Source organism: Mustela putorius, unplaced genomic scaffold, assembly GCF_011764305.1.
Source record: "Mustela putorius furo isolate JIRA1106 unplaced genomic scaffold, ASM1176430v1.1 tig00537227_pilon_pilon_pilon, whole genome shotgun sequence".
In the NCBI taxonomy this organism is placed as follows: Eukaryota; Metazoa; Chordata; class Mammalia; order Carnivora; family Mustelidae; genus Mustela; species Mustela putorius.
In genome coordinates this window covers 7,201,873-7,273,961 of record NW_025422368.1, presented here as the reverse complement: position 1 = coordinate 7,273,961, position 72,089 = coordinate 7,201,873, and the positions used below count along the sequence as shown (strand labels likewise).

General features: G+C 40.2%; 2 protein-coding genes across 4 annotated transcripts; one reads left to right on the top strand and one right to left on the bottom strand.

Moving 5' to 3' along the window:
• Positions 1–47,112: 47,112 nt before the first annotated feature.
• Positions 47,113–48,140, top strand: LOC101677409 (testis-specific H1 histone). The gene has a single exon (XM_013050716.2). The coding sequence runs from the start codon at positions 47,191–47,193 to the stop codon at positions 48,004–48,006; it is 816 nt and encodes a 271-aa protein (XP_012906170.1). The 5' UTR covers positions 47,113–47,190; the 3' UTR covers positions 48,007–48,140.
• An 8,018-nt stretch (positions 48,141–56,158) lies between these two features.
• Positions 56,159–66,770, bottom strand: ZNF641 (zinc finger protein 641). 3 transcript variants are annotated; one of them, XM_004781957.3, is made up of 6 exons: positions 66,615–66,770; positions 63,430–63,638; positions 62,800–62,891; positions 61,520–61,649; positions 60,789–60,902; positions 56,159–59,928 (listed from the first exon to the last, which is right to left on the bottom strand). In XM_004781957.3, the coding sequence occupies exons 2-6, from the start codon at positions 63,611–63,613 to the stop codon at positions 59,174–59,176; spliced, it is 1,275 nt and encodes a 424-aa protein (XP_004782014.1). In that variant the 5' UTR covers positions 63,614–63,638; positions 66,615–66,770; the 3' UTR covers positions 56,159–59,173. The 3 variants fall into 3 exon arrangements, with proteins under 3 accessions (XP_004782014.1, XP_044928939.1, XP_044928940.1); XM_045073004.1 differs by lacking the exon at positions 66,615–66,770 and adding an exon at positions 65,888–66,264; XM_045073005.1 differs by lacking the exon at positions 63,430–63,638 and having other exon boundaries at positions 66,615–66,720.
• Positions 66,771–72,089: the final 5,319 nt, after the last annotated feature.

Genomic DNA, 72,089 nt, shown 5'->3' with positions numbered 1-72,089 from the left:
ACTCTGAAAAACAATCTGAGGGGTTTGAAGTGTCGGGGGAGTGGGAGGTTGGGGTACCAGGTGGTGGGTATTATAGAGGGCATGGATTGCATGGAGCACTGGGTGTGGTGATAAAATAATGGATACTGTTTTTCTAAAAATAAATAAATTAATTAAAAAAAATCCCGAGTGTATGGTTTATATACTATCAGGACAAACACAAAAACACAGAAATACTGGTGGAAGAACAAGATGGGAGAGTGGTTGTAAATTCTCAGTGTGGGTGAGGAAGGTTGTTTTGATTCTTCCTGGATGTATCTTGATATCTTTGTTAAAGGACTCAACTTTCCTAAGATAAAGGGGAATTAGGAATTGGTTTACCTATAGGGGTGGTATTGATTGGGAAAGGGGTTTACCTTGAAGTTGAACTCTATTTGAATATTAGAAAATAAAAATTAAAAAAAGGACTAAACTAAACTAAACTAAAATTAAAAAAAAAAGAAATTTAAAAAATAGAAATGCAAAAGGAAAACACAGGTGTATGTATCAAAAGGTTCAGGTTAGAGGGTTATTATGGAATTTGATGTACTGGACATCTCACTATGACGGTAAATAGGTTAAAAAATTATCTATATAATAATAAAAAATTAACTATATAAAAAAATGAGCCAGAATAGTGGGATCCTAATATAGGACAATAATAAAAATTGTCCTATGAAGTAGTGGTGGTTGTTCTCTTGTCTTCTTTCTTTTTTTTTTTTTTTTTTCCTTTCAGGTTGGTTTTCTGGGGGAGGGGACTGCCACCGTGGGTTTTCAGTCCCTGAAGTTCTCTCAGCTAAGTCCTCCCGCCCCTCTCAAGGGGGTGGGCTCTGAGGAAACTGTTTTTTTTCAGGCTTTTGTTCTTTGGAGGTTTTTATATTTGTTCACTTTTGTTTTTCTCTCTTGCCTTGACTGCTTTTGATGGTTATTGTAGGTTTAGAGGAAAGCAAACTGCACCCTGACCTCCCTCTTAGAGAGAAGCCTCAGTCTGGCTCCAGAGCCCATATAATAAGCCTCCTTAATGCCCATCACCCAATTATCACCTCCCCCAACTCAGCTCCCCTCCAGCATCCCTCAGTTTGTTTCCTATAGTTAAGTCTCTCATGGGTTTTCTCCCTGTCTGATGACTTCCCATTCAGTTTTCCCTCCCTTCCCCTATGATCCTCTGCACTGTTTCTTATATTCCACACATGAGTGAAACCAAATAATTGTCTTTCTCTGACTTATTTTGTTCAGCATAATAATCTCCAGTCCCACCCACTATTCATCCTTTCTTATGGCTGAGTAATATTATAATATATATATATATATATATATATATATATATATATATATATATATATATATACCGCATCTTCTTTATCCGTTCATCTGTCAATACACATCTTGGCTCTTTCCAGTTTGGCTATTGTGGACATTGCTGTTATGAACACTGGGGTGCAGGTGCCCCTTGGAAGCAATATATTTGTATCTTTGGGGTAATTACCTAGTAGTGTAATTGCTGGGTCATGGAATAGCTCTGTTTTAAACTTCTTGAGGAACATCCATACCATTTCCAGAATGGCTGTACCAGCTTGCATTCCCACCAACAGTGTAAGAGGGTTCCCCTTTCTCTGCATGCTTGCCAACATTTGTTGTTTCCTGTCTTGTTAATTGTAACCAATATTACTGGTGAGAGGTGGTATCTCATTGAGGTTTGCTTTGTATTTCCCTGATGCCAAGTGATGTGGAGCATTTTTTTCATGTATCTGTTGGCCATTTGGATGTCTTCTTTGGAGAAATGTCTGTTCATGTCTTCTGCCCATTTCTTGACTGGATTACTTGTTTTTTTTTGGGGGGGGGGTGTTGAGTTTGATAAGTTCTTTATAGATCTTGAATACTAACCTTTTATCCATAATGTCATTTGCAAATATCTTCTCCCATTCTGTAGGTTGTCTTCTAGTTTTGTTGACTGTTTCCTTGGCTATGCAGAAGTTTTGATCTTGATGAAGTCCCAATAGTTCAGTTTTGTTTTTGTTTCCATTGTCTTTGCAGATGTATCTAGCAAGAAGTTGCTGCAGCTGAGGTTGAAAATGTTGCTGCTGTGTTCTCCTCTAGGATTTTGATGGATTCCTGTCACACACGGAGGTCTTTAATTCATTTTGAGTTTATCTTTGTGTTTGGTGTAAGAAAATGGTTCAGTTTCATTCTTCTACAGCTGGTTGTCCAATTTCCCAGCACCTTTTGTTGAAGAGACTCTCCTTTTTCCATTGGATGTTCTTTCCTGCTTTGTTGAAGACTGATTAACCATAGAGTCAAAGGTCCATTTCTGGGGTCTCTATTCTGTTCCATTGATGTATGTGTGTGTTTTTCTGTGCCAATATCATACTGTCTTCATGATTACAGCTTTGTAATATAGCTTGACGCCTGGCATTATGATGCCACCAGCCTTGGTTTTCTTTTTCAACATTCCTTTGGCTATTCAGGGTCTTTTGTGGTTCCATACAAATTTTTGGATTATTTGTTCCAGCTCTTTGAGAAATGTCAATGGTATTTGGATAAGGATTACACTGAATGTGTAGATGGCTCTGGGTAGCATAAACATTTTAACAATATTTATTCTTCTAATTCATTAGCATGGAATATTTTTCCATTTGTTTAGTCTTCTCCATTTCTTTGAAACAACTTTTTATGACAGAGCCAGACACCTAGCCCATATTCATTCTCACCCTTATTTTTTGGCAAATTCATGGTCTTGCTTAGTGTAGCAATGTGCTCAGATGAAAAAACATTTTTTTAAGGATTCCTTGCATATATAGAGATGGTCATATGACCAAGTCCTTACCAGTGAGATACAAGCAGAAGTTTCTGGGTGGGACTACCTTTAAGAGGTAGGAGCTGACTCTGATAGTTTTTGCCCCTTGCTTACTCTCCCCTTCTCCGGTATCCCCTTTTCTTGGTGTTGAATGAAGATATGGTCACTGGGATTCAGAAGCTCTTTTGCAACTGTGAGAAGACCCTGAGGATGTGAGCACACTATTACTTCTGCTCACATTTTATTGGTCAAAGACATGATTAAGTCCAGATTCATGTGACAATGGATAGGAATTATTATCATATTTCAAGGAGAGAGAAGCTAGTCTATAAAACCAGTCTATACAATTGCTCATTCCATAAACCTAGGAGTCATCTTTGATCCCTCCATTTTCCTCACTCTTCACATTGAATCCACCAGGAAGTCCTGTTGAATCTGTTGTTAAAGTACATATAGAATTCATACATTTTTCTCTCTGCCACCCTAATCCAAGATACTACCACTACTTTCCCTCACTGTTTCGAAATTGGAAGGGAGGGGTGAATCATGAGAGACTATGGACTCTGAAAAACAATCTGAGGGGTTTGAAGTGGCCGGGGGTGGGAGGTTGGGGTACCAGGTGGTGGGTATTATAGAGGGCACGGACTGCATGGAGCACTGGGTGTGGTGCAAAAATAATGAATACTGTTTTTCTGAAAATAAATAAATTAATTTAAAAAAGTGATCTTAAAATACAAATCAGTCTGTTTTGTTCATTCACTTAAAAAATGACTTTATGGGGTACCCTGATGGCTTAGTTGGTTAAGTGTCCCACTCTTGATTTTAGCTCAAGTCATGATCTGAGGGTCATGTGATAGAGCCTGCTGAAGATTCTCTCTCTCTCTCTCTCTGCTCCTCCCCCCAATTCATGTGGTCTCTTTCTTTAAAAAAATTATATTGCATTTAGAATAAAATTTGAATTCCTAATAATAGCATTAAAGGCTATGCATCATCCTCCCTCTGCTTATCTCTAATCTCATCTAATTCTGGTTTCTTCTTCATTTATTATATTTGGGATGTATAAGTCTTATTTCAGAAACTTGAATTTTCTAAGCTTTCCTATTTTACTGCTTTTAGATATGTTACATCTTTTTTATGTTGTTATATCATTCTAGAATGTTCTTTCCTTAATTTCTGCCATGCCTAGCTCATTCTCACCTCTTAAATCTTTGTTAATCTATCATTTTCTCAAATCAGCCTTCCCTGATCTCTTTAATGCTGGTCCCCTTGCTATTCTCTACATAGCTCTTTGTTGGTTTCTGTCATAACTCTTTTTTGTCTGTTTACTTACCTCCTAGGGGCCATTTCTGTTGTTCACTGTTGTATCCCCATACCTGGCCTTGACCCTGGTACTTTGTAGGTTTTAAACAAAATGCTGAATGAGTGAGTGAATGGATAAATAAGATAATGAAGGTCTGATACAGGACAGTGGCCATGGGTAAAAGGGGTAAGAATATTTGAAAAATTTAAGACACAGGTTAAATGTCCAGTCCTCTCTGAGGCCTCTCCTTATCTCTCTAGTCAGAAGTCGAGTATAATGTCCATTGCTGAACATCCTCTAATTTCTGTTTGTGCCTTACTTGTGTCACTTAACATGCCCTAACTCTTACAGTGACTGTTTTTAATGACTTCTCTTTCCTGCCAGATTTTTACCTATTTTAATACAAAGACTATATTTTATTTATTGACAGATAAATAAATACACAATGTGTAGCATTGGCACATAATAGACTGAATATATGTGTTGAATAAAAGAATGAGGGAATGATCTGAAAATTTACCCATTCTACGGTAAGGAGAAGAGGTTTCTACAGATTGGGTACCTGAGTAGCTTCCCTGTGATTCAGCCTCTTGGGGAGAAGCCCATCCTGCTTGGAAGTTTTCCAAACTCATTACAAAGGTTCTTTGTCCAGGGCATGAACTTGCCAAATCTCACTTTCTGAAGTAAACCAAAGGAAGATACAAATAATGGACTGATCTTCTAGATTTAATAAGCTCAAGTAAAAAGCCTACTCTTCCCCCAGTGAATTGTAATACACAGCATTTGAGCATTTCTCAGCACATCCCAGTTAGGCCAATAGAAATGACTTTGAACTTCCAAACTTTGCTACCTGGGGAAGCCTGGTAATAGTGTTAAGCATACTCTAAGGAGGTACTTGGATCCCAGCCAGTCTCTGCCCAAGCTGAGCCCCTCATCCTCCTTCCTTCTCTGGTGTCTGTGGGAATAGACCTTAGGGAAGAAGGTAGAGTTGAACTGAAGTCTCAGTTAGGGCCTCATTAGCATTTGCTACTTAGGGATTTCACAAAGTTCAATGTGGAAATCCCCAGAGGCAGCTTTACTTTAGAACAATTAAGGTCAGCCTCAGATTTGCTTTTATTCTAAAAAGTCTCAAGAGGTTAGTTAGAAAGATACCTACAGGAATCCCCAAGTGACAGCCCAAAGAGAATCAGAAGCAGCAGGGATTTGTTAAAAGAGTAAGCAAAGGGCACATGTCCAGGAGGTGTCCCTACAGAACTTATTCCAAACATATTGAGTAACCTGGCAACTCCAGGGCCAGCTGTCTCTGCTGTGTAAGTTAAGGAATGTCCCTGGAAGACCCTCTCTATTCCTACCCTCAATCTTCACCTTGCAGTCATTTCTGGATTAGTCAGGAGAGTCTAATCTCTGACTTTTGGACATCTTTGTTTACAAGCACTTCTCTAATCTACACAAATCACCAATAGCCAGATTAAAACCCCTTCTGGAAACAAAACTTTCATCTCATCATACCTGTGTCACAGATTGTTTCCAATAACAAAACAAAAAGAACCCAAACAAAACAGTTATTCAAAAGACAAATATGAGGGGTTTGAAGTGGCAGGGGGGTGGGAGGTTGGGGTACCAGGTTGTGGGTATTATAGAGGGCATGGATTGCATGGAGCACTGGGTGTGGTGAAAAAATAATGAATACTGTTTTTCTGAAAATAAATAAATTAATTTAATTTTAAAAAGAAAAGAGTTGGTATAGTATAAATCAAATTATTTGATCAAAGTGTAATAAAGCAAAATTAATTTTAATATATGAAATTATAAAATAAATTTTAAAACACTAAAAAAAGACAAATAAACTGTGAAATATGGAAACACTTATATAATGGCATTTCGTGCAGTCATTAAAATATTTATGATGAGTTCCTTAATCCAAGAATAGCTACTTACCTATAATTTTAAGTGAAAAATCAGGATCAAGAATTCTATATATCATATAAAAAGCTATGTAAAACCACATTTAGGCAAAGGATAAATGGAAAATACCAAAATGATAATCATGAAAGTATTATGGATACTATTTCCTAATTGTTATTTTTAATTTTTTCTATTGTTTTAACAGCATGTATTACTATCATAATCAGGAAAAAAAAAACACATTAAAATGGTAATGGAGCCATTTAGTATAGAGTTATGGTGCCAGATGGCAAGGAAGTCCATTATGGAGACCATACAGACTATTTGCTAGGAACAGTGACCAGGGTGGAGAATGGATTTATAAAGGAAAAAGGAAGCCATTCAGCACACTGGTTATTTATTTAGTGTCATGGGTGTTTGTATGGTTGACCTGAGACCTTGGTTCCGCCCTAGTAGTTCAAGAGGCCATCCTCAGTTCCTTGCCACATGAACCTTCTCATTTTGCTTCACTGAAGCACATAAGACAAAGGGAGAAAATGCCAGCCAGATGGAAGGAGAAGTCTCTTATAACCTAATCATGCAAGTGACATCGCATCATTTCTCCTGTATTATTTTCAGTAGGAGCAAGTCGGTAGGTCCCATCCATACTCAAAGGGAAGGAATTAAACACAAATGTGAATACTGCCCCCTTTATTCCAATAGATTCCTAATTTTGTTCCCTCTCTTCCTAATGATCAAATGCCTCAGGGGTAGTTAGGTCTCTTCCCAGCTCTAGGGGGTTAATCTTAATTAGCCCGTACCAATCATGGTGATCTTATTTTCCTTGCCAAGAATTTTAAGTATAAGAGTATGATAAAATTCCAGTAAAAATACGTGAGGCTAATCTCCTGGTAGGCTTCTAGGAAGACTGCCATCACTCTTTAAAAGGACATAAACACAGGGACACTTCCTGCTCCTCTGAATGTGTGAGGTCCAGAAATTTGTCAGCCATCTCGGAAGTAAGGAGCATCCAGATTAAGAAGGTAAACCAACACCAAGTGAGGACAACAGAGCAGAAAGATTCAGAAAACATGTGGACTTCTGAAGAAGTTACTGAGTTGCTGAATTACTCAGCTCTGTATCATCCAACTCTGTAGTCCTCATGTGATTTAATAAGGTAGTCATTGCTTTGTCACTTTTGGTTGGATTTATATTACATGCCACTGAAAGTATTGCAACAGATAACAGCATGCCTTTTTTCTTAAATAGCGTCTCTCACACACACAGTAACTCTTATTAAAGTCTGGGACCTTCAGCAAGTTATTTAATCTCTCTTTACTTCAGTTCAGTACCTACATCATATATCTCTTGTGAAGATTAAATACACTAATGTACATAAAGTAAACAATGCCTGACACATTACAATGGTGTAATAAATATGCAGTATTATTATTATTTATGTCAGACATTAAACTAGGCAACTTACACAGTGATTATTTTCTTTCCAGGGAGGCAGACATTATCATTTTTATTTTACTGGTGAAAATATGAGATCAAGTGGATGAAATAATTTATTCAAAGTCACAGAGTGACGATATTAAGTAGAGACTGATATATCTCCATTTTATAGGAATGGAAATTTAGGTTTGGTCATATAACTAGTAAATATTTGACACAAAAACAGACCCATAGACCAATGGAACAGAATGGAGATTCCAAAAATTGACCCTCAACTCTAAGTCAACTAATCATTTTTTCCCCCATTTAAAAAATTTATTTATTTATTTTCAGCATAACAGTATTCATTATTTTTGCACCACACCCAGTGCTCTATGCAATCCGTGCCCTCTATAATACCTACCACCAGGTACCCCAACCTCCCACCCCCCTGCCACTTCAAACCCCTCAGATTGTTTTTCAGAGTCCATAGTCTCTCATGGTTCACCTCCCCTTCCTATTTCCCCCAACTCCCTTCTTCTTTCTAACTCCCCATGTCCTCCATGCTATTTGTTATGCTCCACAAATAAGTGAAACCATATGATAATTGACTCTCTCTGCTTGACTTATTTCACTCAGCATAATCTCTTCCAGTCCCATCCATGTTGCTACAAAAGTTGGCTATTCATCCTTTCTGATGGAGGCATAATACTCCGTAGTGTATATGGACCACATCTTCCTTATCCATTCATCCGTTGAAGGGCATCTTGGTTCTTTCCACAGTTTGGCGACCATGGCCATTGCTGCTATAAACATTGGGGTACAGATGGCCCTTCTTTTCACTACATCTGTATCTTTGGGGCAAATACCCAGGAGTGCAATGGCAGGGTCATAGGGAAGTTCTATGGAGAGCCAGGATTTGAAGCCAGACATTTGAGCTACAGAGGCAATGTTTTTAACCACTATTCTATGTACTATTTCCACAGATGGGTTATAATTTATTGAACCATTCCCCTGTTGTTGGATAATTGGGATTCTAAACTTTAATTGTTACAAGTAAATGAAATGAACATCTTGTACAAATATCTTCCACATAGCTGAACAATGATTTCTATATGATTAATTGCTAAAAGTGGAAGAAGGCTTTTTTAAAAATATCCAGCTGTGCCTTACATAATCAGAGGAGCAAAAATCAGAAATTAATAGAAACTTTTTAACATGCTCTAGAGCAAGGCATCTGAGTTGGGGTAGAGAGATATCTTTGTGTATTTTCTAAACTGGACTTGGACATGCAAATTAGGAACAGATATGTGCTCCCAGCACCTACCCTTATCCTTAAAAACTTAGGACTTTTTTTTTTAATACTACTTTGAGATTAAAGCAAGATTGTGAAACAAAAAAATCAGAGGGGAACACATAACAGCGCATCGCAGACCTGGGGCTGCAAAGCTCTAGTCCTTTCTCCATCTACTCTCATTTTAAGCAGCTTCTTTCCACTTTTCTTCCTCCAGATGTTCTTCTTCCTTATTGGAAGGCAGTGATGCAAAATGACTGAAAGGAGCTGTTCCAATGACAGGAACCACATGGCATTATCTAGAATTAACATTCATGGATGACATCATGATTTTGGATGTTGGTGTTATCTGTGTCATCCCTATTCATTTATTCAATCCACAAACATACACAGAATGTCTATCATTTGCCAGTCAATGTTCTAAGAACCAGGGATACATCAGTGAACAGGAGCCAAAATTCCCTGTCCTGTAGAACTGTATTCTCTGACAAGGTGTTGAATACAGGATATGCCAATATACAGGTTCATTATGTCATCCATGAATACTAATACATTCAGAAATTCTCTTCTTTTTTTTCTTTTGTTTTTTTTTCATTTATTTATTCTCAGCATAGCAGTATCATTATTTTTTACACCACACCCAGTGCTCCATGCAATCCATGCCCTCTATAATACCCACCACCTGGTACCCTGACCTCCCACCCCCCCGCCACTTCAAACCCCTCAGATTGTTTTTCAGAGTCCATAGTCTCTCATGATTCACCTCCCCTTCCAATTTACCCCAACTCCCTTCTAACTCCCCATGTCCTCCATGCTTTTTGTTATGCTCCACAAATAAGTGAAACCATATGATAATTGACTCTCTCTGCTTGACTTATTTCACTCAGCATAATCTCTTCCAGTCCCATCCATGTTGCTACAAAAGTTGGGTATTCGTCCTTTCTGATGGAGGCATAATAATCCATAGTGTATATGGACCACATCTTCCTTATCCATTTGTCCATTGAAGGGCATCTTGGTTCTTTCCACAGTTTGGCGACCATGGCCATTGCTGCTATAAACATTGGGGTACAGATGGCCCTTCTTTTCACTACATCTGTATCTTTGGAGTAAATACCCAGGAGTGCAATTGCAGGGTCATAGGGAAGTTCTATTTTTAATTTCTTGAGGAATCTCCACTCTGTTCTCCAAAGAGGCTGCACCAACTTGCACTCCCACCAAGAGTGTAAGAGGGTTCCCCTTTCTCCACATCCTCTCCAACACATGTTGTTTCCTGTCTTGCTAATTTTGGCCATTCTAACTGGTGTAAGGTGATATCTCAATGTAGTTTTAATTTGAATCTTAGCAACAGCAATTAGACAACAAAGGGAAATAAAAGGTATCCAAATTGGTAATGAAGAAGTCAAACTCTCTCTCTTTGCAGATGACATGATTCTTTATATGGAAAACCCAAAAGACTCCACCCCTAAACTACTAGAACTCATACATCAATTCAGCAATGTGGCAGGATACAAAGTCAATGTACAGAAATCAGTGGCTTTCTTATACACTAACAATGAAAATACAGAAAGGGAAACTAGAGAATCAATGCCATTTACTATAGCACCAAGAACCATAAGATACCTGGGAATAAACCTAACCAAAGAGGTAAAGAATCTGTACTCAAGGGACTACAGAACACTCATGAAAGAAATTGAAGAAGACACAAAAAGATGGAAGACCATTCCATGCTCTTGGATCGGAAGAATAAACATTGTTAAAATGTCTATACTGCCTAGAGCAATCTATACTTTTAATGCCATTCCAGTCAAAATTCCACCAGTATTCTTCAAAGAGCTGGAGCAAATAATCCTAAACTTTGTATGGAATCAGAAGAGACCCCGAATCGCTAAGGAAATGTTGAAAAACAAAAATAAAATGGGGGGCATCACGTTACCTGATTTCAAGCTTTACTACAATGCTGTGATCACCAAGACAGCATGGTACTGGCATAAAAACAGACACATAGACCAGTGGAACAGAGTAGAGAGCCCAGATATGGACCCTCAACTCTATGGTCAAATAATCTTCGACAAAACAGGAAAAAATATACAGTGGAAAAAAGACAGTCTCTTCAATAAATGGTGCTGGGAAAACTGAACAGCTATGTGTAGAAGAATGAAACTCGACCATTCTCTTACTCCGTACACAAAGATAAACTCAATATGGATAAAAGACCTCAATGTGAGACAGGAATCTATCAGAATCCTAGAGGAGAACATAGGCAGTAATCTCTTCAATATCAGCCACAGCAACTTCTTTCAAGTATGTCTCCAAAGGCAAAGGAAACAAAAGTGAAGATGAACTTTTGGGACTTCATCAAAATCAAAAGTTTCTGCACAGCAAAGGAAACAGTCAAGAAAACAAAGAGGCAACCCACGGAATGGGAGCAGATATTTGCAAATGACAGTACAGACAAAAGGTTGATATCCAGGATCTATAATGAACTCCTCAAACTCAAAACACACAAAACAATCATATCAAAAAATGGGCAGAAGATATGGTTAGACACTTCTCCAATACAGACATACAAATGGCTATCAGACACATGAAAAAATGTTTATCATCACTAGCCATCATAAATTCTCTTCTATGTCATTCCTGAAATTCTCTGTAGCCTTACCTGAGCCCCCAAAAATGTCCAAAATATTTTCCTCTTCAGTAAATGATTCCTTCCTTACATCCACTACTCCAAGTTTAAGTTCTTCACCTGAGTCATGTCCTGCCCAAGGAAAATGCATAGCTCAATCCACTTCCAATAGACTGTTGGCCCTACCATTGTCCAGAAACTATTTAGGCACAGCAAATTCATAAGCAAGTCCCCAATTTTCCCTTCTTAAGGTTACTTTCTTTATAAATAGGTAATATGGACGTATGATTATGTCTCCAGCTTCCAGGTTTCCTTTGCCACTGCCGCAGTGGAAACCAGTGTTTCCACTTATTTATTATTTCAAGGGGAAAAAAATCACTGTATATGCAACTTGTGTTGAGTGGAATTATCTCTGTTGCTCCAGAGTCGGTGTCTAGGGCCTGTGGTGAGGCAGAGGGGTACTGAAATCCTCATATTCCGATGAGACACCACCACCAGCCACACTTGGAAGTCAGATACTCTCTCCAGGTTTAATAAGATTCAGATTAACCAGTCCTGCCATGCTCAACTACATACTTCACATTTCCCAGTTCATGAATTCAAAAGACTGGGGAGAAGAGAGTAAGAAATTCTTAGAGTTGTGACAGCTTAGAAAAGCTTTATGGCTTTTTCCTCCTTTCTCACAGAAGACAGGGAGGTTTCTTCTACTACCACACCAAGAAAAGAAAGGAGGGACTTTATAAGAAAATCTCCAGTAGGTTTTGGGGAGTGTATTTTGAAACAGGAGGCAAGATATAAATCCCCAGCTGGATGCTCAAAGAATGGTGAAATTGGTGATGCTACTACCATCACAGCCTCTTTGGGGTGTCTGTCATGTTTATTTGTTCCTAAAGAGATGTGCCTACAATTTGCCTTGAAATATCTGGACATGAGGCTTGCTGGAGTAGCCTGAGCCAGTGGGGCAGTAAGGGGCAATGGAAGTGCAATGGTTGATTTTACATGTCAGTTTGCCTGGGTCACAGGATGCCCAGAATTATGGTTAAGCATTAGTTCTAGGTGTATCTGTGAGAGTGTTTGTAGAAGGGATTAGCCTTGGAATAGGTTGACTGAGTAAAGCAGACTACTCTTCCCAGTGTGGGTGGGCTTTAATTAATCTATTGAGGGGCTAACAAAGATTAAAAAGTCATAAGAAAGAATTCACTCTCTGTCTGCTTGAGTTGTGGGAACAGTTCTCTCCTGTCCTTGGACTGTGGCCTTTTCATTGGTGTTCTAGTTCTCAGGCTTTTGGACTCAGACTGCAACTACACACCAGTTTTCTTGGGTCTCCAGTTTGCAGAGGGCAGATTGTGGGACTTCTCAGCCTCCATAATACTATGAGCCAATTCCTCATAAATCTCTTGAGTTGTATACTAAACTATTAATCCTTATCCCAGCCTTCCCCAAAGGTAACTGTGGCCTTTTATCAGAGTTACTGTGCACTGAGGAAAAGGAAATTATTAGGCCTTTCAGAGACCACTGGACACTGTGAATGGACTCTGAATTGACACACATTCCAGAAGGCTCAAAATGTCACTGTGGTCTGCTAGTCTGAATAGGGACTTACTGAGGTTAGGTGATCAATGGAATTTTAGCTCAGATTCACCTCACAGAGGGCATAGTGGGTCAACAAACCTATCCTGTGGTTATTTTTCCATTTCTAGAATGTATACTAAGCAGCAGGCAGAATCCTCACATTGGTTCCCTGAACTGTGGAGTGAGGGCTACTATGCTAGGAAATACAAGATAGAACTGTCTCTATCTAGGAAAATAGTAAATCAAAAGCAGTACCACACTCCTGGAAGGAATGCAAAAATTAGTACCACCATCAAGAACCTGAAAGAAAGGGTGGCTGGGTGATGGACTTTGGGAAGTGTATGTGCTACAGTGAGAAAACAAACAAACAAACAAACAAACAAACCTGAAAGATGAAGGGGTAGTGATTCCCACCACATCCCCATTCAACTCTGGCCTGTGTGACAGATCCAGAGAATAAAATGGATTATCATAAACTTAACCAGGTGGTGATTCCAACTGCAGCTGCTGTACCAGATGTGGTTTCACTGCTTGACCAAACTGACACAACCCTTGGTACCTGGTATGCACCTACTGATCTATCAAATGTTTTTCCCTTGATACCTTCTAGTAAATATCATCAGAAGCAGTTTGATTTCAACTGACAAGGCCAGTAATACACCTTCACTGTCTTAACTTAGAGATATATCAACTCTGCAGACCAATGTCATAATTTAGTTCACATGGCTCTTTTTTTTAAATGTTATGTTAGTCACTATATGGTATGTTATTAGTTTTTGATGTAGTGTTCCAAGATTCATTGTTTACATATAACAACCAGTGTTCCATGCAATACATGCCCTCCTTAATACCCATCATTGGGCCAATCCATCCCAACTCCTCTAAAACCCTCAGTTTGTTTCTCAGGGTCCACAGTCTCTCATGGTTCATCTCCCCCTCCATTATTTCCCCCTTTATTTTTCCCTTCCTTCTCCTAATGTCCTCCATGCTATTCTTTAGGTTCCACAAGTAAGTGAAACCATATGATAATTGACTTTCTCTGCTTGACTTATATCACTCAGCATAATCTCCTCCAGTCCCATCCATGTTGATGCAAAAGTTGGGTATTCATCCTTTCTGATGGCTGAGTAATATTCTGTTGTATATATGGACCACATCTTTATCCATTCATCTGCTGAAGGGCATCTCAGCTCTTTCCAGTTTAGCTATTGTGGACATTGTTGCTATGAACATTAGGTTACATATGGACCTTCCTTTCACTACATCTGTATCTTTGGAGTAAATACCCAGTAGTGCAATTGCTGGGTCATAGGGTAGCTATATTTTTAATTTTTGAGGAACCTCCACACTGTTTTCCAAAGTGGTTACACCAACTTGCATTCCCACCAACACTGTGGGAGGACCCCCCTTTCTCCACACCCTCTCGAACATTTGTTGTTTCTTGCCCTGTTAATTTCAGCCATTGTAACTGGTGTCAGGGGGTAGCTCAATGTGGTTTTGATTTGAATCTCCCCGATGGCTAGTGATGATGAACATTTTTTCATGTGTCTGTTAGCCATTTGTATGTCTTCTTTGGAGAAGTGTCTGTTCATGTCTTCTGCCCATTTTTTGACTTGATTATCTGTTTTTTGGGTGTTGAGTTTGAGAAGTTCTTTATAGATCTTGGATACTAGCCCTTTGTCTGTAGTGTCATTTGCAAATATCTACTCACATTCTGTGGGTTGCTTCTTTGTTTTGTTGACTGTTTCCTTTGCTGTGCAGAAGCTTTCTATCTTGATGGAATCCCAAAAGTTCATTTTTGCTTTTGTTTCCTTTGCCTTTGGAGATGTGTCTTGAAAGAAGTTGCTGTAGCCAATGTCAAAGAGGTAGTAACCTCTTCGGTTAGTAACCTATGTTCTCCTCTAGGGTTCTGATAGATCCCTGTCTCATATTGAGGTCTTTCATCTATTTTGTATTTATCTGTGTGTATAGTGTAAGAGAATGCCTGATTTCAAGCTTTATTACAAAGATTTGATCACCAAGACAGCATGGTACTGGCACAAAAACACACACAGACCAATGGAATAGAGTAGAGATACCAGATATGGACCCTCAACTCTATGGTCAAATAATCTTCAACAAAACAGGAAGAAATATCCAATGGAAAAAAAGACAGTTTTTTCAATAAATGGTGCTGGGAAAATTGGACAGCTATATTCACATGGCTCTTGATCACCTTTTCCCCCAACAATATATCACACTCATCAATTACATTGATGTTGTTATTGGACATTTGAAATTTTCTTTTTTCTTTGAATTGAAACAACTGTTTTATAATGATAGTAAAGATTTTCTTAGCAATGTCTTCATCATGATAGTCAAATGAACTGTGTATTCATCACCAGTGGGAAAAAAGCTCATGTTTTCATATTTATACATGAAATCTTATAAACCATGGAAATTATATAAGCTTTAAAGACACAAGCTTTAAAGACATACCCTCTTGCTTTCTTGCCTCAGCTCACCATAGTCCCTAGAGAGTATGCCAGCCACCCTTATTAATCTTCCTCTTCAACACAGAGCTAAGTCCATAAGTGAACTCAGGACCCCTCTTTGGAAAGGATAGATTTTTTTTTTTCTCTTTGCAGGCATACCCGGGAGTATGTGGTCTGAAACTTAAGAGTTGGGGATCAGAGGAAAGTGAGAGCCTAAGGAACACTTGCTACCCCTACATGAGCCTAAGGAACACTTGCTAACTCAGAATTTACCAGAAAGTCCTACATTAGGAGTTTTTAGACACTGACTCAACTAATTAATGACTCTCATTTTGTCAATTCTCCTTACTTCTGGGTCCAAGATAAGGTCAGTGATATATAGGCCCAGTTAAATTTCAGAAGATCAATATTAGATAAGGCTGGGGGCATCTGGATGGCTCAGTTGGTTAAGCATTTGCCTTCAGCTCAGGGTCTTGGGATCAAGCCCCACATCAGGCTCCCTGATCTGCAGGAAGCCTGCTTTTTCCTCTCCCCCACCTCTCCCCCCAACCTGTATGTTCTCTCTCTCTCTCTCAGATAAATAAATCTTTAAAAAAAAAAAAAAAGATAAGGCTGAAGCCTAACACTATCCAAAATATTTATCACTGATTACCTCACATAAAATGTGCCTACTATCTTGGTATTATCCTATTTTAAAATTCCTCACTTTCCTGGTGGTGGGTATTAAGGAGGGCATGTATTGCATGGAGCATTGGGTGTGGTGCATAAACAATGAATCTTGGAACACTGAAAAAATAATAAAAATTTAAAAAAAATTCCTCAATTTCTCTTCCCTGAGCTCAATGTTATCTTCAAATAGTAGAAAGACAAATAGCTATATAAATATAAAAATGAACAAATATAAGTAAACTTGAGATTTAATACTTGAGGAATGTGGTTGTGTATTTCCTGACTCCTATGCTATTTCACATGGGAACCAAATCTCTCTATATCCCAAGCAGTTAATATATAAGTGATGAAAATGGGTATAGTTTTTTAAAATTAGTAACAAGAGCAGGCAACAAGCAGAAGATGTGGAGGAAGTCAAATGGAAGGTAAGAAGTTTGTTTAAGTAAAGACAGGAAAGAATAAGCATCAACTATGCTCCAGACATTCTTTTAGATGGAGGAATTGCAGCAATGAAAAGAAAGATGAGTCCTCACTCTTATGGATTATAGATTCTAGAGGAAGGGGAAGTCAATTAACACATCAACAGGTAAAGAGGACATTATTTAGATAATAATAAGTGCTATATTACCTTAGATTGGGTGGTCAGGGAATGACCTGAGACAAGAAGACAAGAATTGGTGAGTTCACGGAACAGAAAGACCAGTGACCAGAGCAGAGTGCAAAGGACAGAGAAGTGGCAGATCATGTAGGGTGTACACCTCAGGGAAGGATTTTGAATTTCATTTTACATGTGCTGGGAACAGAATTCTCTAGAGTAGGATTCATAACTTTATTATAGAGTAAGGTAAATGAAGAAGAGCTGCAATATGTGGCAGAATTATTTCCTTTTTGGCTGAACATTTCTTTTTGCTTTCAAGATAGCTTATTATACCATGTATCAATTATGAAATCACCCTCTGGGAAAAACATAAACAAGAATAAAAATACATCAAAAAACAAGGATTTCTGGCTAAGGAAGAATTTCACTGATAGTCAAACATTAATATTCAATTAATAAGAGCTTTTACAAGTAGAATCTACTTTATTACTAAAATATATTCAAGAAGAATACATTCTTAAGTAAAATCATAACAATTCTTCATATTCTAGAATGTTATTTTTTTATTTTTTATAATCTTTCATCTCTTCCTCTATCTGCTCCTCAGTATCTAGCTGTGGTAGCAAAGAGATGGTGTAAAGAAAATGGAACATTATTTAAAATGCTATTAGGCAACACATAATTTTTTAAAAGCTTTAAATAATAGTAAACAGTTAAAGAGGTAAATTTGTCAAAATGATGATATCGTGACAATTTGGCAAACTGGCCATTTGCTTTTGTTGCACTGGCATCCTACATATTGTTAGTGAATTAACAGAGGGTAATGAGAGAGGTCAAAATTCATGGGAGCCAGAATATTGTCCTTTGAATACAAACATCTAATTTAGCAAAAGGATTTTTTTTGAAAGACACAAACCTACAGAGTAACCAAGAGATAAAACAGCAGCACAATATATTTTATTTTTTTATAAAGATTCTATTTATTTATTTATTTATTTATTTAGAGAGAGTGAGCAGAGGGAGAGGCAGAGGGACAAGGAAAGAGAGACTCTTAAGCAGTCCCCATGCTGAGCAAGGGCCAATCTGATGTTCCTGAGATCATGAACTGAGCTGAAATCAAGAATCAGATGCATAACCCACTGAGCCACCAAGGGCCCCAGTACAACATATTTAGAAACAGAAGGAAGATAGATGCATGGTATCTGATTTTGCAGAGCTAAGAAAGACAAATTTCAGGCCTTCGGCTAGGTGGGAGTATGGGACTAAGAACAAATGTGATCTGTGAAATCCTCTGGAATTGAGAATCAAAGATGTAGGGTGGAGGCCAAGATGGGAAGAACTGGTTGTTATTTCAAAAACTTTTTAATCCTTCATCCTTTCCCCCACTGTAATAGCTATGGGACCATCTCTTACCCACCCTAGGAGAAAATCAGAAATTTATTCTTTGAAGAGAGTAAACAGAGTGATTTCATCTCAGCTACCAGAGGTCTACTTGAAGGCATTAATATTATGCCAAAAATAGGGGGATTAAAGAAACATATACTTCCTAAATACTAAGATTCTCAGCTCTCTTCTCCCATTTAACTACCAGAATGCTGGTAGCTAGATCTTTAGCCTCCAAGTAGACTAGAAGGGTCTTCACTGATGAATCAGAGCCACCCAAGAGGAAAGAACTAAACACACTGATAGCAGGGCTTCCTAGCCAAAGACTCAACTAGTTTAACCAATAAAGAAAGCTCATTGTTGGTAAGTCCCCACCAAAGCACTTTGGAATTTCAATCTATACTTTCATCTTTTATTCTACATATGAAAAGACAACCAAGTATTATCAGGCAAATGAGAAGCTTCCAATATGAAAGATAAAGGCCAAATTAAGGCACATGTTGTGGTGAGTGCTGGGTGTTTTACGGAACTAATAAATCATTGAGCACTATATAAAAAACTGATGATGTACTACATGTAGGATAATTGAACATAATAATAGTAAAAAAAAGTAAAAAAGGGGGGAGGCAACTTGGAAGAAACAGAATATGCATAGGAAAGAAAATCAAAAGTCAATGTTCAAAGATATTCAGAGAGATGAAATGCAACCATGAAGCAAGTACAGGATGCTATGAAGAGGAATATGTAGAAAACAAACAAGTGAAGGGCTCTTAGAATTAAATATTGTACAGAAACAGAATATAAGAGTTGGAAAATACCTAAGAGTATCTCTCAGGAAGTAAGGCAAAGAGTCAGAGACTGTTATATGGGAAGAAACCATCATTATGATCATTTAAGAAATTTTTCTCAGAACCAAGCAAGTTCTTAGAAGTTTATGAACTTCCAGATTGAAGGATCCACAAAATGCTCAGTGTGATAAATAAAATGGAATTACACCACAGTACATCCTGTAAAATTATAGTACCCTGGAACAAAGAGAAGACTATAAGCTTCCAGATAGATAGAAATATAGAAAAATAGAAAGATAGGTAGAAATAAGTAAAATAAGAAGAATCAGAAATAGAAATACTTCTCCAAAGCAACTCCAAAATCTAAAAACAATGGGTAAATACCAGAGAAAAAGAATGTTTCCAGTCTCGAATACTAAATCCAGTGAAACTACCAATCAAGTGTGAGGGTAGAAAAAAGACATTTCTGACATGCAAGTTCTTACTTTTACCTCCCATGCACTTTTTTAAAAAAATATTTTATTTATTTATTTGACAGAGAGACAGTGAAAGAGGGAACACAAGCAGGGACAGTACTAGAGGGAGAAGCAGCCCCCCCACCCACATAGCAGGGAGCCCAACGTGGGGCTCCAGGGGCTCGATCACAGAACCCTGGGACCATGACTCCAGACAAAAGCAAATGCTTAATGACTGAGTCCCTCGGGTGCCCCTTCTCCCATGTACTTTTTCTCAGAAGATATTACAGGAATATTTTACTCTAAAAAGGGAGTAGATTAAAAAGGGAGGAAGATATGGGGTACAGAACACAAGAGATCCCACAAGAGAGAGAAGTGAGAGGATCCCAACAATGAAGAGACATCTTAAAAAGAGGCTTAGGTACCAGATTGGAGCAGTGGATTAAAAAATCATACATATCTGTTGACTGTTTCCTTTGCTGTGCAGAAGCTTTTGACCTTGATGAAGTCCCAAAAGTTCATTTTTGCTTTTGTTTCCTTTGCCTTTGAAGACATGTCTTGAAAGAATTTGCTGTGGCTGATGTAGAAGAAGTTACTGCCTATGTTCTTTAGGATTTTGATAGATTCCTGCCTCATGTTGAGGTTTTTTATCCATTTTGAGATTTCGAATTTATCTTTGTGTATGGTTTAAGAGAATGGTCGAGTTTCATTCTTCTACATATAGCAGTCCAATATTCCCAGAACCATTTATTGAAGAGACTGTCTTTTTTCCACTGGCTATTTTTTTTGGCTTTGTTGAATATTATTTGACCATAGAGTTGGGGGTCCATATCTGGACTGTACTCTGTTCCACTGATCTACATGTCTGTTTTTGTGCCAGTACCATGCTGTCTTGGTGATCGCAGCTTTGTAATAAAGCTTGAAATCAGGCAACGTGATGCCTCCAGTTTTGTTTTTCTTTTTCAACATTTCCTTAGCAATTTGGGATCTCTTCTGGTTCCATACAAATTTTAGGATTGTTCCAGCACTTTGAAAAAATGCCAGTGGAATATGGTTTCACTTACTTGTGGAGCATAAGGAATAATATGGAGGACACTAGGAGAAGGAAAGGAAAAGTGAATTGGGGGAAATTGGAGGGGGAGACAAACCATGAGAGACTGTGGACTCTGAGAAACAAACTGAGGGTTTTGGAAGGGAGTGGGGTGGAGGGATGGGTGAGCCTACTGGTGGGTATTAAGGAGGGCACATATTTCATGGAACACTGGGTGTGGTGCTAAACAGTGAATCTTGGAACACGGACAAAGTAAAATAAAATAAAAAGTCATACATATTAAAGGCTGTTATTCCCATTCCCTCTCTCACTATGCCATTTTTAAAATCTTGACAAAGCTACTAGTAAGAGTATTCCATCAGAAAAAAAGGAAGGAATGAGATCCAAGAAATACATAATTCAAATCAGGAGAAAGCCAAGGGGAATTCCTAGTGTGGCAGTAAAGGGAAGTCTCAGAATCACAGCTGCACAGCAGGATCAAAGAATAATCAGAGTATAATGAATCTCTAGCAAGAGTCTCTCTCTCTCTCTCTCACACACACACACTCACTCTCTCTCTCTCTCCCTCTCTCTCTCTCTTACTGGAGCTGATAGATTAGCTGATGAAATTGCCCTTGTGGGAATCTATAAAGAAGTTACTGGAAGATGTGAGAAGAAACAGCAATTGGTAAAAGAAAAATTATGTAAAAACTATGAAAAGATAAAGCAATTATTAATTTTAGGGAAGAAGTAAGAATGCAGTCACAGTACATTACAATAATCTAATAGAATATCTAGAAAAACAATAATGTAAATACTGAATACTGATTTAACCAAAAATGTATGATAACTCTACTGGGAAGATAGGGAAAGAGGATGGAAGCACAGCAGAGCTGAATCTTCTCTACCTTTCCTATCGACCATAATAGGAAGTCAAAGGACAATGTCAAAAATAAGTCAATGAAAAAAATACTTGGAAATTTGTGGATAGGTAAACAGAGATATATGAAAGCCAGAAGACACAGCTAGAAATAGAGTCCAAAGTTTCTGCCTCTGGGGAGGAAGACTTGAGGAAGTAAGGAGGAGTGGGGTAGAAAGCCATTATATTTATAATAAGTCTTTCAATACTATTTGACTTTTTATTCTTACTACATGCATTACATCAGTCCAAGTCCAAAGTAGTATTTAAAATCTCTGGTTTCCAAGAACAGCCATAATGCCTGATTTGGCCTGGTTTATATTTAAATTGGATATTCATTCTGAATATCCAGCTTGATCTCCCTTTGTAAATGCCCTGTTTATACCACCATCTATATTTCCCAAATGCACAATGAAATCTCATGAACATAGAATAGGGATAGGGAAACTATAACATCAGGCAAAATTGGCCTGCTACCTCTTTTTCTGTGAGCTGTGAATAAAAATGGCTTTTTACTGTTTTAAATGGTTGAAAAAATCAGAAGGAGAATAGTATTTTGTGACACAAAAAATTACATGAAATTCATATTTCACTGTCCATGCTCATTTGTTTATGTTTTGTCTATGGCTGCTTTTGTGCTACAATGGCACAGATAAGTACTTGTGACAGTGACTGTGGCCAGCAAAGTAAAGAATATTTGCCATCTGGTCCTTAAATGCTGACTTAGACATATGACTTGGAAACTTAGTAAGACCAGATGGGTATATGTCAGACCATTTCTCCTCCGTTAGCACCTTACTGAAGTCATATTCTGGAAATACAGGCACATATAAGCAAATGTGTACTCCAAACTATCAGAAAATCATCTTCCCTAGCTTCACCATTGAAGCCTTTTGTCAGATTTCACCACAGCAATTCCCTGGCAACTCCAACTTCCTAGCACTACGATTTCTGAATTTACTTGTGGCCTGTCATCTTCTCAATAAAAAACAACAAAAAAACCCCTTAGGACCTGACTGGGAGAAAACTGGGGATACCACTTCCAGTCTCTAGCATACTGTCATCAGGAAGAAAAGGAAGCTAGGAAGGTAAATGTTCTAGAAAAAAAAAAAAGAAAGTAATTAGAAATGAGCAATATTCTGATTTTCTTCATTATAAGAAGGCTTATCTCCCCAAAGGTGGTACTAGACTAACAACATTAGAAAAATGAAAACTAATATGTATTTGTTTTTTCCATTATTGACTTGAAATCTAGATCTATTCTCCATAAAATTCATTCTAGAAAAGTGGTTTGTCTTCAAGACCTTCTGTTGCTTGGCCATAGAGTAGTCCAAAACTGAATTTGCATCTCAGAGTGAGATTAAGAAGTTTAGGATCAAGGGAGAAGGACAGAGGTCATAAGCTGTTTTCAGTCTGCATTGGGTTTAAACAACTGAGAAGTTTCTACTCACTTACCTGCGCCTTCCCTCTTCCTCTACTCTGGGATACAGATATTGTGACCCGTCCTCTTAGGGAAGTTCTTCAGGTTACTGGTTAGTTTTCTGTACTGGGGAAGTTAGTGATGTCAACTCCACCAAAAGAACTCCCTGGTCCTATTTCTGGTTTGAGACGTGAATGCTGTAGCACTTCAGGGTCAAGAATTCTTGGAAAACTGGCTTGAGTTGTGCATAAACCTGGGGAATAAGAGAATGGGAAAGAGAAAATAGAGCTCTGTTTTCAGGTGTTATTTGGGACATTAAATAAATTTCCAAAGGATTCTGATATAAAGATAAAGCTAGGATCTACTGAAATATAGAGTACTGAGAGCAGAAGGACCTTCTGATCTCTCTAGTCAACTTTGCTGCCCTGTTTTATATCTTTATTTTCACTCATTCCCATCATGCTTCTGAAGTGCTATTACAGTTTATAACTTCAAGCAAAGAGACAAATTAGTATTAGTGGTATATGGCTTTAGGAAAGAATTGCAAACTTCTTCTCTGAAAAGATTAGAAACCCAAGAGGAATATAAATCTTTACAACACAAAGGGAAGATATTGGCCCAAGGATATATAACTTCCTTCCTCATTGCTGCTCGTTGTTTTCCTTTCTGGCAAAAAAATCCTCAATAACATTTTCTTCTATTCCACATACTGAATTTGTGTGTGTCCTTAGGGGAAACAAAGAGGCAATGAGCCCTATTCCTTCTCTCCAACTTTGCCCTCCCAACTTCCCTCCCTCCCTGATCAACTAAGTGCCCCATCTCACCTAATATGTGAGCTTCCAGGATTCTTTATATAAAAGTTTTCTCTTATGTCATAGTTACACATTACTCATCACTTTTTGGATTCTGTTACTGAATGTGGAACTAGATATCATTAGGCAGAAAATTTAAGGATTTGCTCCTGTCACTCTAGGATCTGTTCCTTGGTGTGGTTCTGACCTCAACCCCTTAAGGCATAGCTGCCATAACTGAGTCAGAGCTAATTCAAAGAAACTATGGCAAAAAAATATCTGGGCCAAAAGAGTTCCCACTTAGGTTGAGCCCCTGATCCAGGGAGAATGTTTCTGCATTTCAACACAGGGTACTCTTCTGTCTCCAATATCTGGCCATTATCTAGCCCAGAGGGCAACTGCAGGCCAGGGGGAAGTCAGCTTTTAAGAAGAGATACAGACTTTCAGAAGTGCATCCTGGTACATACAAAAGCTCTATGAAAATTAAACACCATCTTAATCTACATGCTAGTATTCCAAATTTTGGTTATATACCCCCTGCTAAACATTCCCTCAGTGAGAAATCTTCCCCAGAACTTCCTGTAAACACTTCTATTCATGTTTCTTATTTTTCTTGCTCTTCAGCTATAACTCAGGGACATTTGGGGGCTGAAGCTCAAAACCCTTGAAACCAGCGTACCCTTTACCCAAGTATTAAGTCTTTTACTTTGGTTAAAATCTCATTTGTGTTCAACCACAGCCCCATAAAGTATCAGTACCATCAATTAATAAATAAGAAAATTCAGAGAAATAACTCGCTTATGTCAGATTTAATGATATAGCTGGGACTTGAATCTAGGCTTTTCTAAAGCCAAGGCCTCTGCTCTTTCCAAGTCCCACGATGCTGTTCATCATTCAATTGGGAATTTAATTTCTTTCTTTTTTTTTTTTTTAAAGATTTTCTTTATTTATTTAAGAGAGAGAGAGAGTAAGAGACAGCACGAGTGGGGAGAAGGTCAGAGGGAGAAGCAGACTCCCCATGGAGCTGGAAGCCTGATGCGGGGCTCAATTCTGGGACTCCAGGATCATGACCTGAGCCGAAGGCAGTCGTTTAACCAACCAAGCCATCCAGGCACCTGGGAATTCAATTTCTAAAGGTATCTAAGGAGAAAATAATAAAATCCTCTAGTGCTATCATTTCACAGCTTAGGTTAGAACTAATAATAATCATGAGGAAGAGGAAACATAAAATGAAAGAGATAATATAACTTAGGCTGGAGCATAGAATACAATTGAATAGGTCTACTTTACCAATTTCATGGGTTCCAGACTTCCTATGACTGGAGATTCAAATAGTTATTCCTCACTTCCTAAAGCTCACAGGAAGGGTCAACTTGTTTTGTATAGCCAAAACACACAGGAGATTCCCTGGAGTAGAAGACACCTATTTGTCTAGGCAGAAAGGCTAAAATTCTGACAACACCTTTTCCTAACACTGCCTCCATTGCCTTTATCCATGCTCAGAAGTCTGAGAAGCTGATCTCCACACTTCATTGGTTTGCCTGTATGTAAATCCCTGGAGAATGAGCCCTGGGTACTAGTTTCAGTGCTATTGCTATATGGTGGTGGGACCTTGATCAGGGCCCTTTATCTCAGGTTTTCCTTCTGTGAAATGAGGGAATGTTCAGTATATACTTACGGGGTGTCAAAGAATGGGCAAGGATAAACGCATAGATCCTCTAACCCAAACCAAATATTTATTTCTCCCAAGTTCCTGCCCCATAACAGGCAATCACTTTTACCCTCAGGGTTCTTTACCATGTTAGATTCAACAAAGGCCATATACCTACTGGCTTCTTTGTGCCAAGTGCTATGCTAAGAATCTTTCTCAAGCTTCCCCATTAGCACTGCCAGGGAGAAAAACCCAAAAACCAACACAACCTCACTCCCTCACTCCCTCACTCCAATGCTTCGGTGACCAAAAGTCCTAGTCAGATTCTGGAACCCACATCAGTTTCAAAGAGATTGAAGGAAAGTAGGGTCTGTTCTTCAGGAAGGTGAAATTTAGGAAGTTGCCAAATTCTACCCCAGATTGTCTGTAGCCATCCTCTCACCCGTTTCTCATTCTTCTAAGGAACACAACAGCCTCTTCTTCTGAGGCAAATAACTGTTACAGAAAAAGCAAAACAAAACAAACGAACAAAATAACTGAAACAGAATCTGGGGGCCAAATGGCCTCTTAGTTCCATCTCAGAATCGGGACACAGGATGCCCTGAGACTACATTCCCCACAAGACAATGCACTGCTTCCTGTCTTGGAATTTTCTTCCTAGGGGGCACTCACACTCTGACCGTTAGTACAAGATGCCTGTGACTGCAGTATAGGCCAGGCTAGATCCACCCAGCCTTCAGAATATGGGAAAGTACTCAAAAGATAGGCATGTTGGGCTTTTACCAAACTCCTGGCACCCAATCTTTCTTCAGCATCTCTTGCAGTAGCCTTGGGACCCACATGCTTCCCCAGTCTGACTCCTGAAGGACAGGAGTCTGCTGCCTGTGTCTCCTCAGCTTTACAGAAGAAGGAACCAGAGCCCCAGGAAAGGGACTCTGGCGAAACTCCTCATAAAATTATCTGTGCAGCTTGCATAATTTAATTATAAGTGTAGTAGGCAGGGAGAAAATTGTAAACGGGAATGAAGCAAGCTGTTTCTTAGCCAATGGGAAAACACAATTGATGTTGCAGATCTGAAAAACCTGCCCTGTTGCCAGGGCAACAGCCCAGTGACTAAAATTTCTGCTTTCTTTTATTTTATTATTTTATTATTTCATATTTAAATCAAATCTCAAATACACTGGTAAAGGAAGGCCCACCAAATAAGATCTGGACTTTGCTCTCCAGGAGATGAAGTAAGGACAGTTGGTCAGTCGATAAATATTTATTAAACTCCTACTGTGTAGGCAACATACTAGACATGGAGGCAAACGAATTAAATGCCCCTCTTGCTATCAGTCGTGTTTTTCTAAGACAGAGGTGATGACTGTTGTGATGAGTGCTATGGGAAAAAACCAAAAAACAAAACACAAAGACTCCTAACCCAGACGGCTGAAATGGAGATCGAGAGTCAAGGAAAGCCACCCAGAGAAAGTGTTCCAAAAGTACTGAAGTGTCCTAGATTTGCAAAACTTCAATCCTCATTATCTACAGGCAAATTTAAAGTCCAGATATATTAAAGAATGAGTCATTAAAAAAATAACGGTTTAAAAAAATATATAGGATTCTATTTTTATTACCTAAGGCAGGGAAACAAGTCACAAAGCTAAGAAGCCATAAAGGAGACTGATAAAACTGACAACATAAAATTAGCACCTTATCAATAACAGAAGATACCATAAACAAGGTTAAGAGATAAGAGAAAGACAAGGGGAAAATATCTGTATCATGCATGAGAGCAATCAATATTTAGATGTCTGTGCCCACCAGCCAAAAGCGCCAGGATACATACTTGTAAGCAAGCAGATTTGGGTTTTTACATGTTGCAACAAGAGAGACGGTGCACCAGAGGGAAACTATTGGACATCTCATAAGAGGGGGTTAAGGAGGAATTGTCTTGTGATTTGGGCTTGTGTTATGTTTGGGGACAGTCAGAAAGTGGGGCAATTTCATGATTGGATAGCTTAATTATTATCTAGGAGGTGGTAGCATTTGAATGGAGCTATAGCTGTATTTGATAAAGCAGTAGCAGGGCCTCATGTTAGCTGGGGGAAGGAGATGTTTGGTTATTTGGGGGATAATTTTCACAGTGTACTTGCCCTTATCTGTGCTCAGACATGATTACAAAGTGGTTGTATTTTTGTCTTGCTGCAACAGAGTCACAGAATAGCCTTGTTTGATGGTGTTCTGTGAAATTGTTTCTATTAAGTAGGGAAATTCTTGGCCTAAGTTCTAGTTACAGGCTAGCTCTTATCTGACACTTGTCATTTTCTTTCTTGGTAGAATATATAAAGAGCTTCTACAAGTCTATAATAAAGTAATATAAAACATCATGGCAGGACAGAAACAACAATTCACAAAAGAAATACAAATGAATAATTAAACACATGAAAAGATGTTCAACTGTACCAACAGGAAAATGCAAATTAAAACAGTAAAACACCATAGGTATTCATTTAAACTGGCTCAGCCTATTCAGAGAGCAATTTGCCCGTATCTACTAAAACATTATATGCATATACCCTTACCAAGAATTTTCCATTTCCAAAGATGTCTCCTAATGAATTGTATGTGCATATATACAAAGAGGAATGTGAAGAGAGACTTATTGTAGTATGTTTGTAATAGTAAAAACTGTCAAAGGGAATAATTAAACTCTGGAATATTATACAATAGTTATGTCAACAGGAAACTCCAGATAAGCTGGCTTGACTAAACAATTATCAAAATATAGTACCTATACAGAAAAGAGTTCCTCTGGGAAAAACAAGATTTTCCCAAAGTTCCTAGACTCTATGACCCATTTTAAAATTACATGAGGGCTTGCAAGGAGGAATCTGGTTACTCCTATGTATAAGTGCTGCCAACACTCTAAACTGATTTAGTGACCTTATGACATGCTAACACTGCTTTAAAAAGCTTTTATTTTTAATTACCAAACAATGTAAGCATCAGGCCCTTTTATTTTGTTCCTGTGTTTTATTCCAATTCTGGGCTTTGCTAAAGAGGGTCAAGGTTTGGGTGAGCTTTGAAGAGTGAGGTCAGGGAGGAATGTATAATATATTCATAGGCTATATAATCTATTATATAAAATATTTAAACTGTTTCTATAGACTTAACTTTCACTGAAGGTTAGTTTTCATAGTTCTGGAATATTTCCTTTTATTAACTCAAATGTAAAATGCCCAAAACCAAATATATCATTTCCTCTAACAAGGAGTCATTACTTAATAATTAACACAGAACTTTCAGAAGAAAATGATCAAACTCTAGGCCTATTCTATTTCACTGCAGAAAAACCAAAGCCTATCAAGCTTCTTTAAATTTTGACAAAAGTGTATCCTACAGTTGCAGATCTTATCTGGTCAGGTCTTATCAAAGTAATTCCATTATAAAGAAGAGAATGAAAGATGTAACTAAGAAGCAAGTTCAAGGAGACCCAAGTGCTGAAGATGAGTTACAGCAGGACTCAGGTATTTCAAGGTTATGGTGTGGTAAGGGTCAGGCTCCCAGTGAAACTGCCACATAGACTTTGAAGTGGTTTTGTACAGAGAGATAAGAATGAAGGCGTCAGTGGGTTCACTGAAGTAGTTCGCTGTATAACACTATGACGACGGATAAACTTGATGATAGAAAGCTTATGAATATACTCAAGAGTTTAGAACCAATTAAAAGATAAAAGTAAAGCACAGATACTGTAATGTGATTGTATCCAAACATATTGTAACTAGATTGGTATTACAGCTCTAGAGAGTGAGAAAATGGTACAGCTTCATTGGCAATTTCACGTGGGCTTCACTTTAACCTTTAGGAGAATAAAAGTAGTGATGATAATAATATATACAATAGCCAAACTTTTTGCATGCTTAATATGTTGAAAGGCTGTAAGTGTTTTATATTCATTCATTTAACCAATATTTATTGAGCACCTAGTATGTGCTTGTCAGCACAGTGCTAGTTGAGAATAAGATAGTTAACAAGTCAAACAAGATTCTTGCTCTCGTTGGGCTTTTTTTTTTTTCTTTAGTTTCAGGTGTAGAATTTAGTGATTCATCACTTACATACAACATCCAGTGCTCATCACAAGTGCCGTCCTTAGTACCCATCATTCATTTAACCCATCTCCCAACCTACCTCCCCTCCAGTAATCCTGTTTGTTCTCTACAGTTAAGAGTTTGTTTTATGGTTTGCCTTTCTCCCCACCCCATGTTGATCTGTTTTGCTTCTTAAATTCCACACATGAGTGAAATCATATGGTATATTTTTCTCTGACTTATTTTACTTAGCAGAATACACTCTAGCTCCATCCATACTGTTGCAAATGTCAAGATTTCTGTCTTTTTGATGGCTGAATAATATTCTATTATATATACCGACAATATCTTCTTTATCTGTTCATCAGTTGATGGCCACTTGGGGTCTTTCTATAATGTGGCTATTGTTGATAATGCCGCTTTAAACATCAGGGTGCATGTATCCTGCTGAATCAGTATTTTTGTACCCTTTGGGTGAATATCTAGAAGTGTAATTACTGGATCATTCAGTACTTCTATTTTACACACACACACACACACACACACACCTTTTTAAAATTAGGCTCCCTACTGGGCCTGGAGCCCAACATGGGGCTTGAACTCACAACCCTGAGATCAAGACCCGAGCTCAGATCAATAGTCAGATATTTAACCAACTGAGCCACCCAGGTGCCCATCTTCTGACCATTTTTTACCTGGATTGTTTGTTTTTTGGGTGCTGAGTTTGATAAATTCTTGATATCTTTTGGATACCAACCCTTTATGAGATCAGTCATTTGCAAATATCTTCTCCCATTCTGAAGGTTGCCTTTTACTTTTGTTTTTCCTTCACTGTGCAGAAAGGTTTTTATCTTGATGAAGTCCCAATAGTTTATATTGTTTTTGTTTCCCTTGCCTCGGAAAACATTACCTAGAAAGAAGTTGCTATGGTGGATGTCGAAGACATGTTCTTTTCTAGGATTTTTATGATCCCAGGTCTCACATTTAGAATTTTCATTCATTTTGAATTTATTTTTGTGTCTGGTGTAAGAAAGTAGTCCAGTTTTCCCAACATCATTTGTTGAAGAGACTGTCTTTTTTCCATTGGATATTACTTCCTGCTTTGTTGAAATTAGTTGATCATATAGTTGTGGGTTTATTTCTGGGTTTTCTATTCTGTTCCACTGATCTCTGTGTCTATTTTTGTGCCAGTAACATACTGTCTTGATCATTACAGCTCTGTAATATAACTTGAAGTCCAGAGCTGTGATGCCTTCCAGCTTTGCTTTTTCTTTTTTCAAGGTTGCTTTGGCTAGTCAGGGCTTTTGTGGTTCCATACCCATTTTAGGATTGTTTGTTCTAGCTCTGTGAAAAGTGATGGTGGTATTTTCATAGGGATTGCATTAAATGTGTAGATTACTTTGGGTAATATAAACATGTTAACATTTGTTCTTACAATTCATGAACATGGAGTGTTTTACCATTTCTTGCGTCATCTTCAATTTCTTTCATAACTGTTCTATGGGTTTCAGAGTATAGATATTTTACATCTTTGGCTAGGTTTAGTCCTAGGTATCTTATGTTTTGTGGTGTAATTGTAAATGGGATTAATTCCTTAATTTCTCTTTCTACTGCTTTGTTATTGGTATAAAGAAATGTAACATATTTCTGTATGTTGGTTTTGTATACTGTGACTCTACTGAATTGATGTATTAGTTCCAGCAGTTTTTTGGTGGTCTTTTGGATTTTCTACATAGAGTATCATGTAATCTGCAAATAATAAAAGTTTGACTTCTTTGCTGATTTAGATATCTTTTATTTATTTTTGTTATCTGATATCTGATTCCTGTGGCTAGGACTTCCAGTACTATGTTAAGTAAGAGTCATGAGCGGGGACATCCCTGTCTTATTCCTGACCATAGAGGAAAAGCTCTCAGCTTTTCCCCAGTAAGGAAGATATCAACTATGGGGTTTTTCATATATGGTCTTTGTGATGTTGAGGTTTGTTCCCTTTATCCCTACTTTGTTGAGGGTTTTTAATCATGAATGGATGTTATATTTTGTTTGTTTGTTATATTTCTGCATCTATTGAGAGGATCATATGGTTCTTATCCTTTCTTTTATTCATATGGTATATCATGTTGATTGATTTGCAAAAATTTAACCACCCTTAGAGTCAGTGGGCTTATTTTCTTATAGATTTAATGAGTTATATAATCATTTCAACAATGTCTCACCGGTAGTATTAAACATATTTTATAGATAAGAAAGTCTGAGGAACAGAGAAATTAAATAATTTTCTAAAAATCACAAGGGTAGAAAGTATCAGAGTCAGGAAAATGAACCCAGATAGTATGTCTTCAAGGTCACTTCAAAACCTTTAGGTATGATCATGGCTAATTGATAAGGACAATAATATAGTTCTATATGTATATCAAGGAGTTCTTATACCGTTCAAAATGCAGTAACTTTTGAGGGGAGAAGAAATGTCCCAATCACTACTCAAAAGGGAAACTTATTCTTAGATCCAAGACCAATTAGAGAGATCCTCCAACATTTGTGATATCCTGAATCTTATAATTCAACATCAAGAGCAAAGAAAAATTACCTTTTATAATTCTTAAATGTGAGAAATCAAGTGTGAGGTTTCTACAAGTGGAATGTAGTAAGAAAGAAAGAAAGAAAAAAAAACACCTCACCTCTAATACCCAGGAACTGATTTGACGTTTACAGTTAAGCTCTGTTGTCTTCTTATCGGACATAAAGGATCTCACAAGAACATCCACCTCAGACAAGATCATTGTACAGCTCACAACATGCCAAACATTTCCTTGTCAACTAAATGAACAAATGCCACTTCTTTACCAATTACATATTGATCTTTGCTCTAGTTTGCCCTTCCTATAGATAAAATTTATTGAGATACCCAATCATAGTGTTGTCTAGATTTCTGGCACCACCAAATATAGAACTTTTACTTCCTCAGACCCTCCCCCAAATTAGCCAACCAACATCCAAATCCCAAAATAAATTCTAACATCCTCTTATTGAGACACCCCACAGTTCCCTATGATGTGTGTTCTCTTTTACTATAGTGAGTAAAAGATCCAACTGGTTTAAGTGCAGGTGTTCCTGCAGGCTGTGACTGAAGAGCACTGACATTAGCATTAATAATAACTGCTGGTAAATTTCACTAATCATTTATTGAGCTTATGCTACATGCAAAGTAATATGTTAGTTTCTAGGGAGTATTTGTGCAAGGTAACTTATAATCTATTGAGGGTGAAACAAGTATACAAATGAGGCACAAATTGCTTGGATTTTAAGAAGAAGCAAAGGTTATATCGAGGGAATCAGGATAACTTCATGAAGAGGTGTATTTTGGGATTCATTTCAAAGTAGAGGAGGGTTTCTGGTTTCTACATGTGGAAATAAGAGGATATTAAGAGATAAGAGTACTATATCTTTCTTTCTTAAGCTGTAACAACATTGTCTATAAAGCATTAAATGCTCTAAAAATATTGGCCTTATTTATTCCTCATAATATTCAGATTTTATAGATGAAATTGAGAGAAGCTACATCACTTGTTCACTCAACAAATTAATTACAGAGCTGTGATTCAAACCCAATTATGTTTGACTCTAAAGTACATAAGTACTGGACTCAGTCAATGTTGTTAGAAATAAGAAAGCAAGCAAACAGAAAAATGTTTGAAGGAAGAAAAGAAAAAAATAATTGGTCCATGTGGATAAAAATATTGTTATTGCCTAATATGTAGAAAGTACTGTGGTTACTCATATCCTCATTTGAGTACATACTCATTTGAGGATATGAGTAACCACAGTACTTTCTAAGGCAAATTATTCTACTGAATTTACATTGACCAACTAAAGGTCCATCACAGGTGACCCAGTGATCATGTCTACTCTGATTGGAGGGGCCCTTCATGGGAAGAAAGGGCCCCTAAAGGATGGTAGTCAGGAGAGTAATTTACTTCTGAAGGTAGTAAATATCACAGTGACCACAATAGTGACTACAAAACGGTAGCCATGAGACACATAAGATTTATGAAAGAGAAAGGTGGTGTAATTTCAGGACAAATAAGTAGTTCAGAACCCTTTCAGGGTATAACAGGTTTTAATGCAGGAGGTAAAATTAGTAAATGATGTTCAATATTTAAGGAAATGTATTTTGTCAAATTTATAAACTAAATGAGCACTAAATCTAAAAAGAAGTAAACATAAACTTTTTTTTTAATGGGCATATTTTTTTAAATTTATTTTTTATTTTCAGCATAACAGTATTCATTATTTTTGCACCACACCCAGTGCTCCATGCAATCCGTGCCCTCTATAATACCCACCACCTGGTATCCCGAACTCCCACCCCTGCCCCTTCAAAACCCTCAGATTGTTTTTCAGAGTCCATAGTCTCTCATGATTCACCTCCCCTTCCAAATTCCCCGAACTCCCTTCTCCTCTCTATCTCCCCATGTCCTCCATGCTATTTGTTATGCTCCACAAATAAGTGAAACCATATGATAATTGACTCTCTCTGCTTGACTTATTTCACTCAGCATAATCTCTTTATAACAAAATCTAGAATGAATTTAAAGTTTATAACTTTACTATTAAAAATTAAGACAAATACCCAGTAGTGCAATTGCTGGGTCATAGGGTAGTTCTATTTTTAACATTTTGAGGAAACCTCCATGCTGTTTTCCAGAGTGGTTGCATGGCACGTGCACCCGAATATTTATAGCAGCAATGTCTACAATAGCCAAACTATGGAAAGAACCTAGATGTCCATCAACAGATGAATGGATAAAGAAGATGTGGTATATATACACAATGGAATACTATGCAGCCATCAAAAGAAATGAAATCTTGCCATTTGCGATGACATGGATGGAATTAGAGGGTATCATGCTTAGCAAAATAAGTCCATCAGAGAAACACAACTATCATATGATCTCCGTGATGTGAGGAAGTGGTGATGCAACATGGGGGCTTAAGTGGGTAGGAGAAGAATCAATGAAACAAGATGGGATTGGGAGGGAGACAAACCATGAGTGACTCTTAATCTTACAAAACAAACTGAGGGTTGCTGGCGGGAGGGGGGTTGGGAGAAGGGGGGGTGGTATTATGGACATTGGGGAGGGTATGTGCTTTGGTGAGTGCTGTGAAGTGTGTAAACCTGGCGATTCACATACCTGTACCCCTGGGGATAAAAATACATGTTTATAAAAAAATAAAAAATTTAAAAAAAAACAGTATTGAGGTTTCTTAAAAAAAACTTAAAAATAGAACTACCATATGGTCTAAGAATTCCACTTTCAAGTATTTATCCCAAGAAAATGAAACACTAACTTGAAAAGATATCTGCACCTCCATGTTCACTGCAGCATTATTTACAATAGCCAAGACACGGAAACAGCCCAAGTGTCTAGAGACGGATGAATGGATAAAGAAAATGTCATATATATATTCAGGGAATATTATTCAACCATAAAAAAGAATTAAATCTTGCTATCTGTGATAATATGGAACTTGAAGGCATGATGCTAATGAAATAAGTCAAAAAAGATAAATATGATATCACTCATTTCTGGATTCTTAAAAAAAAAAACAACAGAAGAAAAAACCCAATTCATAGATACAGAGAACAGATTGGTAGTTGCCTGATATGGGGAAGGATCAGTGAAATGAAGGGGGTCAAAATGTACAACTTTCCAATTAATAAAATAAGTCACAGGGATGTAATGTATAGCAGAGTGAGTATAGTTAGTAACAATATTTGAAACTTGCTAAGAGTTAAAGTTCTCATCACAAGAAAAAAAATTATAACAGAATGCTAGCTAGACAGCATGGTGATCATTTCAAATATATACAAATATCAATCTTTGTGTTGTACACCTGAGACTAATGTTATATATTACATAAAACAAACAAGTACAAATTCTTGGGCCTCATCCTAAACCTACTAAACCAGAAAGTAGGCTCCAACAATCTCTTTTCTTAACAGGCCCTTCAGGCGATTCTGACACGCGCCGCCAACGTTTGAGAATGAAGTCCCACCATCATAAAAACAAACCCTGACATTCTCCTGAAGGTATCTTATTTAGAAGTATCCTGCTAAGTTTATCATTTACACATTTTTAAGGGCATAAACAAGCAGTAACACTGGGAGTTTATTTTTTTATTTTTTATTTTTTTGAGAGAGGGCTGCGCCGGAGCGTGGAGGGACAGAGGGAGAAGGAAAGAATCCCAAGCCCACTCCACACCCAGTTCTGAGCCAGGGGCGGGCCTCCACTGACAGGGGACATGGGAAGGGAAAGTATTATTTTTTCGTGAATTATTCAGAAAAAGCTGTTGTCCGTGCAGGAGAAAGGCTGTCTTGTGGCTCTGCCTACGCCATCCCTTCTAAGTGTCTTGCGTCCTATTCTCTGCCCAGACTAGACCTTTCATTAGCGACTCCTCCTCACCTGCCGGTCTCCTCAGCCGTCCGGGGCGCCAGCATGTTCCTCTCCCGACCCGCAGAAGTAACCTTGGTTTTCAGGGCTCCTTTCGCTCTCTGGCCTCACCTTAGTCGCATTGGTCCCCTTGACTATTACTTTCGCTTTCTTTCTTCCTCCCGCGAGGTGCTCTTTGGGAGCAGTGACCGCGGGCCTTCACAACTCCCGGCTAGTCGAAGGCCCCGCCTCCTCTCTCCAGCCTCAGGGAGAAAGGGCGGGAAAGCCAGGAACACATGCTCTCACTGGCTGACGTTTGCTGTCCTCCGGCGCGGGGCCTCCTGGGAGGAGAGTTTGAGGGGTGTTTGTTCTGTTTTCTGTTTTTCTTCTTGCAGCGAAGGACCGCCCTAATTACTGGGGGCGTGAGTTCCGGGTTTTCTGGGCCCACCGGTCACCTTCCTCTGTGGGTGGGGCCACCGTGCGAGGCCCTGCCCCCTCTCGGAGGACATCACCTGTGAGCGATCATTTCAATCTGGACTCCTCTGGCTTTCTAAGGGCCCCTAGACCTCCCTGCCAAGCCTTCTGTCTGCGTCGCGGACATGTCTTACTGTTGTCAGCAGCACTTCTGGAGGTGGGCAAGGTTGCGAATTTTTGAAGAACGACTTTTGAAGACCCAGAAATGGGGGTTTTCTGAAGACAAATATTCTACAGCAGGGGGAGAGGCAGGAGACTCAGTATGTGATCAGGGCAGGTAAAGGGAAGAGGACAAAGGGAGAATAAGCTAGGGAGGTGTTTCCCACTACATTTTCTTTGAGAAACTTTCAGCACACAACAGAATTGCTTTAGATACAGACATAAATATAAATAAAAATAAATATAAATTTTTAAATAAACATTTAAAATTAAAATACAGAAAATATTTTGCTACACAGATTATTAAAAAGAAGGGTATTCAAGGGTTGAGATTCAGTGAAATTATATATATATTTTTTGCTTCAATAAAGATATTTCAGGTAAAACTTGTTTTCCTTCCCTTCTTTTCTGTCAGTCTGTAGTGGTGAAGAATATAGTGCCTTTCCAGGGTCATGGGGGAAGTTCTATTTTTAATTTCTTAAGGAATCTCCACACTGTTCTCCAAATTGGCTGCACCAACTTGCATTCCCACCAACAGTGTAAGAGGGTTCCCCTTTCTCCACATCCCCTCCAACACATGTTGTTTCCTGTCTTGCTAATTTTGGCCATTCTAACTGGTGTAAGGTGGTCTCTCAATGTGGTTTTGATTTGAATCTCCCTGATGGCTAGTAATGATGAACAATTTTTCATGTGTCTGTTAGCCATTTGTATATCTTCATTGGAGAAGTGTCTGTTCATGTCTTCTGCCCATTTTTTGACATGATTATCTGTTTTGTGTGTGTTGAGTTAGTTTGAGGAGTTCTTTATAGAGCCTATATATCAGCCCTTTTTCTGTACTGTCATTTGCAAATATCTCCTCCCATTCCGTGGGTGGCCTCTTTGTTTTGTTGACTGTTTCCTTTGCTGTGCAGAAGCTTTTGATTTTGATGTTCGTTTTCAAAAAGTTCATTTTTGCTTTTGTTTCCTTTGCCTTTGGAAACATATCTTGAAAGAAGTTTCTGTTGTTGGGGATATTGAAGAGGTTACTGTCTATGTTCTCCTCTAGGATTCTGATGGATTCCTGTCTCACATTGAGGTCTTTTATCCATTTCAAGTTTATCTTTGTGTATGGTGTAAGAGAATGGCCGAGTTTCATTTTTCTACATAAAGCTGTCCAATTTTCCCAGCACCATTTATTGAAGAGACTCCTTTTTCCACTGTATATTTTTTCCTGCTTTGTCGAAGATTATTTGCCTATAGAGTTGAGGGTCCATATCTGGGCTCTCTACTCTGTTCCACTGGTCTATGTGTCTGTTGTTATGCCAGTACCATGCTGTCCCGGTGATCACAGCTTTGTAGTAAAGCTTGAAGTCAGGCAACGTGATGCCACCAGTTTTGTTTTTCAACATTTCCTTAGCGATTCGGGGTCTCATCTGATTCCATACAAATTTTAGGTTTATTTGCTCCAGCTCTTTGAAAAATACTGGTGGAATTTTGATCGGAATGGCATTAAAAGTATAGATTGCTCTAGAATAAACATAATATTTTTCTGATCCAAGAGCATGGAATGGTTTTCCATCTTTTTGTGTTTTCCTTGATTTCTTTCATGAGTGTTCTGTAGTTCCTAAAGTACAGATCCTTTACCTCTTTGGTTAGGTTTACCCCAAAGATACAGATGTAGTGAAAAGAGGGGCCATCTGTACCCCAATGTTTATAGCAGCAATGGCCACAGTCGCCAAACTGTGGAAAGGACCAAGATGCCCTTCAACAGACGAATGGGTAAGGAAGATGTGGACTATAAACACTATGGAGTATTATGCCTCCATCAGAAAGGATGAATACCCAACTTTTGTAGCAACATGGACAGGACTGGAAGAGATTATGCTGAGTGAAATAAGTAAGTCAAGCAGAGAGAGTCAATTATCATATGGTTTCACTTATTTGTGGAGCATAACAAAAAGCATGGAGGACATGGGGAGATGAAGAAGAGAAGGGAGTTGAGGGAAATTGGAAGGGGAGATGAACCATGAGAGACTATGGACTCTGAAAAACAATCTGAGGGTTTTGAAGGGGAGGGGGGTGGAGGTTGGGGGAGCCTGGTGGTGGTTATTATGGAGGGCACGTATTGCATGGAGCACTGGGTGTGGTGCATAAGCAATGAATTCTGTTACACTGAAAAGAAATTAAATTTTAAAAAATGGAAAAAAAAGAATATAGTGCCTTTTAGTATGGTTTGGTGTCACTGCCTTGATTCATGTTTAGAGGCCAGCAGTTTTACCCACTATTGGTTTTGTACTATTGAAGTAAATGTCAACACAGATAAATAATGTCTAAGGATTATTATGAAAAGTTTTGATCTTGTGATAGTCCCCTGAAAGTCTCACTCCCCCAGGGGTATAAGAACTACATTTTGAGACTCAGTGCCTTAGGGAATAGTAAGACCTTTTCTTTTTCTAATCCTCATTCAGAGAATGAGGATTGTACACTTTAGTGAATTATTCAGGATCTCCTTTTTGTGTGTGTACAGTTGTTCATCCAATTACTTGTAGACAGAGTATTCAATCTGCAATCCACAGAAGAGATTTTAGAAGCCATTCAGACCAATAACTAGTTATTTTAAATATTTTATTTATTTTATTTTAGAAAGAGGGAGAGCATGCAGGAGCAGAGTGGGAGGGAAATAGAGGGAGAACGAACCTTAAGTAGACTCTTCACTGAGCCCTGCTGGGGCTCAATCTCAGGACCCTGAGATCATGATCTGAGCTGAAACCAAGAATCTGACATGTAACTGACTGAGCAACCCAGTCACTCCAATAACTAGTCATTTTTAAATGTTCTGGCCTAAATGCCATCATTTGAATCTTTGTTTACCTAAATGTAATGTCATATTTTTTTGTCACTTTTAAGACTTTTTTCTTTCAGTTTTAAGCAGTTTGGTTTTTGCTGTGCTTCTTGGATCTGTGAATTTATACTTTTCATGAAATTTGGGTAGTTTTCAACCATTTTGTATGTATGTATGTATTATATATTTTTTCTACTCCAGTTTCTTTCTTCTTTCCCTCTGAGACATCTGTGACATGAATACATTGTTCCTTTTGATATTGTCCTACAGGTCTGTAAGAGTAACTTCAATTCTTTTCATTCTTTTTCCCCTTCTCTTGTTTATATTGAATATGTTTTATCTTCAAGCTCAGTGGCTCTTTCATCTGTTATCTCCATTCTGCTGAGTCCCTACAGTGCTGCTCTAGCGTTCTGTTATGCAGAATCTGCCACTGCTGCACAGTGGGGAGAGGGTGTAGCTCTGCTTTTTTTTTTTTTTTTTTTAGATTTTATTTATTTATTTGAGAGAGAAAGAATGAGTGGGAAGGAGAGGAAGAGAACTGAAGCAGGCTCTGTGCTTAGTGCAGAGCCTGACATCTGACATGGGGCTCAATCCCAGGACTCTGAGATCATGACCTGAACCAAAACCAAGATTTAGACACTAACTGAGCCACCTACGTGCCCCTAGCTCTGCTCTTTATTAGTGCTTTCCTGGTATAGAACAGAAGGCTGAAACAGGGCTTTGCTCTTCAGGGGCTACCTCACTGCTGGTGAGGAGGGAGAAGGAGTGCTGCTAATTTGGGGATAACCACCTGGAGTAGGATAGGTAAAAATCAGAAATGTTCCTTCCCACAGCCCTTCCTTTCCTACTTGCAAGTCTATTACAGTTAGAAAATAGAGTCATGTCCATCGTCGCCATCTTCTTCTCCTTCTTCCTCCTCCTCGCCCTCTCCTCCTCCTCCTCCTCCTCCTCCTTCTTCTTTCTCTTCCTTTTTTTTTTTTTTTTTTCCCTGTCTGGGCCATTGGACGTTCTGGTTTTTAGGCTGCTCTAGTGTCCAGGTAGGGATATATATGAGGCAAAAAGAAAACCCAAGGAACTTGTAGCTACCTTGTCCCCCAAGTCCTGAGACCCTTAGCCTGCTTGTAGCTGCTTTTTGGAGTCTTTTTGTAGTTGATTTACATATTTTATAGTTCAAGGTTTTTTAATTGCAGGAGAGGTTGAGTGGAGGGTGATTATTTAGAAATAGATATTTAGAAATAGAAGTCTCTTATCTCTGTTTTTATTGAAAATAATCTGTTACCTTGATAGGCTAAAATTATTACTTATTTTGTAGTTTTGTTATAGGCAAAGGAAGAGCTTATTTTTCACATATTAATCATTAGTTTCATTTCTACATTGCTTAATTTGGGGGTTTACTCTTATTTTTGGAATAACTCATAGTCTTTTTTGGCAGATTTTTTCCTGTTTGCTTTTTTACTCTTGTTTTAATTTTTTAATGTATAAAATTTTAAGGTTTTTAATATAATCATGTCACTAATTTCCTCTGTGATTTCTTCCACTAATTTTATGCTTAGAAAATCTTTCTTCTTCCTAAAATCAGATAAATACATAAACTTTTCCCTGCTTTCATTTTCTATGTTTAACTCTTTGATTCCTCTTAATTTTATTAGCATTTGGTGAAACATGAGTATTGTGTTCAAAAATTTTCAAGTTATTAACTATTGTATCTTATACATTTTTCTCATTAAAAATTACTCCTAACTTGTTGAAAGTTAGGCCTAATGACAAATGGAAAAAAACTCCTGGGCCCTTTTTTTTTTTTTTTTTTTAATATGAAGTGATTTTAAGGATTGGAATTTTATTTATTTATTTATTTATTTACAAGTAAGCTCTATGCCCAATGTGGGGCTTGAACTCACATTCAAAATTTGCATGCTTGCAGAGCCTGGGTGGTTCAGTTGGTTAAGCGTCTGATTCTTGATTTTGGCCCAGGTCTTGATCTCAGGGTCATGAGGCTGATGAGCTCCATATTAGGTTCCATGAGGCTGGGTGTGGAGCCTGCTTAGGATTCTCTGATTCTCTCTCTCCCTCTCTCTCTGCCCTATCCCCCACTGTACACATGTATGTTCTCTGTCTCTCAAAAAAAAAAGAATCACATCTTTTACCAAGTGAGCCAACCAGGTGCCCCAGATTGGAATTCATTTTAAAGATATTTGTTTTTCAGTGCCACCAGTGGAGAATTGGGCACTAAATGTGGTAGCCAGCATAGGCCCTGGAGAGTGGTGGGACATGGACCAGACCAGGGAGGCATATGTTGGGAATGGAGCATGAAATAGATGTGGGGACATTATGTCTTGTTCTCTGCAACTCAAAGTACTACTCTACCTGAGTTGTGTCTATAAGCCACACAAAAATAGATAGCAGACCGGTTTGGGTCCATGGGCCACAGTTATCCAACCTCTGCTCTAGCAACCTGGTAAAGGACAGACCAGAGAACCAGAACTATGAGGGAAAACCCTCTCCTCCTGCAGAGTTGCTACAGTACCCTTTACTACAAAGCTTAACATCATGTCAGCTGAAAAAGGAAAAATATTTAAAAGGCCCAGATCCGTTTTCAGGTAACAAAAGCAATAAACTGGTAGCTGGTATAACCAGTGTGGAAGGAGAATCTGAGTTTCTCACTCAGAGCTTTGACTAGTGAAGTGATAGAAGAATAGAGGTGGTATGGAAGTTTCTTTTCTTTAAGTGGAAGGTGAAAAATAGGAATCCTTGTTTGGTTTACCTGGGAGATACAGAGAATTCTCATTCCAAACTTTTCCTTCAGTATTCCATTTATCTTCTCATCTGTAAATGTGAATAATATTATCCACTTTCCAGTGTTGTTGAAAGAATGTGATAATTTATACACAATATCTGATCCATAGGCCATCAATAAATATATAGTAGCTCTTCTTCCCTAGATGGGCCAAAGGCTGAGAAAAAGCCAAGGGAGAAGAGTAGGATTAAAATAGAAAATCAAAGAAGCAGAGAGAGTCAATTATCATATGGTTTCACTTATTTGTAGAGCATAACAAATAGCATAGAGGACATGGGGGGTTAGAGAGGAGAAGGGAGTTGGGGGAAATTGGAAGGGGAGGTGAACCATGAGAGACTATGGACTCTGAAAAACAATCTGAAGGTTTTGAAGGGGTGGGGGTGGGAGGTTGGGGTACCAGGTGGTGGGTATTATGGAGGGCACATATTGCATGGAGCACTGGGTGTGGTGCAAAAATACTGTTATGCTGAAAATAAATAAAAAATAAATTAAAAAAAATAGAAAATCAGATGTGATTTTTAAACAGGAAATGGAGAGGTAAGTGTTTTTTGAAATGAAATATTTAGAATCACAGTTTTGAAGGAAAAATCAGGAAAGTTATTATGCAGTATAATTTCAGAATGTGTATTGTGAATTGAGAATGCAAATAAAGCTTGCTTTTGGTTATATTCCCAACTATGGGCACTTATTTAAACCATTTAATTTGAAGGAAAGCAATTTTTAGTTAGTGAATTTGGATTTTCTGGAATTTTAGATATGTAGTGATTAAGCTAGAAATAAGCTTCTCTATAGGGGGTTGTAGGTCTGGGATATTTCAATTCTCCGACTACAAGAGTTACATTTAAATGGTAAATAATTTCTACTCTGCCATTTTTTGTGTGTGTGTTTCTGCTTTGGCTTCATTTGTACAATATTCTGGGAATTGGCAAGGGCATGGATAGCTGGGAGTTACTATAACAGAACTGAATGTTGTCCAGGATGTAGTGTTATTGTGGGATTGCAGCTTGTCTGTGTCTGGGGATGCCCTGAGCCTCATAGTGAAAGTAAAATTCCTCAGAGAAATGGGTTTTTGGTTTTGAGATTAACTGATTGTAGCAGAATGGTTCTTAGAGGCCCCACATTATGGGCTCATGGAAAGACTTAGCTATTAAAAATGCTTAATTTAATTTATGAGATTTAATTTATATAGACTCCTTTGGGTGAAAAAAGTACTTGGGTAGGATTTTGCTGATAACAAACCCCTTATTTCTCTCTTGTTGTCATCTTTGGAGGGATGAGTATAGATTTTATATTTGTGGTGGGGTGTGTTATGCTGGGTATTTATTTAGAGCTTCTTGGGAGGAGTCAGGGAGCCCAGATCTTCATATTTTGGAGATAATTGCTGAGAAACTTGCCTGGTCCTTCAATAAGATCCTCTCAATCTGGAATCTCTAGACTTAACTTCTGAACAATTGCACTGAGGTTTAGAGGGATGAATGTCCAGTTATTAGTCTGTCTCCATGCTGTCATAGAATTTTAATAGTTTTATTTTCGCATTCCTTTGTGTGAACCACTTTAGTTCTCCCAAAAGCCATGAGTTGACTAGTGGGTTTATTTGCTGAAATGACTGTTGTGGTGTTATTTGCATTAAAGTGGAAGGCACACAGTAGTTCTGGAGAGGAAAATAGTCTTTTGGGGAAAAACAACTAGCAGTTTAAGGTTAAATTGGGGAGTTGTAATAGATTGTTGAACAGGTTTATATCATTTGGTTTTGGGTGAGATAAATCGAATCAATGCAAAATAATTGAGTTAGCAAGGCCTAGAACCTTGGGGCCCCAGGACTGTGGATCAAGGAAGGGCAATAGATTGAGGTTAAATCAGAGTATGCTACTAAATTTTGCTGTACTCTTACATGGAGCTATTCTTAATGAAGTTAGAGCTGCATAACTCTATGTGAGGGAGTAAGATTAATAAAACCTCGATGTTCTTAGAATTTTGTATAGTAATTAAAGGTTGCTATGCCTAAGTCAACCAAGTTCCCTGGAGACCTCATAGTCATGACCGCCACAGAAGAGTCTTGATACCAACAAAGAACAACATGATCTTGCTCTGAAATGTGAAACAGAAAGATTTAGGCTAAACATTATTCCCAAGTATCCTTTTTCCTCCTCCATATATGCCTCCCCCAACCCCCTACCCTTGCCAACACCAAGGCTTACATAAATTAAGAGCCACTGATCTTTCTCACAACAGGGTGGTAACGTCTGGTTTATAATCACAGATGATTAAAATTGGCAGGGATGGTTCAGTCTTGTCTTTCTGGAGCTGGAGTGTCACCCGATTAGAGGTATGACACTGGTTTGTACTGACTCTTTTCCTAAAGAAATTGTTTTTCCTGAAGTGTCTTTTTCTTTTGGGGTATCAGAAGAAGAGGGCTGGCAAGTAGAATTATTCCAAAGCAGAACAGAAGAACTCTAAGGGGTTGGTGCAGCAGAAAGTTTCTGTCAGCTAGTTAGCATTCTTCTCCTCTAAGCCAGCTGAGTGGTAGTGGGGCATTTGTTTCCTACCTCTCATTTTTTTGTTATTCCTCTATTACTTACAGTACATTTATACAGAAATCTATATAGAAATGAATGGTTATGTATAAATAAAAATGTTTTGTTTTGTTTGCCATTTCCCCCCCCCCCCATATATTTCTTTTCCTTTGAGTTCAGCCTTTCCCAAAGGTTTTTAATTGGCCTCTTCTTCTCATCACACGGGTATCAGTAAACATGGTGATTTGATGTGGTTCTTTTTTTTTTTTTTTTTTTTTTTTTTAAGCGATCCAGAGAAGGGGCAGAGGGAGAGGGAGAGGAAGAGAAGGATCTTAAGCCACTCCACTCTACACCCAGCAGGAAGCCTAATGTGGGGCTTGATATGGGGCTCAATATGACAACCCTGAGATCATGACCTGAGCCAAAGTCAAGAGTTGCTTAACTGAATGAACCACCCAAGTACCCCTAATTTGGTTCTTGTCTTTCTTTCATCATGATACCATTGTGTGCAGCCAACCTAATTTATCTGGAGTCAGGTGATATGAAGGTCAGACTTCACTTACTTTCCTCTTATTCTCAAGCAAAGCAAACAGTTTTGTCTTTTTTTCTCTGATGGTTGTCCCATTCTATGACCAGTGGCCTACCAACCAGGAAGTACAGCCAGACCAAGAGACTACACAAATGAGAGAAATCCTGCTCCATGTGCTTCTGCCTCTCAGTCTGGCAGCTCTTCACTGAGGCACTGTCCCAGTGCTGATGTGTTAGTTTCCTGTTCTTGGAGATCCACAGTACTCTGCTTTAATTTAAAGACTGAGAAAAGGTACAGTGAGTGCTTGTAGATCCTTCTGATATTGAGCTGTGATTGTGGAGAAAAACTTCCTCTTGCCTGTAGTGGAGACACATAAAGGTTTGGAGAGGGTCAACCTTGGAGAAAAGGAAACCTAGCTCAGCAGTTAATAACTCAGGCCTTAGAATTAAGTAGACTTAGGTATGAATCTACACTCTACCTCTTACTGCTGTGTGACTACTTACAGCAGCATCATTATGTTATGTGTCCTTCACACCTTGGCCCTAACTTACCTTTCCAGTCTAATCTCCTGCCACTTCCCTTCTCATTATATACTCCCCACTCCCCAACAGTTGTGTTTTAACTAAATGGGAACAGCTAGGAGCTTGTTGGAAAGGTAAAACCTCTGGCCCCATCTGGGACCTAACGTACTAGAATCAGTACTTTATGAAGTACATACTAAAGTTTAAGAAGCACTGGTCTAAGCTACTTCCTGGCACTTTTATTTAGAAGAAACTATGTCACAGTCCAGCCTGTGACTGTTAAGTATATGTGAATATCCTTTACAGAGTATGATGTACTTTTGCAACTGGAAGTATTCTTTGAATAATTACCAACTAAACTGTGTCCAAAATAAGAAGTCCTTGAGTAACTAGCTTCCTTGCTCCCCTTCATTTTCAATCCTTTGATATTCATCCTGCTCCTTTCTCCTGATTTCCTGGGAATTTCCTTAGAATCCAGAGAAATCCTCATTAAATGCCTGCTGTGTATAATGAAGAATAGTGTTAGGTGCAGCAGGGGCCATAGAAATTCAAAAGCTCTTCAGCTCCCAGGAAACTTTTTATTTAGTTGGAAGGGCATAAACATTCAAAGTAAAATTAATTTTAAGTCTTATATTTGGGTAGTCCTTTGTCATCTACCATCACCTCTTCTGAACCTCTCCAATAATTCTGTGACGTTGGGAAGAAGGGATTATTAGACTTTTTTTTTTTTTTTTAAGATAAAAAAGTCAGATCCAAAGATATGGAGGGCTCTGTCAATGCCATATGGCTGTTAAAAACCTGGAGTATGTGTCCCTGTCTTCCAGCTCAAAGTCCAAGCTGTTTTCTCTTTAAAACTATTGTGCTGCATTATACTCTCTAGTAACAAATTAATTTAAAATAAAGAAAATGCGGTATAGGATTGCAAAAGTTTAATGTGGTAGTTAAGGAGAGAAATCATTTGAAAGAGTGAGGGGGCTTTAGTGAGGGAAGGGTTTAGCAGGACTTTGAAAGATGAGCAGAATATACCTGGACAGAGAAAGGAGATGAGCAATCCAAGAAGAGGGACAAGAGGCAGAAAAGCAAAGTCTGGTGAAAGAATAATGATTAGACCAGAGTTCTTGGTCTATTTGGAAACTGGGTCGTTTCAATCCAACCAAATGAGGCATTGGAATTTCCCAGGTGTGGGAATCATTGTTTAGGGTAGAGGGACCACAGTGGTTCCTTCTTTCCTTTGTATTCTTGCACAGAACCCACCGTGTGGTGAGTCAGGGAGTCATGACTGTAATCTCTAGCTGGAAGGGCCTAAAGGCGGGAGTTTCTCAGTCAGGTTTTGTTTGATAGACTATCACACTTACTTTATAAAGGCATTGTATTACCTGTTTTAGATAGTTCAGAGCAGCTTCTTTCACCTTAGGGAAATGTGGGTAGATGGTGTTTAGAACCATGGAAAAATAGTGAACGTCAGAAAGTGGTTGACTTCAAGGTCAATGAGAAATGAGAGCATTAGAAGGGCCAGGAACAAACCCTGGAGATTATAAAGGTGATTTTTAGGGCTGCACAGGCGCCAAGATCTGGATTGGTTTAGACCCATAAGGAAATGGAGTGTGATTGGACCACCTACCTGGGTGGGATCTGGCAGCTCCCCAACAAGGGCCTGAAAGACTAGGCTGGGCCTGCCATTGTGACGTGGTCCAGCCAGCCTCAGCTTAAGCTCGCGCCCTGGTGGGGGAGGCCCAAAGCACTGGCCCCGCAGAAGCGGGAGCGGGGCCATGGCTGAGGTGGCTGGGCCCATTGGTGAATCCAAAGGCACTGAAGTTAAAACCCAGCAGGCCACGGAAAAAGCCCTCACGGCGCCGCTAAGGCGGGCCCCGCGCTCGGTGCTCAAAGTGTCCCAGCTTTTGCTCCGAGCCATCACCGCGCACAGAGGGCTGACTCTTGCCACGCTCAAGAAGGAGCTTGGAAACGCTGGCTACGAAGTGCGCAGGAAGTGCTGTCGCCACTTGGGTGAAGCACCCAGGTCTGATGTTAAGGGAACGCTTCTCCGGGTCAGTGGCAGCGATGCCTCTGGCTACTTCAGGATCTGGAAGGTTCCGAAGCCCAAGAGAAAGCCAGGACGCTCGAGGTTGGCGGAGAGTGCGCGCTCTTCGAGGAGGACCCATCCTGGGCCGCGGAGCCCACGGAGGCGCTGCACGCATCGCAGGGCAGCCAAGAAGGCCAGGGAAGTATGGAGACGAAGCACGAAGGCAAACACAAGGGTGAGGAAGATAAGGCCAAGAGCCAGGGAGTCGGTGCGTTCCAGAGCCAGGGAGGAAGTGAGGGCCAAGGCGATGGATGAGGGGAGAGGACGGGCCATGAAGGAAGACATCAGGCCTAGAACCCGAGAGGAGAAGAGGTCAGGCCCGAAGCCCAGGGAAGAGAAACAGCAGGACCCGGTGAAGCCAGCAAAACGCACCATCCAGAAGACAGCCTTGGTTAAAACTGACCGAAATTCTAGCAGTCAGGGGAAGACTCATGACCTAAGGGCTGCTCACACAAAGACTTCCACTAAATCTGAAAGTCTTCGGAATGCAGCCGGGTATTCCTAGTGTGGGAGCAATTTCCCTTCCTCCAGGCACAGATGCCTTTTCCCCTAGGCTCTAATGAGAGCAGCTCTCACACACCGAAGTGGACAAAACTATATACAAGACCTTTCCACTACATTGTGTCCGTTTCCTCTTTGCCGCATCTGGAGGGGAAAGAGTGGGTGTTGAGGGGAGACCTATAACAGGGCATATAGGGTGAAGAGACAGAAACATGCGGAGATTCTGTTCCTGCTTCAGGCCCCAGGACAATGCCTTTCAGAAGGAAAAAAAAAAAAAAAAAAAAACAAAACAGGTAGAAGAAAAGCAGCAACTTGGGGAGGGGGAATTAGACGTAAGTGTTGAATTAATGTTAGACACCTAATCCAAATTGAGTTTCGGGGAGAAGGGCATATAAAGAGAGAAGTTGGGCCATCATTGGGGGAAGAGAAGAATAGACAACTTTAAGCTGAGTAGTCCCTCTGAACTGAAATTCCTTTTAGGAAAAAGGCTCTTTTCCCAAAATTGATTGTAATGGGTTCGTAGTTTTTGCCTAACTTGATAATATTATTTTAACTGTAAAACTTTCTTATGTCAACCGTAAGTTAAATGTGTGTGTGAAAACATCTAGCTTAGGGCTTGACACAAGGTAGGTGCTCATAACTAAGAGTTAACTAAGAGTATAAATAGTGTGTGATGGTGTGATAATGTGCTATAGCAGAAAGCTATACTGGATCAGTGCTTAATGAGATCAGGATTCTAGTCAAAGTTCTGCCACTCTGATGTTGCCACTCTGAGTTGTTTCTTAACTGTTTATAGTCTTGATCTCCTTTTCTGTAAAAAAAAAAAATTTGGAATAAGGTTAGGATGGTTTTAGGTGATTTTAAGTGTTAGTAAAATAAGGACTTAAAATATCATGACATGGGCTTTTGTTTGACAAATGCAGTGAGGAAGTTTTCAACTGGGAAAAATACTAACTCCTACAGAGGAAATTATTAAGATTTATAGAATGCATATAAAAAGTATGAGGAGACATGAAGGCTAACTAATGAATAGCTAGGTCTTTTGCTTTCTTAAAAAACATGTATTAAGCACCATATATCAAATATAGAGCAAATACATGACTTCTTTTAATTCTGAATGCAGAGATTAAGAACAGTACAGCAATAGTTTTCACGCTGTATGTCATGACAGGACACAGAAATGGTTCCTAGGGAAGTAAAAACATCAGAGTTGCTGGTTCAGGGAAATGACTTGCTGTTTCTAGCTGAGGCCAAAGGAGTAGGGCAAAGGAAAGCCCTGGGAAGGTGCTTTTCATTCTTATAAAGAGATGAGAGTGAGGTGGGAATGTGTTGGAACAACGTGGGGAGCTTTTTCAGTGTATCTGACCAAACTTTTCCCAGGAGTCTGATATCTTCTACAAGGGGGAACAGGGTATGTGCATTTACACACACACCCACACACACACAAAACGGAAGGAAAGAAGGGAGGGAGGAAGGGAGGGAGGGAGGGGAAAAAAGCTTAATGATACTAATATTCGTCCTCTCACACCCTTAAATGGAGTCACTACTTTAAACCTATGCAGAACTACTAACAAAATGCTTGTCATGCATCTCAGCTATAGAGGATCTGAACTTTGAAACTTCCCCCTGCCGTAATTAGGTTCACTGTGCGCTTAAATTGTCTGCGAGTAGCAGAATGAATCAAATAGAATAAGAGAATAGGGAGCCATCTGAAAAAAAGTAGTCGGAAATATTGGCTACTGAGCACAATTAGAACAAAGTTAATCAGATATTTTTATGATATCCAGATGTATTGCTCCTTTATGGTCCTGGGAACTTTTTACCTAAAGGATCAGATGGCCTAAAACTAGAAACCTTTTCTTCTAAGATGGGATGGGAAGGACACTGGAAAAATTTTTTCTAGATTTCCTAAGAATCATCACAGTTCTATTTGTATTGTGATGATTTCTTCATTTAAGCAAACTTCCGTTCATTCAGTCAGTAAATCTGGCAGATTTGTTTAAGTGTCAGACCCTGACCGTATACAGCTAACTGGTCATTTTAGATTATTTTTCATTGGTTAAATTTAGGGTGGCTGTACTCCAGTGAAATACAAGAAAAGATTTTATCTTGTTGGCAAGCTATCCACATTATCTAGATCATAATGCTAGCTGGGTCCTTCTGTGAAAGGAAGTGCTAAGAACAGTTAATCTCATCCCAAGTATTCCCTAATGACTAAATGGCTGCAAAATTCTGGGCACTTTGCTGAATGAAGATGGATAAAGCATAATCCCCACTTTTCACTGCTCACATTCTAGTAGTATGTTTGGGCATTTAACTTTAGTCAGAGCAAATGGAACATCCCTGACCTCAATTCTTTGCTTTCCTTTTATCTCAGCTGCTTCATGTGATGATGATCAGAAAATTGTTGGACTGTAGAGTTGTAACAAAATTTAGATGTCCTTTAGCATCAGATATTCAATGGTTGTTGATAAAAGTTACCAAATACAAATGGCCTTTAAAAAATGAAAAAGGTACAATTTTACTCATAAGGGAGGTGCACATTAAAAACAGTAAGATAATATTTTTTAAATCAATTCAAAGGTTTTGAGAACCCACTCCATTGGTGAGGCTGTGGGAGGGAGATCCAGTACTCACACACAATGCTAGTGAGAGTGTAAATGGAAGGAATCTGTCTTTAAAAATTACAAACGCAAATATCATTTGACCCAGCAGAACCCCTCTTTCTTTTAGATGTAAATACATTTGTGAAAAGACTTATGTCCAAGGTATTCAGGGCAGCACTGCAGTAACAAATCAGAAAAGGAAATAATCTAAATATTACTAGGGGACTGGTTAAACTGAAGGTTCCATACGGTGAAACTGCAGGCAGTTGTAAAAAGGAGGAGATTCTTTTCGTATTATTATAACAAACACCCAAAGATACAGTAAGTGAAAAAACAATTCAGGACATTAAGTATACCAAACTATCTTTTGTGTGAAATGAAGAAAATATACCTCTGTGTAACTATAAAATTCTGCAAAGATACACACAAAAAAACTAACTGGTTCTCTACTGGGAGGGGAAGGTGATGGGAATTATAAAGAATACATAGAAATGAGACTTTTTTCCTATCTTTTTTTTGTATTTGTTTTCAGAATTATGTAAATTGTAACTTGTTCAAAAATAAGGTAAAAAATTCCATGCAATTTCAGGTATAGCTTTTTCATTAGTAGGTGGTTTGTACTTTTGCATACATTAAGTTCATTTTCACCTCAGTCTCTTAGATCTTAAGTGAAAAAGCTAATGTTTGGAAAATGTGCACTTTAGAAATTGGCTTTTAACTGTGAATTCCAGTGCTCTCTTGTCTACAGTTATCCATGCTGAAGAGGGCCTCACCATCCATTCAGTGACTCTCTGAGACATCTTTCAGTGTAGGTAAAGGTCAGGAGTTAGAATTCATTTCTACATTGAGTGTTTTAAAAGTCTGAGGTTTCTTGTGGGGGAGGGTATTCTCAAACACATTTGGGGTATATTTTCGAGCATGCAAACATCTCCATTTGTCAGTGGTCTCAAAGCAGTAATAGCTCTCTTCTGTCCCCCGTCCTCTGGGGAGCTCTATGATGACCAACGCTAGGAGGTTGGGCTGGAGATCACTCTAGCCACAACCTAAATGCCTAGCAAGGACAGGAAATTATTCTGGGAAATAAATATAGGGGTACCATGGCAGACGGGGAGCTTTAAAAAGAGAAAAAGCCAAAGGATTTGGAAGAGAGGAACTGAAGATTGAGAGGGTGTCAGCATGAAGCATTGGATGGGGCTGGGAAAGGAACTGATAGAAGGGAGCAAGAAGAGAAAGTCAGGATTTCAACAGATACCACTGGAGATGGCAGAGAGAACAGGGGTGGTGGGAATGCAAGCTGGAGCAGGCACTATGGAAAACAGTATGGAGGTTCCTCAAAAAATTGAAAATAGAGCTACCCTAGAGCAATTGTACTGCTGGGTATTTACCCCAAAGATAGAAATGTAGTGATCTAAAGGGGCATGTGTACCCCAATGTTTATAGCAGCAATGTCCACAATAGCTAAACTATGGAAAGAGCCCAGATGTCCACTCACAGATGACTAGATAAAGGAGATGTGGTATATATATACAATGGAATATTATGCAGCCACCAAAACCCCCCAAATCTTGCCATTTGCAACGACATGAATAGAACTAGAGGGTGTTATGCTGAGCAAAATAAGTCAATCAGATAAAGACAATTACACTATGATCTCTCTCATGTGGGATTTAAGAAACAAACAGAGGATCATAGGGGAAGAGAGGAAAACATGAAATCAGAGAGGGAGATAAACTGTAAGAGACTCTTAATCATAGGAAACAAACTGTTGCTGGAGGGGGGAATGGGGTGAGTGGATGGGGTAACTGGGTGATGGACATTAAGGAGGGTATGTGATGTAATGAGCACTGGGTATTGTATACAACTGATGAGTAACAACTCTACCTCTGAAATTAATAATATACTATATGCTAATTGAATTTAAAGAAAAAAAAAAAAGAACAAGGGCCTCAGTGAACAATCACCACTATGTTACTCCTTCCCCTTTTTGATTAGGGTAAAGACGAGACTTGTCAAGAGTATTACTCAAGGTGACTGGGGGGAAAGTAGGAGTGAACACAAGAACAAAGGGAAATATGAAGCACCGAGGTAGGTGCCAGAACAGCCAGGCTGGTGCTCAGGGAGCTGTAGAGGCGGCTCATCCCCTAACCAGCAGGCTTGAAACTCCATGACGGCACCTCCCACAGAGGAAGAGCAAAGCCTTTGGGTTGCACTCAAGGCCTGAGGAGGGTTTCCTTCCCCACTTCCCCACAGCCCGGGAAACTCCACAGGTGGAAGGCTGTGTCAGTGGATCAGAAGCTGGCAGTTTCCATGCCAGCTTCCCATGTTTTCACCAACACTATTTTTTTCTCTTACCTTATTCTCTTCATATCCTCTGTTATATGCCCTTCCTCTACCACAAAGGTAGAGGTGGTAGAGCTGGTGGACCCAGCTCCTGCCTAACCCCAACTGTGCATGCCTCTCCCCACATCTCCAATTATTGTAAATTTGCCTGGAGGGGTCGAGTCACAGTCACTGCCATCACCTCAGTCTCTAGACTCTGGTTACCACTTTAAGGGGCTCCCAAGAGCAGAGTCAGCACTTGAATGACCCCAAGATGAAGGGCCTCCTTAAATTTGCTCCCTAGGCCCTTACCTGCCTTACCTGAGCCTAGTCCTGTTCAGCACTCTCCTTCCCCCATCTTCAGACTGGGTTAAGACCAGCTAACGGGGAAGGGACATCTGGAAGTTGAGACATCAAGAGGGAATGGGGAGGCCTAATTTGTGGCATCTCAAAGTTTATGTTTTGGGGAGGGGCAGTGAAAGTGCTCATGCTTGGCTGTGTAAATACCCCCAGAGTTGTCTGCTGTCCCCCATTCTGTTGCAGCCTTTTGATTACCAGAGAAAAGCTGAGAATGGAGGGAAAAGGAAAGGAGAAGACTGAGAGAGGAAATCAGTGATACAGTCAATACAACCTTTATTCAACTGACAGGGACCATAGGAACATATTAGAGACCCTAAGGATACAGACAAAGGTCCCCAATGGGGTAACCCATGGGAAATTCACAGTCCATCAGAGGGAACCAAGTCAGACAACAACTAGAAATCTGGCAGGCACAGAGTAGTTGGGCTGGAGAGCAAATGGGCATACACCTCCAAGGCTTCCTGTATGAGGGTGCCATGGTGACAGTATTGTGAGGCATGGCAGGAAAGTGGTGCCAGGGAAGGGCTCAGCTGAGGAATATGCTGAGTACAGGGACTGTGGTCATACTTGATCTCCCAGGCTTGAAAGAGCCAGTGCCTGGCATGTAGTGAGGTGGCCCAAAATGGTTTATAGAATTGAGACTGATTCTCAGAAACCATGAGACAGGAAGGGACTGAGTAAATCAAAGTAGCAAAAAGTAGAAATCCACTTTGGAAGCTACATCAAGTGAAAGAGAGCCTGCAGGAATGGAGTACAGGGCCTAGACTTGGCAGTAAAGACAACCCATTGGCCAGGTTAGGGAGTTTGAGGGAGAGAGAGATTAGAGAGAGGAAGAGATGCAGAGTGGTGAGATGGCAGCTGAGCTGCTAGAGCTGAGCCAAGGATTTGAGGGAACAAAGTGGGAAGTATGAGTCATTGACCCTGCTTTGTAGGCTTAAACCTGACAAACTGGACAACAGGCAGAGGGATAGGGGGCTTGGTAGAATGGAACTGGCTAGAAGCTTGAAGAGAGTTAACTGCGATAGAGAAGGATAGTAGAAGAACAATAACCTTGGGAAGGTGAGGCATTCCCCAGGCAAAACAAAACAAAACAAAACAAAATAAAAAACCCAACCCAAATCACACCAACAGAAAAAGAGAAGTGGGAGCAAAGAGTGGAGAAGGAACTCCATTTATTGGGAAAATGGAGGCAGTGACTGGAAAGGCAAGAGAGAGAGACCCCTGCGGCCTGTAGTTGAAGAAAACTGTAGCCAGGTTTCTTCATCTGGAGAAGAGGGGCTGATGACCTCTCCCAAACTCCAACCTTTTGATCTTGGGAGAGCCCCACAGGGGTGGTGGGTTGGTAACAGTCAATTCAGTCTGTCCTCGTGGGTTTGGTTTGGAGAGGAGCTAGAGGAGGTAAAGTGACCAGGGTCTGCAAGACAGGTCCCCTCCTGCAGCCTGAATTGGACAGAATCTTCAAAGGAGGAAATGCATTTTTTACATAGGTGCCATGGCTTAAATGATTACAACTCTACCTGGTGCACAGAGTCTGGGTTCAAATCTTGCTTGTGTCACATATTATTAAATGAGCCTCGTTCTTTCTTGTGTGGCTCTCCAATGCTTCCATTGCCCTTGCCCATAGGGTAGGCCATATCATGGTTTGGAATCCCTTGCTTGGTACCTCATTGATCTCCAATGCAATCCTGAGTCTGGAGGGCTTGGGAGAGCTGGTCTTACTCTCTTATCCTGAGGTAAACGTTCACCTTGCATGCCTCCAGGCCAACGTACTAGGCCAGGAGAAGGACCAGGTAAATAGCAAAGTAGGACTATTTCTTTGGATGTTGGTTTTTCAGTTTTACAATGTTTTTTCCTTTCTTTGAGATATCTGCTCCTTTTTGTCTTTTCAGATTTCTGGACGACCCATGAATCCTTAGTGTCCATTGTCGAAGCTCTAGCCCCAATCAGTTACCACAGTTTGGCATGGCTCCAACACAGTCTCTAAAATTGTTGACTAACCCACTCCTTTTACTGATTTGAGGGTGGGGACTCAATGGAACCAGAACTGAGGAGAAACTAGTATTGAAGGGTTGCAGAAAATAAATCTGACCACAGGGCGTAAAGATTCCCCTCTCTCTCCATTTGAAGAAGGTAAGATACCACTGATTGAAGTGGAATTTGAATCTCCTGGCCAGTGATTCTCAAACTTTAGCGTATATCAGATATTCTGGAAGGCAAGTGAAGACTGATTGCTGGGCTCCACTCCCAGAGTTTCTGATTCAGCTTGTCTGGGTGGAGCCTGAGAGTTTGCATTTCTAAAGCAAGTTCCCAGGTTATGTAGATGCTGCTGGTACAGAGACCATATTTTGAGACCTAAGACCTCCTGTAATGCTCCAAGGAACAGAAGGAAATTTTCCCAGCTCAGGATTTCTATGGGGTCTAAAGGAATAGATTTCACCTTTCTATTACTGCCCAGCCCCACTCATCCCCATCCACCACTCATCTGAACAGAGGTGGAAAAAAACATTTCTCTGGCACCTCTGGTTCTGAGTCAGGGCTCACCTTGCCCTTGATGGAAATAAGGAAACAGTGGTTTAAGTGTAGGAGTGCAGGAAAGGAAAAGATTTTTGTCATAAATTATCACCCCTTTAGCTCCCCGAAGGTATAACATCACTTTGACAAGGGAAAACTTTTGCCTTCCACTTCTACATCTGTGTTAAGGCTTAAGATGTAAATAACTCTGGGAAAAGTTAATGCTTTGAAGGGCTTCTCTGCAGATATACTTTGATGGGGTGCAAAGGGGAGGATATTCGTCCAGAGAAGGAAAAGATAATGGGTTCCTGAGGATGGGTTTCTCCATTTTATATTTGCCCAGAGAGAACACAGAGACAGTTTTTTTTGTTTTTTTTTAACTTTTTTTTATTTAAAGGGGATAGGGTAGACATGTGGCAAAGCCAGTTAGGGGAAAGATGGGAGTTTGAAGCTGATTCCCTGTGGGAAAAATCATTCAAATCTATTCACCCATCTGATGGCTGCTGCTTATTTTATTTTTCATCCAAGGGAAGTGGTGTTGGACTGAGGTAGAGAAGACAGTGGTATACCAGAAATGACCTGAAGGGATGTCCTTTCTGCAGAAAGCTCTTAGACTCATCATGCCTTTCATTTGGGTGCTATGACAGCACTCACACTTTGGGGGCTTCACTTGCTATCCTTACAATTACTAAAACAGATCAACAGCTGGAGGTTAACATTTGGTTATTAAGATGTGTGATCTGATAGTAGAGAGAGTCACCTCCCACAAGTCTTTAAAACAAGGTTTGTGAGGAGCTCCATTTGTCAGCATGTCATCTTTTTTTAAGAAAAAACATAGAGTAGAATGTCAGCAATACTCTTCTAGTCATTAAAGACTAGACTCTGTCTTTATACCCTACTGCCTCTCATATCTAGTCCTTAAAATAGTGATCTTTGCCTTGTAATTTTTGACACAAATATATAAATGACCATATTGGGTCACGGTAACTCCCCATGACCCCAGTTTAGTGGTTCCATGGATGGGCTCTGAACCTGCTAATTGTGTATATATAAAACAGAGTGAATTGCTAATGTCTGTTTTTCTCAAAAGTGAGTTTCTGTTTTTTATCAGAGTCTCATAAGGGTCTGTGATCTAAAACAGGTTCTGAACCATTGCTTACACAGAGCTGATCTGCATTAATGAATGAGGCACAGTGAGAGGGTAAAAGAAATGGTGTAGTCCGGTTTTCCCACTGGAATCCAATACTCTCTTACAGCCTGGGGTATCTCCCAATACTAATCCTAAAATACTGCTGTCTCTGAGGACCTTACAAAGGGCTGGCCATTTTGCTCCATATGCAGGAACATAAGCAAGAGAAGTGTATTCCCGGCAAAGAAGGAAAGGGGCTCTGAGTGGAAAAATGGAGGTGTGGGCTGGGTTGTTTGAGTCATATCCACTCTAAGCCCAGTCATCAAAATGATCCTATTTTCAGCTCCATTTGGGTCCAGAATTCTGAGGAGCTGTGATTCACCCAGTTTTTGCCAAGCAAATGGGACAATCACTAAACTACATTGTTGCAGCTTACTTCCTCTTGTCTCTCTGGTTAATTCCACCAATTGTGGTTGAGAAATATGTGTGTTAAGGAAAAACCAGAATCTAAGCATTGAAGAGAAATTATCCCACTTTCATCTGCTTTGCTCCTTTCTCTTCCTAACCCCAAACTGCTCTTATATATAAGAAAGTTTTTAAAAGATTGGTATTAACACATTATCAATAAAGCAAAACAATGACAACTCATCAACCAATAGATGCTAGAATACTTATACAATTCCTGGAGTTAAGAGTCTTAGTGTGGATTCCTTCCCAGAGCTGGGAAGAAAACCCAAAACACTACCCCCTCCCCACTGTCAGCTTAAAAGCTAAACCACAGCCATTTTCCCTAAAGTTCTGTTTCTGGAAGAATGAGATCCTCAAGAAAAACTGCTTCCTTGATGAGGCAATCAAGGTCAAATAAGAGTGAGGACAACAACCTCCAAGCATTGTAATTCCTGTCCTAATTTCTCAGCACTAAAACAAGACAAAGAAATCCACTAAGCACAAAGCTTCTATATGCATCTTACTTGAAACAGACAAGAAACAGCTCACCTCTCTGAGGATGTGTCTTTCTCTCTCTTCCCAGACAAAAAGAATCTGTGGCCCAGAGATTTAGATCTAGACATACATATCCACAGTTATCTTGATCTCACTTACACCAGGGAAGGCTTTACACTTCAACTCTCACAACTTAATCCATCACTTAACCCTTTCCATGAGGGCTCCCTTAATTGCTCAGTTTACTTCTTATCTTGAAACAAAACAAAAATCCCATATAATCCCTACTACACTCATCCCCAGAAAACAGCCCCTAGAAAATCTAGCTTGTACACTTTGCACTTTGCATGCTCTCTTCAATGACCCTGCACACAGATACACATAGACACAAAAAGACACAGTCAAGAGGAGAGGGGTCTGTTCAAGGGGATAAAGTTTTTTTCTTCTGTGCGGGCCTGGGTTCCTTGGGGGGTATAAGTCCATCTCTTAGCATTGTAGTGTGATCTCTCAGCTAGATATATGTATGAGAAGGATGAAGGGAGTTGGAAAAAGAGGGTGAAAAGTTCTTATTTCTATTTTTCAGTAGGGGATAGTAAGAGGTGTGGATGTATATTTGGATGATCAGGGTAAGTGTGATGGACCCACACAGGAATGAGGTCTGCCCCTCAGCTTTCATTTGGATAAAAAAAAAGGGGGGGGGGCTCTGGGGCTCACTATATCTTTCCTGTTTCCTCATTACCCTCTAACCCAGTGTTCACCAGTGTGTTTCGTAAAGTCACCAGTTCTGTGGGATATGAGACAGAAAGGACGCTGAGGTCAAACACATTTAGGAAACACTGCGTTAGAAGTGTTTAACAATTCTCTGTACACGTAAGTTCTTAGAGCCTTCAATATACCAATATGGTCTTCCTCTCTATATACAGAAAGGATAGAATAGTTACAGTACACAAAGGTGTTACTCAAATATTTAACTGGTATGGCATAGGTTCCAACCACTTAGAATGGACCACAGCAATAAAGTGCTGATTCTCAAGTGGTACCCTTGATAATGGGCTAGGGCTGAATATCAGCCCATGCAGTAAGCACTGTTTCCTCAAAGTTTTGCCCAAAGAACTCCATTTTATGTGCTATCTCACAGAACTGGTGAGAAATGTCTGGCCAATGTTAGAACCTCCTCTTTCTAGGGATGGAGCCAGGGATCATGATTCTGGCCACTGGGGTGCAGGAGAGGGGCAGTTCTGGCAGAGTCTCCTGGTAGCACCAGCTGCTGATAGATGTGACCACAGCTGCAGCAGAAACAGATTTCAAAAGACAGATGTCCCTCTGTCCCAGCTGCTCCGGGGACTCTGTCCCTGGTGGGTCAGCAGGTGCCTGTCCAGGTGATGTTTACGGCCAAAGCTCTTTTCACAGCGAGGGCACTGGAAGGGCTTCTCCCCAGTATGGGTCAGCCAGTGTCTTACCAGATGGTGCCGTCGGCCAAAGCTCTTCCCACACTCAGTGCACACATGGCACTTTGGCACTGGTGGGGCACGCTGCCGTTTCCTGGCCCCTGGGCTCTCTCCAACCTCTTGACCCTTGCAGGATTTGCCTTCCATATGCACTCTCTGGTGGCTGGCCAGATGGGAGTTGCATCGGAAATTCTTGCCACACTCTGAGCACCTGCTGGGCTTGTCATGTAGGTGGGTTTTCTGGTGCCGGATCAGGTGGTGTCTTCGCCCGAAGCTCTTTTCACACTTGAGGCAGCTGTAGGGCCGCTCCCCAGTGTGTGTTTGCTGGTGCCTGGCAAGGTGGGAGCCCCACACAAATTGTTTCCCACATTGGGGGCATGTGTGCGGTCTTAAAAGGGAATCCATCTCTGTGCTACATAGAAGGTTTGAGAAGCTATCTTCCTGAAGAAAAGGTGGGCCCAGGAGCATTCCTCTGGAGCTCCTGGGCATGGAATCCCAGCTCTCATCCTGTTCTGGGTTCCATAGAACAGTATCTTCAGACACACTAGATAACATTCGGGGAGGTTCTGCTTCTAGTTCAGGGGTATCGCCCTCATGCTCACTTCCATCTCCTGTGGAGAAGGGAAAATACCAACCCCAAGAGGGGAGTCACAAGAGAGTATTCTGGGAACCAAGTCACAGGTAAGGTTGTCTGACTCTTGTTAGGGCCTCAACCTCACCCCACAAAGGCTGGGAGAACAGACTCTAATGTTGTACAAGACAGTGCAAGAGGTGTAGAAGTTAAAAACCTAGGCTTAGGAGGCAGATTTCCCAATTTTGAACCTCAGCTTTCCCACTTAACTTCTGTAAGCCTTCATTTCCTCTTCTGTAAAATGGGAGTAATTGTAAGACAGATGTTATAAAATAGATAGCATAATACCTGCACATTGTGAGCACTTAGTAAATGGTCTATGCTATTGTTGTTATTTATTTATTACAATTCCTTCCATCTTCCTGCCTAAGCATAAATGGAGAGTTAAGAAATGTGCTGCAATCCTTACTGGATGAGTGATCACCTGTCAGCAATACTAGAGACACTCTGGAAAGCATCTCCACAATGGTGGGAGGTTAAACAATAACATCAACAATAACAACAACAACAACTAACATTTATTGAGTGCTTATTATGTGCCTGGTACTGTTCTACTCTGTTAACATATTTAAGTCTCACAATAATTTACTGGTGAGGAAACCAAACGGGTTAATTACTCTTCCAAGGTCCCCAGGTGTGGTCCTGGATCCAAGTCCACAGTTTGGTTCTACATCCTGCCTTCTAAATCTTTCTGCTACACTCTCTTGCCTTTGGAGAAAAAGATCTGTACACTTTTTGACCCTGTAACTCACTGAGCAGAGAAGGGATTAGATGGGCACATAATGTTAACACCCCAAGAGGGCTGAAAGCAGCTGCTGAAAGTCTATTCTAGATGCTTACCTGTGTATGTGACCCTCAGGATGTCCCTCTCCTCCAAGTCCTGGGGGTCAGGGACCCATTGTTCTTCCCCTCCTTCTAGCTGAGAAAGCATGTCCAGTTTGGGAATTGGAAATCCTGCCCATGGAGAAGGAAAACAGAGATGTCAATGAGTTCAACTGTAATTCTCTATTTCTGAAAGGAAGCTGTTTCCTAGATTACTCCTTGGAACTGAAGATAAAAGAAGGCCAGATACAGGCCTTTCTCATGTCCCCAATTCTGTTAAATCCCTCTTCTTTCTTTTAGATAATCATATTCTCTTCTCTGGTGTGTCTGTTCCCTTCCACTCAAATTTCAAATACTTCCAGCCCAACTGTCCTTAACTTCACTTAATTAGCCCTACCACAGCTTCCTAGCCCCACTCCCATCTTATCCTAGATGGCTTGCTGAGTTTCCAAGGACTCAGTTCTATCACTTAAATGTCCTTCTCTCTGCTTTGTAAGAACCTCCCAATTCCCAACCAAGAAGAGCCTAAAGTTCTCTTCTCCACAATTCAGCATTATTTTGCTACTGTTTTTAAGAAATGACACCTCATTTCCATTCTCTTTGGATTAGCCTTAATGCTCCTTCTCTGATGAAAGCTTAGATTTCCAGCCAAGAACCCTAGGTAGAAACTATCTGATAGCTCTGCAGCAGATGGTTTGATCCTCCCAGTGTATAATCTTTTAAAAGTGGCTAGGGGAGATCATGCTTACTTAGAGAGACCACTATGCCACAGTTTTCTTGCATGACATATTCTCCATAAAAGTCTGTCTGAGAAGGGTCCAGGCTCCGCCACTCCTCCTGAGAGAAGCACAATGACACATCCTTGATGGTCACCAGGCCCTGAAACAAAATGTAGCATCATCTGTTAGTAAGTGTTCCTTAAGGAAAATGTGATCCTAGTATAACAGGCTGAAGTACTAGAGGAGAGGGTATGAGAACATCTAGAGAAAGAATTTCCCAGAGGTCCCTGGGAAAGGCATATCTTTTGGTGAAAGATAGATAAGTAGAGGGGCAAAAGTATGGTCAATGAGTGAGTGAAGATAATGTCTCTTGATGAGTTTCCCACTAGGACCATGGGAAGTTGGAAGTACGATGAACTCATTGCTTCCTCTGTTTAACTACAGGTATCTGCCCAGTCTTTCTCACTTGCCTCATTCTTTTAATTGCAGAAATTGAGTACTAGCCTCTCCTTTAACCACTTGACCTTTCCTCTTCTATTATCACAAAATGATATAGACAAAACATTCTTTCTTGCCATCTGCCCATCGTGCCTCACCCTTACCTTTTGAGACAGCATGTGTAGTGGGTAGGAGCCCAATTCTTGAGCCAAATGACTCCTAACTCTGCCATTATTAGCAGTCTGTCCTTACACGAGTGTCTTAATCTCTTCCTACCCTATTTTCTCATCTGTAAAATGGGCATAATTGGGTTTCCCTCAGGGTTGATTGGGTTAATATACCTAAAACATTCAGAGAACCGCAAGCATGTAAGCACTTTGAGAGTGTAGCTGTAGCTACTACTACCATTTTGTTTTTTTTCCATGGGTCTCCCATTGCCTGCTGAATCTAAACCTATTTTCTCTCTCTGGCTCTGCCCCATCTTTCTATCTTCTCTTCTTTTCCATAAATGCCCCATTATCCACCCAGTCTTGCCTACTTTATGCTCTTCTAAGCTTCCTTCAGATCCTCTTTTCCTAATCTTTCCAGATTTTTTTCTTAAGGGACATTAATAAATTGTTCTTAAAATCCCTCTAGGGATGGGACAGCCACCCATTAAAAATGACCTCTAGGAATTCCCCTCTTCTTGTCATGCCACTTATTTTCTTCAAGGATATTATAAGCGCCCAGAAAGGGAAAGAATCTGTTTAGTTTTAAGATAAAGATGCCATTAGTAAACATGTGAGATAACAAATCAATAGGATGATGCCGAGGCTACAGAAAGGCAGCAGTGATGAGACCCTGGGAGAGGCCAAGGGAAGCAGACAGCCCACCTGTGATCCTGCCGCAAGAAGTGCAGCTGCCATCTCCCAATCTCCGGTGCTCCCCTCCTGGGGAATGGCAGGAACCCAGGGAGCTGACTGAGCTGGAAAGAAGAAAGAGGAACCACTAGAAATGGACCATCCACCCTTTCCCAATGAAAGCCTGGGCCCCATGTTAGAGGAGCTGAACGGTCACATTTTCCTATATCTATGCCCATTGGTAAAACTCAAATGCACACACATAATGGAAGAGACCTTCACTCAAAATGTTCTGCAAGGGTATTAGGTGGTTTTTAGTAAAGCTTATATGTCAGCCATCTCTACTAGACTAGCTGTGATTTGAATTGATATTATTTGAATAAAATTTTCACCTAGTAAAGTGCACGCTACTGGGTGTGTTCTCAACAGTAATCGGAGTTGTTGTCACTTCCTTTGTCTCCCACATTCAATACCACTAACCATGCACTTGTAGCATGTGGAGGGAGTGATCATGCAAGAAATGGGAGAAGCCCAGTTTTATGGTTTACAGTATCCAGGAGCTCCTTATATTCCTATGACCAAGGCCCAGGAAGTCGGGAATAATGGACTAGTCCTGGTACTGGTTACAGTACTCAAACACACATACACCGTCTAGGCTCTCACCCTTCTCCTGAAGGGACTGTGGTTCCTCTTCAAGGTCACAGCACAGGTGTTCCAGTGGGCCTGGTGCTATTCTCCATGGCCCCTCTTCTTGGCTTCCCCTTTCCACCTGAGGCTCTGCTCCATCCAGCTGGACATTCATTGACTCCCATCCTGTCCCCAGGACTGCTGTCTGTTCTGAGAGCATTTTTGCTGCAAACCCAAATTGTGACCTGGAACAAATTCATTATCAGCTGCACCCATTAAAAATGGAAAGGGGTGATATTCCTAGGGAGTTATGGAGAACAGCCTCAGGGATAAAAAGATAAAACTGGGTAAGAGGAGCTTGATGGCAGATGAACTTTAAAAGTTTGGTGTGCTCCAATCAACTAAGCCTGGGCCAAGCTTCCTAAGGGAACTCAGAAGTGAGCAGGTGCTAAACAGCAAAGTCACTAATAGTTATTTTGGGGACTACACTGCAGAAACAGAATATCTCTGATGGCTGGACGAACTTCATTTGGAAAAAAAAAAAAAAAAAGAACAATCCTGGAAAAGCTATTCATTTAATTTCAACCACTGAAAATACAATAAACTAAGCAATCTGGACACATGTAGGATGTGATGTGCCCTGACTTACACTCAACAAAAATGGATATAATCACATATAAGAATATCTGCCACAAATCCCGTTCTCATCAATTAGTTCAAAATGAAATAATTACTGAACGTAGAAGATCCAGTCAAAGGTGTGTGTCTGTGTGTGTGTGTGTAAGGAGTACACCCCTCCTTTATAAGACTGAACCAAATGACACCTCACTTAAGTCTCAACAAAGAGATATAACCTATCACTTTGATGCAGAAAATGAGAACTGGTAAGAAATGTAGTAGAAAGACCAATAACTCAGAAAGCAGGTGTAAAAATCCAAAGAAACCCTAACAGGAGAAATTGTTGGTCAGTGAGGAGTTGATGGATGTCTAATTGAGAAAAGTAATAAAAGAACAGAAAGGGTTTGAACCAGACTGGATAAAGGAGATATAGTTGATGCTAACATGATCTCAGTGTGTGAATTAACAATCCTGTGAGTTGAGACACAGGAAAGAACTATTCAGGTCTCATTAGAAAAATACACTCAGTTTTAAAGAAAGGAATGAAGAAGCCAGAATATGTTTCATCAGAAGAAACAAAAGTGGAGAAAGGGATGGGAAATATGGCCATTGGGGAAGTTAAAAACAATAGACATAGTTTTCTCCTCTCTAGGAAAAAAAGCTGATTAATGATGCTACCAAGAAAGAGAAATGGTTTATAGCTCTGTATAGATCTAATCTCTTGATTGCAAAAGAAGAGATTTAGATGAGATAAAGATTTTTTTTACAGATTTTATTTATTTGAGAGAAAGAGAGGGAGGGGGGGAGAGAGAGAGAGGGCATGAACAGGAGGAGGGGCAGGCGGAGAAGCTAAGCAGGGGCTCTAACCGAGGACCCTGGGATCATGACCTGAGCTTAAGGCAGACACTTAACCAACTGAGCCACCCAGGCACCTCTAGATTAAAAAAAAAAAAAAAAAAGTCTTATTATTCCTGTAGTGCACAGGACCAGGTTGTGGACTTTTCTCTAAAAACCTTAGGAGTCAGAACAGGTCTCATGTGTTGTGACAAGGGCTTCCCTGACTTCTCCCAGAGAAACAGTCTGTGAGACTGCATGGAGTCCTTTCTGCTTGACAACATTGTTGTGTGTGTGTGTGTGTGTGTGTGTGTGTGAGAGAGAGAGAGAGAGAGAGAGAGATTATTATTATTAAAGTACTCAAGAAATCAGAGCCAGTGAAAAGCTTCCCAAAACAGGTCAGAACCTTGGTTAACTATCCTGGCTCACTCATATTCATTCAGTAACATTTGCAAGAACCTAGAAGCCCTGGACAGGTAATGACAGATGTCAAGTTGTTTATTTTCTTGCCTATTTGTCTTTGACAGAAGAGGTAGGTGGCAACCCTAAGACCAATGCACAGGAAGGGAACAAATTACCCTTTCATCTCAGAAGTCCAAAGAAGTCTCAGGGCCTCATGGGAGCATCCTGGACTGATTCCCGGCTTAGGAGGTTTCCTTTTTAGAGATTTCTCATGAGAAAGGAAAATTCCCAATAAAGTAATAAAGGGAAACTTCCATTTTAGCTCTCTCTTCTGAATTCCAGCCCCTGTGTTTGCCATATTTTTAACACATAAGACACCAATTCCCTCTTTTCACTGAAGATCTTTTTTGCTTCTCAAGCGCCCTTTGAATATCCTCCCTCAGGGTTTACCTACATCTAATACCTGGACACCTGTCTCAAACTCATTTCTCCAGTTCCCCAGCAGCACAGTCCCTTGATGGGAAGCCTGTTTCTGCAGAGCGTACTGGGCTAGCTGTGAGCCTCTCCAGAGCACGGACAGAAAACCTGTGGAAGGGCTGGCAAAAATCTCAGCAACAAGGGGGTGGGTACTTATACTCACACTGCATTTCCTAAGATGTTCACTCTCTCAGAGTCAGCACCTGGACAGTTAAGGGTGTCAGCCCTAACTAGGTTTTTCCTAGCTCCAGGATGTTCCCAGGCCTACTGGAGTCTGGGTTCTAAGGCTTCCACTTCCCACTTTTCCCCACATATCGGAGTGTCAGGGCACCTGCTGAAAGAAGTTTTTGCAGCGGGCGCTGTTGGACTGGGAAGGAGGGTGTAGCAAAAAGAGCAGCCCAAGGGCACAGGCGCGAGTCGCGCTCGGTCAGGGAACCCTGCCCTCTGCCCCGGGTGGGGCATGGGCGGGACGGGCGCCCACTCCGGAGTAAGGTTGCCGCTCCCCTTCTTCTTGTCACAGTGCCCCGGAGAGGGTCAAATTTCAGAGAATCCGAGAGAGGCAGAGCCGGGGCAGGGGAAGTGAGGTCAGAAAACAGGTTTCCCGTGAACGGGGGCAAGAGCAAGTCAAGAGAAAGGAGCCACGGGGTAACCTGTGCGCGAGTGACAGCGGCGGGAAGCCGCGGGGCCTGACAGCGACGCCGGGGACCGGGAAGCCAGGGCGAGGGGCGGGCACAGAATGTCAGTGGGGCCGACCCCCGGTTAAGGCAGCGACCCGGAGGCCGCGTCGATCCTCCTCCCACCCCATGGGTGACTGGGCCCCCACCCGCCGCCCCGGGCAGCCTGGCGTCCCTCCCTCCAGCCGCGACTCTCAGCGGCCCGGCTCCACTCACCCCGGTCCGCTTGGCCTGCGGCCCGTGCCTCCCTCCTGGGCGCCGCCTGCCCCTCCCCTCCGCCCTCGGCTTCGTCGGAGCCGGCGGCCGCGGAGCCAGCGACAGGCGGAGACGGCGGCCGGGCGGGCGCGGGTGGGGCGGGCACAGGAAATCCCCGCCCGCTTCCGGGGCTCGGCGGCAGCAGCGGCGGCGGCGTGGGGGAGGGGGCGTGGGCGGGCCGCGGCCCCCACGCCCCCCGCGCCCCTGCCCGCCCAGCCCCGGATCTGGGCGCCCGCCCGCCGAGGAACCCTGCGGGCCCAGGCCTCGGGGTCCCGCCTACGGAGGCCGCCCGCCGGCGCCCACTCCTGCTACTTGACTGACATTTTCGGTCCCGGCCACTCGGCCTCCCATGGGGTTCTTTGCACACGGGATCATTAATTATCCCGACATTTAATAACCGCTGGTTATATGCCGGACAGTCGCTGTGAGAGCGAATTCTCAGGCAACAGTCTGGAATTCCTCAAAGAGCTTGACTGACTGCTACGTTTCCAGATAGCAGGGATAGGGGGTTGAGGAGCCTTGAGGACGAGCCACCCGTTCCGCTCGAGGGATAGTCAGGTTGACCTCCCTGAGACGGGGCTGTCTGAAGTAGGCCTTGTGGCCCCGTGGTCCGGTTTGCGGGAGCCACTAGCCAACATGTGGCTGCTCAGCGCTCGCCGTGTGGCTACTCCAAACAGAGATGTGTTGTAACACAAACACCGGGTCTAGAAGACTGATTAACAAAAATTGTCAAAGAGCTAATAAGCCTATTTGGCATATCTAGGGTTAAATACATTATTAAAACTAATTTCACCTACTTCTTTTCACTTTTTAAATATGGGTACTGAAATTATTAAATTATAGATGTGGCTTCCATTATTTTTCTATTGATAGAGCTACCTCGAGCGAAGCATTAAGATGAATTTGAAAAAAAGATGAGCAGGGACTACAAAACAGAAGAAACCATGATACCATTAGAATCTGTTTAGAATCTACAAATCACATTATTTCATTATCACAACAATTTTGTAAAATTGTATAGATTTAAAAAGTAAATGACTCACTTAAGGTCATAGGTGACAATCATTCCTTTAATAAAAATTTATTTTTTTGCTATGTGCTAGGCACTGTAACTAAATGCTGGCAGTCAGAGATCCCAAAGGAATTGTCTGTGGATTCAAGGACTCAGTCTTTGGAAACACAAGTCAACAAATATTTGCAATCAAATGTAAGAGACACTAAAATGGAGGAATATACTCTGCGCTGCTGGGAACAAAGAAATAAATATGTATGGGAGGGAAGTCAGAGAATGCCTCACAGAAGTCTTGAGGCGGAGGAAAGTGGAGAGAGCTCCATAGAGCTCCTTAATGAGAAAGAAGAGAATGTGCTAGACATAAGGTTGGGAAAGGGAATAGAGTATATTCTAGAACCGATAATAAGACATGTGGGGGAGTGGTACAGCCAGGATTTATATCTCAGGTCCTGGAACTAAATCTAGGGGTTCTTTTCATTTATGTTACCACTGTTGATAAATACAGGGTATGTTAAGCAGGGTAGGCTAACGAAACCAGTGTCTCAGTGGTTTAACACAATAAAGGCTTTGTTCCATACAAGTCTGTGTATAGTGGGTTAATTGGGGCCAGTGGGTAAGCTGTCTGCTCCTTGCTATCATAGAAGGACATAGCTTCTATCTTATGGCTCCACCATCACTGGTTGCCTTGGAATCTTCTAATCTATGTGCCTCAGATAAGGGAGGAGAGCTGTAGTGGACTTGTTGGAGATATCAGGGGCCACTCCTGAAAGTGGAATGCATCATTTTTACCCCATTCTCTTAGTCCAAATTCAGGTGTGCAGTCACATTTTCTAGTCACCAGTCACCCAACTGCAGGGGTAGCTTGGAAGTAAAATGCTTATGCCTAATAGAAAAGGAAGTGGGGTTTAATGCACACTTACATTGCTTCTGCCGTACAATGTTAAATTGAACTTAACCAAGCACCTACACCTGACTTTATTTAAAAGAGATATTTGGGGAAAGCGGGCAGATATATGGGAGAGGCAGACCAGGCTCTCCATCTTCTTCTTTGGGAAAGAAATCATTGTAAGATTGTATCCTTAAAAAAAAAAAAAAAAGTGGGGGCGGGTGAGGGGAAGTAAAATAGGCTTTAGCCTAATGGCATGATAATGGGGCATTAATATTTAGTAAATGTGCTTTATGTCAGAACTTTGCCTTAAAACATCACAAGGAAAAAGTGTAAAATACCTCTGTATTATGCTTTGATGCACCACCTCTTTACCTAGCAGTTAACAAACTGTAAAGTGTAGATATTATCTCAGCATGGTTCAAGAGTATTAAGTGAACCAAAAAGCAAAATTAGGAATTGAGCCTTGGCCTAAGACTTATAACCTGGTGCACCAGAGTAGTACCTTTCCCTTCACAGTAATATATGTACAAGTCCAAACTCCTATATAAGGTTACAAGATAGAGTAATTAAATATGCAGTGAACAGCAAGTAGATAGTTCCATCTTTTTAAGACTTCTTGGTGGAAAATTTCATCAGTTTTGATGGCAAAATATAGGAAGAATATCTTGGATAGAATCAGAAGGCAGAAATGGATAGGTTATCGCGTCCTATGAGATGAAGAACACAGATGTGGGGATGTCTATATAGAGTAGAGGAGAAATGAGATGGGGAAATTGATAGAAAGATCAGAATGTGGGTTTTTTATTTGTCATGTCAAGTAATTGGGAGTCTTTATACTTAGTGTTATAAGGAAGTGATATACCTGATGGTTCTAATTAAGTCATTCTAAGGAAATTCGGTGGGCTGGGGCTGTCCTATTGACAGAGTTCAGAACAAAAGAATGGGATGAGTTGGGCCCATAACCAGATTCTACTGTATGGAATACAGAGTTCTTAGGACACAGCAGTGTTCTTTCTGAGGCTCAGGGAGAATTCTCAGACATTTAAGGTTTCCAGTTCTCTATAGGTCTTTGAAAAACCTCAAGAGACTCAGTTTCTTGTCTATCAGCCTTGGCTTCTTCCTTTCTGAACTCCTGTTCTACTGTGGCTTGAACAAGAAAGTGCAATGCAGGTGTTCACCAATTAAGATTGTGTTATAAGTTCCTTTATTAGTTGAATGTAATGAATTATCAGCTTGCCTTATAAAAGCCTGTTCAGCCATAATGAAACCATATCTTCAATTGCTAACTAGAATCTACCACCATTTTCTTTCATTTAAAGTTTTGAAGCTTTATGTCAGAAATGAAATTTCTGTCAACAGGGAAGTGGAGTTGTTTACTTCCTCTATGTCCTACAAAGGAAAAGAAGAAAAGAAAGAGAAAGATTGAGGGAAGTTTCAGATTATTAGGTCTCCTATGGAATGAAAGGGTAAGGGGCCCCCTGGTCAGTAGTTAATAAGTATAACTAACATTTGGACAGCAATTTACAATTTACAAAGTGCTTCTTGTATATGTGATCTTCACAACTCACAGAAATAAATTCTCTTTACTCCTAGTGTATGGTTAAGTAAATAAGCATTTAAGTTATAGAACTTCTATGGGCACCTGTGTGGCTCAGTGGGTTAAGCTTTTGCCTTCAGCTTGTGTCAGGCTTGGGTCATGATCTCAGGGTCCTGGGACCAAACCTCACATTGGGCTCTCTGCTCAGCAGGGAGACTGCTTCCTCTCTCTCTCTGCCTACTTGTGATCTCCCTGTCAAATAAATAAATAAAATCTTTTAAAAAAATTATAGAAACTCCCCCTTTCTATAATCTTGGGCAGACTTATATATATAAACCTGTTTCCTGATCAATAAAATGAATGCCATTATACCTACTTGGTGGGGTTGTTGTGAAGGACGAGATGACGTATAAGCAATTTAATGCATAGTAAGAATTCAATAAATTACGAGACCTAAGAATTGAAGTTACATAATGGGTAAAAAGAGAACTCTGGGAGAGTGATAGACAATGCAAAGATAGGATGAAAGATCAGTTTTATTCCAGAATCTTAAGGAGGTAGGCAGATTGGTTGGAATGGAATGATTTGAAGGTGTAGATCACAGAGTGGGTTGCTTGAGTTGGAGATAGGAAGGGGTTGCAGTTGTTGGTAATAACTAGGTATAGAGTGTGACTGTGAGAATGAGTGGCCAAGATAGTGGACAAGGTCATTTCAGGTAAGAGAAAGCCAAGGAGCTAAGGGACTCCTTGTGTCAGCAGGATTAGTATTCAAAGTATTTGAATTATTAATATTCAAAGTATTTAACTACCAGTACTAGCATGAACATGGATCCATCAAAATGGGTGTAGCTGGTAGTGTTTGTTCTGGAGGCACCAGTGACTATGAAAATATTTAAGGATTTTCATAATCACACTTGTGCAATATAACCCAGGGCTCAAGATGGAATTGTCTGCATGGATATTGAAGTCACCAGGAATGATGATGGGGCTATGGAGGGTGTTTCTGAGGCCTATATTCTTATAAGGAGGCTTATAAAGCACTATTCAAAGGCAAGATGTTGACAATGGGCAAAGGGAGGCTTTAATGAAAGAAGGAGAATGACCAGGATATGTTAGGTGATAATAAGAAGGAAGCGTTCTGTTAGAATGCTTTAATGGCAAGAGCTTCAAAGGCACTTTATGGAGGAAGGAGGGAAATGGTACTTGAGGCAGCAATGAAGAGTGAAGAGAACACTTTATTTCTAGCCCTAGAAATAAACCATCATTTATACAGTTAAAACCATCAATCATTTATAAAGTTAAAAGTTTCATGAAAATAATACCTTAACTATATGCAGTATATGCTGTTGATTTATGTTCTGTTACCTTATTTAAAAAGTTTTCTACTTACTACCCACTAAATTGATTTTACAATCCACTAATGGATTGAAGCTTATCATTGGAAAAGTATTGGTATGTGAGTTGTAGGAATAAAAATAACCAGCTCTTGAAATGACTGCATGGGAAGCATGCTTTTTAAAGAGACAGCCAAGTTTTGACTAGATAAAGGAGAAGAAAGAAATATCTATCAAAGAGGCTGAAGGATATAGGGATGTCCAAATCTGTTCTGGCTGCTGTAACAAAATAATGTAGACTAGGTGGCTTATAAACAATGAATATTTATTTCTCACAGTCCTGGAGGCTGAGAAGTCCAAGATCAAGGTGCTGACAGTGTCTGGTGAGAACTTGCTTTCAGGTGTCTTCTTACTGTGTTTTCACATGGTGGAAAGTGTGAGGGAGTTCTCTGAGGTCTCTTTTAGAAGAGAGACTAATCCCATTCATAAGCACTCTGTCCTCATGACCTAATCACCTCCTGAAGGCCCCACCTCCAAATATCATCACATTGGAAATTAATTTTCCATATACGAATTTTGGGGAGACACAAACCTTCAGTTTATAGAAAGGGGGTTTTGTTGATGACAGACCCTGAATTCCAAAGGTTACAATGGAAGGACTTAGA

What these genes read in the sequence shown, in the direction of transcription:
- ZNF641 (XM_004781957.3), bottom strand. Translation starts at nt 63,613, where the DNA reads ATGCTCTCAGAACAGACAGCAGTCCTGGGGACAGGATGGGAGTCAATG. An exon ending in ACAGTCCCTTCAGGAGAAGG is followed by an intron (nt 62,892 to 63,429) that starts GTGAGAGCCTAG and finishes TCTTCTTTCCAG; the next exon opens with CTCAGTCAGCTCCCTGGGTT. An exon ending in CCTGAGGGTCACATACACAG is followed by an intron (nt 59,929 to 60,788) that starts GTAAGCATCTAG and finishes CCTTCTCCACAG; the next exon opens with GAGATGGAAGTGAGCATGAG.
- LOC101677409 (XM_013050716.2), top strand. Translation starts at nt 47,191, where the DNA reads ATGGCTGAGGTGGCTGGGCCCATTGGTGAATCCAAAGGCACTGAAGTT.